Source organism: Diceros bicornis, chromosome 5, assembly GCF_020826845.1.
Source record: "Diceros bicornis minor isolate mBicDic1 chromosome 5, mDicBic1.mat.cur, whole genome shotgun sequence".
In the NCBI taxonomy this organism is placed as follows: domain Eukaryota; kingdom Metazoa; phylum Chordata; class Mammalia; order Perissodactyla; family Rhinocerotidae; genus Diceros; species Diceros bicornis.
The window spans coordinates 98,410,603-98,481,941 of record NC_080744.1 but is presented as its reverse complement, the minus strand read 5'-3'; the positions used below and the strand labels follow the sequence as shown (position 1 = coordinate 98,481,941).

General features: G+C 46.7%; 1 protein-coding gene and 2 long non-coding RNA genes across 4 annotated transcripts in view; all 3 read right to left on the bottom strand.

Annotated features, from left to right (window-relative positions):
* Positions 1 to 29,214: 29,214 nt before the first annotated feature.
* Positions 29,215 to 32,012, bottom strand: LOC131405593 (ral guanine nucleotide dissociation stimulator-like). Its single transcript, XM_058540553.1, has 5 exons — positions 31,821 to 32,012; positions 31,343 to 31,449; positions 30,779 to 30,848; positions 29,611 to 29,663; positions 29,215 to 29,257 (listed from the first exon to the last, which is right to left on the bottom strand). The coding sequence occupies exons 1-5, from the start codon at positions 31,872 to 31,874 to the stop codon at positions 29,215 to 29,217; spliced, it is 327 nt and encodes a 108-aa protein (XP_058396536.1). The 5' UTR covers positions 31,875 to 32,012.
* Positions 32,013 to 32,604: 592 nt separating this feature from the next.
* On the bottom strand, positions 32,605 to 45,583 carry LOC131406536 (uncharacterized). The gene is made up of 4 exons (XR_009220178.1): positions 45,241 to 45,583; positions 35,706 to 35,827; positions 32,797 to 33,109; positions 32,605 to 32,625 (listed from the first exon to the last, which is right to left on the bottom strand). It is a non-coding gene; the product is annotated as an uncharacterized LOC131406536 (long non-coding RNA).
* Positions 45,584 to 56,929: 11,346 nt separating this feature from the next.
* LOC131406535 (uncharacterized) overlaps positions 56,930 to 71,339 on the bottom strand; it is a 26,118-nt gene continuing 11,708 nt past the window's right edge. The window contains exons 1-4 of one of the 2 annotated variants that reach the window (XR_009220176.1): positions 65,703 to 65,930; positions 64,911 to 65,060; positions 64,283 to 64,571; positions 56,930 to 57,101 (exon numbers count right to left, since the gene is read on the bottom strand). This is a non-coding gene — a long non-coding RNA (uncharacterized LOC131406535). Of the gene's footprint in view, positions 57,102 to 64,282; positions 64,572 to 64,910; positions 65,061 to 65,702; positions 65,931 to 71,339 lie in introns of those variants that run through there. The other variant, XR_009220177.1, reaches the window with a different exon arrangement.

The following is a 71,339-nucleotide window of genomic DNA, read 5'->3' as shown; positions in this document are numbered from 1 at the left end:
TTTAAACTAATCTTTTAAAAAAATGTTTAATTATTATCATTGTTACCATACTTGTTCTATAATTGTGTACGATGTAACATAAGGGGCTATATATATTTAAAAATATATATATTTTTAATATAAAATAAAAATAAATATAATATAAAATATAAAAAATATTTTTAAAAAGTGCATATACAATGTTTGTGCAACAACCTAAAAGTAATCCAAAACCCATGAAATGCTTCCTCTGTTTATATATATATATATATATACCTCTTTGCTTGTCCACAATATCCAACTAATTCCACCCAACGTGAACAACTGGGCAAATAGACGAGATAAAAGCCTGGCACTGAGGGACATGATAGACCCAGGGCATGCTGGAACCACCCTGGCTCTGAGGGACAATATTTTGATCATCAATGCTTTCTATTGAAAGATTATACATCAAAAGGGGGAAAATGATAAATAAATGGCCAGTGATAGGATATATTGGAGCACATGAGGAAACAATTTGGTGTAAAACTATTTGGGCTTGACCATTTTTTTTTTCCAAAAGGGGCCTGTAGCCTCTGTTCATCCATTATATACCCACTTTAAGCAATTAACATGTCCCAAAGACAAGAACAATGCCCTTAAGATGTAAATGCAACTTCCCCCACATTGGCATTTCCTTAAGGATAAGCATTTCTCCCTAGGCTAGGATTTGATTGCTGTGCTCATCTTGTGACCACCCAACTTGAGACAACAGCCACGCCCATGGAGACAGCAGACCTGATACCCACTGTGTCCATCAATTAACGTGCCAACAGGTCAATGTCGTGGCTATTGTAAAAGGGACATTGCAATCACATGTGGTACACACTCTTTGATGGTATATAAGCACTCTGTACACCCCACTTCTTTGGAGTGCTCCCATTCTTCATGAAAGGACTCCCCCGGGCTATATGGTTCTCAAAGGTTGGCTCATAATAAACTCAACCCAATTTTGATTTATATATGGGTTATAGATTATTTGCATTGACATTCTATTTGTCCCTCCAGTATCTAAACACAGTACCTGACACATTTGGGGCACTCAGAAAATGTTTGATGAGTGAATAAGTATGTGGGAGACCACACTTGGTGGAGCAGAAGGGGCTTTTCAGGGAGTGGTAGAAAATTCGCTCACATTCCTACCATAGTAGTTGAGGCTGTGGGCTTTGGACTAGTTTGTCTGGGCACCAATCCCAGTTATTTCACTTTAACTGGGGAATCTGTGCAAAATATTTACTCTCTGAGCGTTAGTTTCCTCATCTATAAAATGGGGCTACTGATAACTCCTGTCTCATAGGGTTTTAGTGAGATTGAAATGCATTAACTAATATAAAGTGCTTAGAAGAGCTGCTGGCACATAGTAGGCACTTAAATGTTAGCTGTTATGTTATCATTATTGCTCTTATTTCTGAGCAATACTCTGGTTTTGAAAAGATGCTTTCATAATATAGTTGATCCTCATTATTTGTGGATTCCGGGTTTGCACACTTGCCCACTAGCTAAAATGAACTGGCAGCCCCCAAATCAACACTCTCAGGGCTTTCATGTCCATTTGCAGATATGCACAATGTGTTGAAAAATTTGACTCACTCGACGTGCATGTTCCCATCTGAGGGGAACAAGGTGACGCTCTGCCCTCTTGTTTCAGCCCATACTGTAAACAAGTGTCCTTCTTGCAGTCTATTTAGTGCCACATTTCTTATCTTTTTGTGCTTTGTGTTGGTGACTTTGCTGTTTAATATGTCCCCCATGTGTAGTGCTGCAATGCTGCCTGGTGTTCCTCAGGGCAAGAGGCTGTGACGTGCCTTTACAGAGAAAGTATGTGTGTTAGACAAGCTTCTTTCAGTCACGAGTTACAGTGCTGTTGGTGTGAGTTCAATGTTAATATATCAACAATATATATTAAATAAGGTGACTTTAAAGAGAAACACAGAAAACAAAGTTATGTATTGATCAGTTGAAGAAAATGTGACTAAATCTTGCAGGAACCTAACCCTGCATTTCCCGTAGGAGCAGTGTGTCATATTCACTGATTCAGTGTTCACAGTGAATTTATAGAATGTCACACTGTGCATAATGAGAACTGACTGTATCTTATGTAATCCTCACATACTCCTTTATAGTAGATAGGTAGGGAACAGGGTGTCCACATTTTACTATTCAAGTAAGGCTATTAAAGACCTTATGAGCCAAGTAGAGAATTTAAAATGTCTTGTGCTCACCATAAGAGCCATGAATTTTTTCTTTTTTTTTTGGTTAGGAAGATCAGCCCTGAGCTAACATCTATGGCCAATCCTCCTCTTTTTGCTGAGGAAGACTGACCCCGGGTTAACATCTGTGCCTATCTTCCTCCATTTTATATGGGACGCCGCCACAGCATGGCCTGACAAGCGGTGCATTGGTGTGCACCTGGGATCCGAACCTGGGCTGCCAGCAGCAGAGCGTGAGCACTTAACTGCTACGCCACGGGGCTGGCCCCTAGCCATGAGTTTTTGAGCAAAGAAGAACTATGATGAACTGATGTTTAAGGAACAATTACCTGGCAAGAGAATGTAGTATTGAGAGGAAGAGGGAGAACTGAGCCGGAAAGGAGAACCAGCTGTGAAACTCTCCAAGTATTCCCATTGCTAGGTGAGGAGATTCAGAGCTAAGGTGTTGATGTGATAAATGAAAAGTAGCAGCCAAAGGATGAAATAATGGATTTGGTAACCATATATAGGGTGTAAGTTAGGCTGTGGTTCTCAAAGTGGGGTCCCTGGACCAGCAGCATCAGCATCACCTGGGAACTGGGTAGAAATGCAAATTCTCAGGTGCTGCTGCAGACCTGCTGAACTGGAAACTCTGGGGTGGGGCCTGGCAATCTGGGTTTCAACAAGGCCTCCCAGTGCTTCTGGTGCCCAGCAAGTTTAAGAGCCAGGGAATTAAAGAAATGATTCCAACACGTCACCATGCCCAGGTAAGCCGCAAGGCAGGGAGGTGGTATTTGTTTGGAGGATAAGACGCATTTTAAGTTTTAGGAAAAAATAGTTTAGCGTCTGTTTCATTTTAAGGGTTCCAGAGATGCCATTTTAGCTCTCTGCCTGTGAAGCTGTTTTGTTCACAATATGTTCTCCTTTAGAGAGCCCTTGGTAAGTTATTTACCACTTACCACATGTTCTGAGAGTCCCTTCCTTCTTGAAATCCCCTTTCAGACTTGAATACGTACTTTATTTTTGTGCACAAGCTCCTCTATTTAAAATCTGGATTTTTGGGCCGGCCCCGTGTCTTAACAGTTAAGTGCACGTGTTCTGCTGCTGGTGACCCAGGTTCTGATCCCAGGTGCACACCGACACACCACTTGTCTGGCCATGCTGATGCTGCTTCCCACATGCAGCAACTGGAAGGATGTGCAGCTATGATATACAACTATCTACTTGAGCTTTGGGGGAAAAATGAATAAATAAATAAAATTTTAAAAAAAACAAAATCTGAATTTCTCTTCCTATAGGATCATGTATGCCCTACTGTCAATTTGGAATGCCATTGGTTTGTTCCAAAACCTTAGAAGGTTTTAGAATTTAGAACCTGATGAATAGAGAATGTATAAGCTTCTGTGTAGGACTCATATTTTTCAGATGTCTAGAGGTATCCCAAATTGCCAGTAACGTGGCCTTAGATTTAGCGGAACTTGATAATCCTAATATAGTAGAAAATGAATTACATCTCTCACATTAACATTTACAAAATAAATGATCACAATGTTGACTTACCAATAATGACTTTCTATATTCTAAGCTCTGAAAGTATCTTGCTTACATAATAAACATGATAAAGTTTCAAAGATGAGACAATTAACTTTTCAGCAAAAGCTTGACTTGAGTGTATCTTGGCTTCCTTTTTGACAGTTTTAGCCTTAATGTTACAGTAATATTTTCTTTTTCTGGGAACCAGATAACCTTGTATTTGGTGAATATTTTAATTTTTAATGGCCACTTGTGTTTTGTGATATGCACGTGTTTGAACAATCTATAAGAACTAACCATTACCACCCACATACAAGATTATACAGGAATGGAGGAATTTTGTCTGACTTGTTGTATATAACTGTTCAGCCAAAGCAGATGGCAGACTCTACCACTTACAATGATTTAGGGGTTTGAAGCAGTATTTTTAAATACAAATAATCTCAAAATTGATAATATATAAAGTATATTACTTACTGTGTTAACTAACCAAAATAGTTAAATTTGTTATCTTTCCTCCATTTATAAGGATGCACCCATTACATAGATTCTGTACAAAATTGCAGAGATCATTTTTTTGCTTTACAAAATTTATTTATTTTAATTTTCAATAGTGAGAACCTTAGTGTTGGGTAAACTGCTGCACAATTACTGGAAATGCTGAAAGTCTTTTTGAAAAGCGTAGAAATCTAAAGATAATGAAAAGTACATTTCTCCAATGTCAAGTCCCTTGAGGATCTGATAGGCCTCTGTCTAGTTGCACCCTGAAGAGATGGAAGATTAAACATCAGCACAACACACAAGGGAAGAGGCTGCCAACTTGAGGGCTTCCCACGGACCACAGAGTGCCTGGCAGACAGTTGGAGATTAAATCTGGGCTTTGTCCATGGGTGGGCCCTGAGAGGAGTATTTTGCTTAAGTGACCAGAGAATAGACAACATTTGTTCTTTATAACAAGTAATACTTACCATGTAAATTTCTTTATTAATCTCTGAATAAATAAAAATTATAACCTGTATAGAAATCAACTCTTACTGACAAGCCCCACAGCCTTCTCTGGGGACCTCAACAGAAAATGTCTCAGCTGACTGTGAATTGCTCTTCTCTGAAAGCCAGCCAGTCCTTCACTGATAGCCCTGGATAAGGAAGGCCAGATACAATTCTTTGAAGATGTTTAGCTGAATTCAGAAGCAAAAATCCTACCTCCAGTTGGCTTCTCTGTGAGAATGGATGGCCGGCCTTATTTCACAGGTGGGGCAGTTGAGGTTTCAGATGAGCTTAATTGCTCTGTTCCACAAGTATGGAAAAGGAGGATTGTGACATTGATCCAGGGCTGAGATTTTGCAGATAAAGATAGGGTCATAGAGGGGAATAAATATTTCAGCAAATTGATTTTTTGTTCTCTACAGTGGAAGTAATTTAAGAAGCAGATTGTCTCTTAATCGAACTTCTCTTCCCTGTTCTCTATCTGTAATATCGCTGTAAAATTCTCTCTATAAAAATTTTAGTCTTTTTCTTTGCAGTCTGTTTATTATCATCTTTACGAATTCTTTGACTTCACCACCTTCTTGGCACCGCAACGCTAGCCATTGTGATATTATCATAGATTCAGTTTTGCAATTTCATCCTCTTATCTCTATCCCCTCTACCATTTTGTTAGTTTTAGTTCTTATTGTATCTTATGCTTGAAAATATTTGAAGCTTACAGAGTATATCAGTTCCTTATTTTCTCAACTTTTGATTATCTAAGTGGCCTCAACTATCACTCTTTTTTTTTATAATTTTATTTATTTATTTTTCCCCCCAAAGACCCAGTAGATAGTTGTATGTCATAGCCGCACATCCCTCTAGTCGCTGCACGTGGGACGCGGCCTCAGCATGGCCGGAGAAGCGGTGCGTTGGCGCGCGCCCGGGATCCAAACCCGGGCCGCCAGCAGTGGAGCGCGCGCACTTAACCGCTGAGCCACGGGGCCGGCCCTATCACTCTTTTTAAAAAAGTGAAATACATAACAGAACAATACACTGTCATAAATTGACCACTTATAAAATTAAGTTCAACCTGAAATCCCTCCCCACTTAACAGAGACCATCTTTTATAATTCACCATGCATTAGTTTGGGCAGGGTCAGTTTATCAATGATTTTTGGATGTTTTAAACAATGTGAGACAAATACAGTGTAAGCTGAAATTGTTAATCTTGCAGAAGTTGTAGAATTTCCTGGTTGGTTAGGGAAGTTGATGGCAGAGAACCTGAATCATATGAAAAGTAGTTGATTAATTACCACCTGACAGAGTTTGTTAATTTGGTAAGGATGATGATATGACATGTTGAAAAGATAACTTTGCATATCAGAGTATTGTCAGAGGCCACTGGGAAAATTCATAGTGTTCTCAAATACTACAAAAAAATGGCCATTTTTTCGTAAAAGATGTCATACATGATGGCATCATATACTCCTGTCAGAAAATTTGCAATGAAGAAAATTAACACGAGTCATTTTAATTCTAACGATTCGTTTATGCTTACTATTAGGTTAAAAAATCTTTTTAGAAATAAAGTGATAAGTGATGTTCTTGCTTAATTTTTAATTTTTTTTAGGAAAAAAATTTTTCACATTAAAAAAATATTTATTTATATTACTTTATGTTGAATTTATTCCTGGGCCCAAAGACTTTCTTTTAATTCACTAACACCAATCCTTTTCAAACTATGCCAAAAAGTTGAAGAAGAGAGAATGCTTCTAAAGTCACCCTAGGGTGTTAGCACTACCCTGATATCAAAGCCAAAGACACTAAGAGAAAAGAAAAGTACATATCAATATCTTTGATGAATAGTGATACAAAAATCCTCAATAAAACATTAACAAACCAAATTCAGCAGCATATTGAAAGGATTATACATCATTTTGAAGTGAGATTTATTCCTGGAATGCAAGGATGTTTCAATATATGAAAACGAATCAATGTAATAAACCACATTAACAGAATGAAGGAAAAAAACACCTGATCATCTCAATGGATGCAGAAAAAATGTTTGACAAAAGTAAACACGCTTTCATGTTAAAAACACTAAAAAACCCTCAGAGTAAAAGGAAGTTACTTCAACATAATAAAAGCCATATATAGAAATCCACAGATAACATCGAACTCATGGGCGAAAGACTGAAAGCTTTTTCTCTAAGATCAGGAAAAAGGCAAGAATGCCCACTTTCACCACTTCTATTCAACATGATATCAGAAGATCTAGCCAAAGCAATTAGGCAAGATAAAAAAAGAAATAACATCCAAATTGGAAAGGAAGAAGTAATATTATATTTGTTTACAAACAATATCTTATACGTTGAAACCCCTAAAAATTCCACAAAAAAATTGTTAGAACTAATAAATTCTGCAGACTAGTGGAACACAAAATCAACATGAAAAAATTAGTTGTTCTTCTATACATTAATAATAAGTAATCTGGAAAAGAAATTTACAATCATTATATTTTTATTTACAATAGCATCAGAAAGAGTAAAGTACTTAAGAATCAACTTACACAAGGAGGTAAAAATTCCAATGATGTTTTTTACAAAAATAGAAAAATCTATCCTAAAATTCATATGGACTCTCAAGGGACCCTGAATAGACAAAACAATCTAGAAAAAGAAGAACAAATTTGGAGAACTCGCACTTTCTGATTTCAAAACTTACTACAAAGTAATCAAAACAGTGTAGTACTCGCATAAATAAACACAATATACTAACGAAGTAGTATACAGAGCCCTGAAATAAACTTTTACATATACGGTAAAATGATTTTTGACAAGAGTGCAAAGACTATTCATTGGAGAAAGGATAAGTTTTTCAACAAATGGTGCTGGGAAAACTGGATACCCACATGCAAAAGAATGAGGTTGGACCCTTATCTCACACGATATCTAAAAATTAACTCAAAATGGATCAAAGATATAAATGTTAGAGTTGAAGCTATAAAATCTTTAGAAGAAAACACAGAGAAAAAGCTGCATGTCATTGGGTCCAAATGCCATTGCCAACAATGATTTCTTTAATATGACACCAAAGACATAAGCAACAACAACAAAAAAACAAATTGGACTTCATTAAAATGCAAAGGTTTTCTGTATCACAAGATAAAATCAACAGAGTAAAAAGGCAACACACAGAATGGCTGAAAATATTTGCAAATCACATATCTGATAAGGGATTAATAACTAGAATATATAAAGAACTCCTACAACTCAACAATAAAAAAAAACCAATTTAAAAATGCACAAAGGACTTGAATATACATTTCTCCAAAGAAGATATAAAATGGCCAATAAACACATGAAAAGATGCTCAACATCACAAAGTATCAGGAAAATGCAAACATAAAACCACAATGAGATACCTCTTCACACCCATTAGGATAGTTACTATCACAAAATAAGAAAATAACATGTGTTGGTAAGGATGTTGAGAAATTGGAACCCTTATACTTTGATGGTGAGAAGATAAAACTGGAAAACAGTATGGCAGTTCCTTCAAAAATTAAAAATAGAATTACCATATGATCTAGAATTTCCACTTATGGGTTCTGAAATAATAGAAAATATATTTATTGGTGTCTGCCTCCAATTCCTGGCACAGAGCTACTGAAAACCTTTTACTTTCCTAAACAATAAGAACACTAAGAGCATCTCTTGTTCTAATATTTGTCTTTGACCCATTCCCTGACACAGAGCTCTTAAAACTCTTGTAATTTCCTAAGTGTTAAGAGCACTAGGAGAATCTTTTGTTCTATTGAGGCAACTCTGGGTGGGCTCTTGGATGGGAGCTGGTCACCAGAAAGACCAAGCCCTCATTAGAAGCTTGGAATTTTTAGCCCTACCGCTTATCCTCCAGAGAAGGGAGAGGGGCTGGAAACTGAGTTAATAATTGATCATGCCTACATGACGGAGCCTCCATAAAAATCCCAATAGAAGGAGGTTCAGAGAGCTTCCAGGTTGACAATGACAAGGAGTGCTTGGAAAGTGGTGCATCTGGAGATTGCATGAAAGCTCTGTGTCCCTTCTCCATACCTTTTCCTATGCACCACTTCCATCAGGCTGTTCTTGAGTTATATCTTTGTATAATAAACTGGTGATCTAGTAAATGTTTCTCTGAGTTTTGTGAGCCACTCTAGCAAATTAATCAAACCCAAGGAGGAGGTTGTGGGAAGCTCTGGTTTACAGCCAGTCAGTCAAAAGTACAGGAAACAGCCTGGGCTTCTAACTAACATATGAAGTTGAAGTGAGGTTGGGTGGGTGTGCAGTCTTATAGGACTGAGCCCTCAACCTGTGGAATCTGATGTATCTCTGGGTTGACAGCATCAAATTGAGTTGAATTATCTGACGACCAGCTGCCATTCCAAGTATTTCTTGTTGGAGGTGTGGGGAACCCTCCCACATGTGAAAAAATGAATCTCGAACACCATTTATGGGTATACATCCAAAAGAAGTGAATGCAGAGGTATAAAGACATATATGTACACCCGTGTTCTTAACAGCATTACTCAAAATAACCAGAAGCTTGAAGTAAGCCAGGTGTCCATCAAAGGATGAATTGACAAAAAAAAAAAAATGTGGTTTATAACATAATGGAATACCAATCACCCTTAAAAAGGAAGGAATTCTGGGTCCGGCCCGGTTGTGCATGTGGTTAAGTGCGTGTGCTCTGCTGCGGTGGCCAGGGGTTCACCGGTTCGGATAATGGACATGCACTGATGCACTGCTTGGCAAGCCATGCTGTGGCGGCTTCCCATATAAAGTGGAGGAAGATGGACATGGATGTTAGTCCATGGCCAGTCTTCCTCAGCAAAAAGAGGAGGATTGGCAGATGTTAACTCAGGGCCGATAGTCCTCACCAAAAAACAAAAAAAAAAGGAAGGAATTCTGACGTATGCTATGACATGGATGAACCTTGAAGACTTTATTCTAAGTGAAATAAAGCCAGCCACAAAAGGAAAAATACTGTATGATTCCACTCATATAAGGTACTTAGAGAAGTCAAATTCATAGGAATAGAGAGGACAATGGTGGTTCCCAGGGGCAAGAGGGAGGGATAACAGGGAGTTGTTGCTTAATGGGCACAGAGTTTCAGTGCAAGGTGAAAATAGTTCTGTGGATGGTTGGAAGTTATGGCTACACAATAATGTGAATGTACTGAATATCACTGAACTGTACACATAAAAATGGTTAAAATGGTCAATTTTATGTTATGCATATTTTATGACCATTAAATAATTAATTATTTTCAACAAATGAACGAACACTAGCTACATGCAATAGCATGGATGAATATCACAACCATAATGATACATAAAAGAAATTATATTCAAAAGGCTATGTATTGTATAATTCCATTTATATAAAATCCAAAAAAGAAACAAAACCGAGGTCTGGCTTCCAGTAATGGTGGAGTAGCTTGTTGAACTAACACTCTCACAGATAACAGTGATAAAATCTGCATAAAATATTTTATATATTTATTGTATATACATATTGTATATATATATATAGTATATACATATTGTATATATATAGTATATATATATACTTTATATATATATATTTACATAGACTCATGTATCTATATGTAATACACATACAATAAATGTGTATATGTGTGTATGTATAAATCTCTTCCAAAGCAAGCAGAACTGAGAGGGAGTCTTCCCTTGAATGATGGGAATTGCACCAGGAGATATTTGCAAGCTTGAGGCTTTTAACTCAAAGCATTCCAAAATCTGTACATGGCCCAGACAGGGGAGAAACTACAGTCTTACTTGTAATGTTAGAGGATGTATTTTGGGGCTGCCAGAGTAGCTGGAAAGTTAGGGGAGAAATTCTGGAAAGGAGGGAGCCACTAAGAGGAAAATCTCAAAATATGTATGAAAGTCTCCCCCCCACACACACCAAATTGGCAGATCTTTGAACAACACACATGCAGGGTAGGTCCCAGAGGGACTATTGTAAAAACAGCAGTTGGAAGATGAAAGCTCTGATTGAAGATTTCAGCTATGCCCACTGTAAAGGAGATAGGATTGGAGTTTCAGTCCAGCCAAGTTAACTCCCTGCTAGAAAAATAACAACACTCTTCAGAGGAATACAATAGAATCCAAAGTCTCTATAACTATCATACATGATTTCCAGTACACAATTTAAAAAAGCATGAGATTTGAAGAAATAGGAAAATGTAATCCATATATGACCAAAAGCAGGCAGTAGAAACTATCCCCAAGTTGTTGCAATTAGCAGACAAGGATAAGAAATTAGCTTTTATAAAGATGATAATGGTGGTAAAGAAAAATATTCTCATAATGAATGAACAGATGTGGAAACTCAGCAGAGAAATGGGAATTATAAAAACGAACCAAATAGGAAGATGAAATAAAAAAAAAGTACTTTCGAGTTTACCAGTAGATTAGAAACAGTAGAAGAAACATGAAGACAGAGCAATAGAAATTATCCAGTCTGAAGAAAAGAATGTAAAATTTTTGAAGGAAAATGAAGAGAGCCTTACAACCTGTGAGATGATTGAGTCCCCAGCAGAGAGAGGAATGACAGAAAAATTAAATGAGACAGAAAGGCAAATCAATAAGTAATAACATAAAACTTCCAAAATTTGGTGGAAAATCTAAAATTTTAGATCTAAGAAAGTCAACAAACCCACAAAATAAAATACAAAATAAAACCATACCTCGGCACATGATAGTCAAGCTGTTAAAATCCAAAGATAAAAAGAAAATCCTGAAAGCATTCAGGGAAATACATACATACCAGGGAAGACATTACATAGAAGGAGAAATAACGTGAATGAAGGATGATATATTATAAAAAAAAAAAATAGACAAATCAACAACAAATTCACATCTTTCAAGTACAGAAAGAAAACCCAAAAGTCAACACAGGATCCTATATTTAGCAGAACTCATTTTCATAAAGGAAGCAGAAGCCACAACAAGATACCACACACCAATTAGATGGCTAAAATAAAAAAATAAAATTGCAAATACCAATAAAATTGCAACTACATAGTGCTGGTGAGGACTAGGAGCAACTAGAACTGGGAATGCAAGATGATAGTTGCATTCAGACAACAGTTTAGCAGGTTCTTATAAAGTTAAACATATACTTATTATATGACACAGATATCCTACACCTAGGTATTTAGTGAAACAAATTGAAAACTAATGTTTAAGGAAAAATCCTTGTGTGAATCTTCATAGCCATTTTATTCATAATTGTCAAAGATGGAAACAAACTAAATGTCCTTCATAAGGTGAATGGAGAAAGAAACTGTGGTGCATCGGTACATTAGAATACTACTTGGCAATAAAAAGGATAAACTCTTAATTCACACAACAACATGGATGAATCTTGGATGCATTTCTCTAAGGGAAGGAAGCCAGATTCAAAAGGCTATATAGTATATGATTCCATTTATATGACATTCTAGCAAAGGCAGAAATACAGGGATGGAAAATGATCAGTGATTGCCAAGGGATGGAGTGGGGGAAGGGGTTGACTACAAAGTGACAGCATGAGAGAAATTTGGGGGTGAATAAAACAGCTCTGTATGGTACTGTGGGGGTGGATATACGACCATAAAGTTGTCAAAACCCATAGAACTGTACACCACAAAGAGTGAATTTTACTCTGCAAATTTTAAAAATCAATCAGGATGCTAGGGAACTCACATGGAATGAAGTGACAAATGAATCTCACTGTATTATAAGCATGTGACATAACCACACTGAAGGTGTGGAGATGAAAGGTCCTGACCTGAGTAACTGTGGAAGACAATGTTTTGACGGGATACTGTAAAACTAATGTACTGGACACAAACATTGTACTCTAGGTGGTAAATTTGTTTTTCATAAGGGTATGGATTAGCAATTCTGAAAGTAGTTGACACATTAGTAAATATATTATAGCTAACTGGAGTTAAGTTTCTCACTGTTGGTGAAAGAAGTTACAAATAAGCAAAAGGAGAATGCTAGAATAAACTCTGTGGTGCTGGATTGGAGTTGGAATTATCAGTATGAATCCATGTCTCTTTTAATATATCTATCCAGATAGACAGATTGATAGATAGACTGATAGATCGATTGATAGATGTGTATACCTGAGTTTATATTCATACATACATTTCCAAGCTCTGCTGAGAGGGTCTAGAAGCAGTGACACCCTAGTATCAATGAGCACACCTAGCTCCTAGATCTTGGTTTCTAAATATCATTTTCCAATAAAAATAAGCAAGTTTTCTTGGAGAAATGGGTACTTCTAGGGCTGGAGATGGAAAATACAAGATAAGCCTGGAGCATCTTGTAGTGCCAGGAAGTCTGAAAGTGCTTTAAAAAAAAACACAGAAAATGATGAGATGTGTCAAAAGCAATCAATCTGAAAGACTTCCCAATGGCTCAAGTTGGAAAACTGTGAGCAACGAAATAAATAATGGTAGCATTGGATTATTACCCAGAGAATAAAATAAATATCCATGAGTCTATACTGATATAAAAAAGATTAAATAAGAAAGAAAGAAAAAAGGGGGAAAAAAAGAATGAAAGAAAGAGAGAATGAGAGGAAGAAGGAAAGGAGAGGGAGGAGGGGAATCTTCCTCACAGAATTCCAAATAATAACCGCAGCTGGATAGCATGAAATAGAATGTACACAAAAGACTAAAAGAATAATAAAGTGAGGTGGGAATGGGATGGAGTGTGGATGAAACAAAAATGGCAGATGATTAGTAGTTGTTGAAGCTGGGTGATGGGCCTACTATGCTATTTTGTTTTTTTGTATATTGTTTAAATTTTTCTGGCATCCACAGAGCAGAATGCTCTCAGATATTGTTCTGTAATAAAACAGAAATTTTCTGTAATAAAACACTTGTATAAGAAGACAAACTTGATATACAGTGTTTTTTGGTAAGATATTGGTTACCTTTGAGGAGGAAGGAGGAAGAAAGGGATTGTCCAGGTCTGAGTGAAGCTGCTGCTAGTTCTTGGTCACACAAGTGTGTTCACTTTATAATAATTCTTTGAGGTTTACATGGATGACTTCTGCATATATTTCTGTACGCATGTTATACATCAATAAACATTTTAAATCCTGCATATTTGTACAAAGATCCTAACTCAATATCTCAGAATAACAGCAGGGTTTTGTTTTAAAGTGGAACACATTCACTCATGACATCATCAGATGGATTTTAATACTCCCAAGTATCTATTAATGCCCTCACCCTGTGTGGCCCCCTGGGTCTTTCCATTCTTGCCTCAATTTGGTAACTGGCATGGTTTTGAGATTTTATGATGTCATCTTTCTCCAGCAAGTTCCAGTCCCACGATGATGCTCACCGAGGCCTCGACACCTAGCACAGTGCAGTGTTCACAGCATGCACTCAAGACCTGTGGGACTGGGTTGAATGAGGAACAAAATGAGGAGCACATGATGTTCGTAACTTATGTCTAGGTGCCATATCATGACTTAGGAAATTGGTAGGGTTTTTCGATAGATTTGCTATGCTTTCTAATTTTTCCTATTGAAAACAATGGGAAATAGGGTCTCAGAGTTCTTTCTCAGAGACAGTCTGACATTTCAGGCACAGATTACTGACAATTATTAATGGCATATGACTTTCCCACCTCATCTTAGTTTTAAGTTTTTAACTCCTTACCTCGGAAATGACATAACTTTGCTTCTTCTAAATCTTGTAGTAATACTGATGCTCCAGAAAGTCGGGCCATGGATATTCTGCTGTTGTGCATCCTCTCTGCAAAGAAGTGGAGCTGTGCATCCACCACTCTGAGAAGCATGTGGTGCTGTAGTATTTGGAGTCAGAGTAGCTAAATGGAAAAATGACTTCAGAGAATTATCACCATAACCCCCAACAGCAACAAATTATTTTGCTTAATTATTTTGTGATTCTGAGGGTATGTTTAAAAAGGGATATTAAAACTGGTTGCCAAGGAGCCAGCCCTATAGTAGAGCAGAAATTGCATATTACCTTCCTACACAAACTTGCCTAAGATAGTGGGAAAGAGCAACGAGAAGTTTTGGTGCTGTTGCCTGTGTTAACGAGGCCAAGAGGTCCACACTGGGATAAAGAAGTCCAGTGAACAAGCCTGTGTGCAGCGTCGGACAAGGGGCATGAGTGTGGTTACCCAAAGTGGCTTAGGGGTCACTTACCAGTGCATCTGAGTTTCCTGTCTGTACAATGCAGGAATTGGGGCTGTGCACTGTGATGTTTTCTCCTTTTTATGACATGTCTCAGGGCAGTCTTTCTAAGATGCCTGACCAAGGTATGGGCCCTTCAGGTGGGTGGGGTACAAAAGGAGGATCTCTGCAGCGACCCTGACCACGGGGTCCAGAGGGAGGATCATGGCAGCCTGGAGGGATGCAGGCGATGGTAACACAGGTGGCCTTGAAAAGGCAAATTCCAGGATCCCGGGCACCCGGTATTTCCATTTTAGATATTGAATTTACTTTTCAAATACTGACCAGGGTGCTTCCAATAGGGCTGCAAGCATCTTCAGCAACAGCTAGTCTGGTGAGCCCCACCCCTACCTGAGTACCGGGCTCAAGGGATGCAGTCCATCCTCACTGCGCATACTCTGGGGGGTGCACAGGGCATGAAGGGTGGGTGTGGTATAGAGAAGAGGCGGGGTAGAGAGTGGGGTGGAGAAGCAGAGGATTGGGGCCCAGGGACGAGGCAGGAATTGGGGCCCCTAGCTGTGCATGCTGGGAGCTTTTGTCTCTTAACTTCTCCCAGCAGGCAGCCTGAAGGGCTGCAGGACTACAACTCCCAGGATGCTCTGGGCACAGGGCGGTGCCTAGCCCTAGGGGGAGGAACAGGGTGGCGTGTGCTTGGCTGAGGGCAAAACCGTCATTGGCTGCAGACACTTGTCCTGCACCTGCTCCACGTGGACTGAGCCCCGGAGGGATGTGATGGGACGAGAAGGACCAGGGAGTTAGGAGGGTGTGGCGGCTGCATGGGCAGCCGCGGGCCTGCAGCGTGCAACTGCTTTTGTCCAAAGTTGAAGCCAGACTCATCCCTCTTCCACACCGCCTCCCTCCGTGGCTTGATTCCTCCTCCCACCTGCATGCCTGTGGGTCTTTCCACAGCCTCCTACCTAGTCCAGGGCCAGGTGCTTCTCTAAAATGCTTATGGGAACTGGTTTGACATCCCAGAAACTTTCCACTTTGCATGTTGCCCTCTGCCTTCTCCAGCCAAAGTGCCAACATTTCATTAGCTTTTGGGAGAAATTCGCCCTTGTGGCCCCTCTTACAAGCACAACTTAAGAGCTTTGCAGGGTGGTAACATTGGCTGCTGCTTGCCTTTTTTGCAGATGTGGAAGTTGAGGCATCCTTGAGGTTAATCACTGGTTTCCCCAGGATCCGCTAAGAGCAGAGGAGAACAAGCCAATTCCTAGGCAAGTATCTAGTAGGCCATTTTCACCAACCCATTCCAGTGCAGAGGCCTCTGAAACAGCATCCTTAAGATGAGAATAGTTTAAGCATTTTGCCCTTTAGATTGATCACCTAATCTCAGGTCAGGCCTGAGTGGCCAGTCTCTCAGAGACACAGGTGACGAATCTGATCCCTCAGGAAGAGACCGGTGGTCCAGCTTTGGGAGACGGATGTGTAAGGTAGACAGCACTTGGGCAGCATTTGAAATCCGTCAGCTTTAACATCTCTGCTTTGGATTCTGGCAAAGTTCCCGGATAAACACGCCCAGGGTTAGTCAGATGTACCGTATTCTTTAAAAATTGATTAGAATAGTGAAAGGAACAGAGCATAAAATAGCTTGCTTATTTGCAAAAGATGAAATGCAAGCAAGATCTTCTTGTCAATTTTTTTCTGTTTATTCTCTTGGCTGTACGGTACACTTGAATGCAGAAATAAAAAATTTGAATGGCCAAAATCTCTTTTCCTGAGATTGGTAAATTAATTTAAAAGTTCTATTGAAACCTGTGGAGGAGTGGTTAGGGGCTTTCACGACTTATGTCGTCCCCAAAAATCTGGGCATTGATCTACATGAGAAAAAGTCGTTGTTTATATTACACATCCCAGTAGGTTACAGTTCCGATTCCTGAATGTGAGATATTATCAAAACAACTGAAAAACCTGGTCATGGAAACTGGACCCTGTCACTTTGTCAAGAATTTGCCTCTTTATGAATAAATGACACATGAATTCTCTAACATTTTTGTAAAATGTTATTTTGTAAAATGGACGAGAAACTCTGTGGTGTCTCTGAATGTGGCAAGACAGGGAATTCTCATTAGACCACATCCTCGGATTCTTCTCTCGTGTTCAATAGGCCCAGGTGATAGTCCGTGTGGTCAGGTGCAGCGCTGCTCCCCCAGCGCCCAGTGTTCCATCCTACTCTGGCCTGTGCATTTTTCAGGGGGTTCTGACAACACTCGTCCACGAGGGTTGGAAGGAGACATTGTAACATGAGGATATTCATCATCTTAAAACAAGAATTAATGGAGAGGAAAGTTTTGGGGTCTGTGTGCTCCGATGCACTGCTGTTGGGGTGTGGCTGCAGTGACCACTGTGCTCCCAGCGTCCCCACAATGGCTTTCTCAGAAGTTTGATCTCCTGGCGCAACCACAGCAGCTGTTGACAGAGCTGGGCGCTCATCGTGGTTCAGTGTCTTCCATCAGATTTTGTGGCTCTTACCCTCCTCTGCTTGCCCCTTTCCTATTCCTATCTGCTGTGTTGATTGCTTTGTAGTTGTTTCCTAGGAGCCACTGTGTGTAACTGTATTTCGCAGTGTCTTTAGGGACCCACCCTCACTACACGAGTCATTGTACAACATTGACTTATCCAGGTGTAGCCCGTGTTCGTCCTCTCCAGTGGAGCTGTGAAGAACCCTGCTTAGTCAGAGCTCCTCTCATTCTCATGCTGCTTATGAAGCTGGGCATCTCGTCTTTGGTCTCATTAACATTATTCTTTTCATCGATTATTCTGAAGTCGGATACAACTTTGTTAATAATGTGGACACTGGCTGTCACAGGCACTTTTATGTATCTTCCCCAACAGCTCTGTGAAGTAGACCTTTGATTCCCATTCTACAGTGGGGGGACACTGAGACTCAGAGAGGTCGAGTAGCTTCCTTCACTTCACAAAATTTTTTGGTACATTTTGAATCTCCACTTGGAACTCCGCCTCTCACCCCATCCTGAGTCCATTATCTGCTTGATGGCAGTCACCTTGCATAAACAGGCCCCGGGCAGGGTATGGACTAGTTGGGCGTGGTCCTCCGGCTTATCCTGGGAAGGTTCTAGGTTTATTGCGAGAGCTGGAGCAGTGGACACTGACCGTCATTCGCCTGGAAGGTTTGTTATGTAGAAATACTCCACTGACTTTTTGCGGGTGTCATGTCTTCTTTGTCTTCATTGCTCCCCTGGGCTTTCTCCTACAGTCCGTGCTGTGCAGTAACATACAGTACAGAGACTGGTGAACATCATACTGTTGCCCTGCACAAAATGGCCACATCACTCATTTTTCTAATTATGAAAGAAATACATCCTGTTAAAAATGTCAAATTACACAGATCTATAGAAAGCGAAACCCTCCACTTTCATCCTCTTCCCTGAAAACTCACTCCTCTACTCAGAGGGAACTGTTGTTAACAGGCTGGGGTTTATTCTTCTGGACATTTCCTATGTATTTATAAACACACATAAAGTTTTTTAACATAAATTACATAACTACATCTTTTTGCAATTTGCTGTTTCTCAAACCATATATCATAGACGTTTCCCGTTATCAGTGCACATCATTCTAACTTACCATTTTAAATATTTTAGAGGTATTCCAAAGAACAGGAATACCATAATCTGTTTACTTCTTCTTTGATAGAAATGGGATTACATCCAGTTTCACTATTGTACATAACGCTGCAGTAAGATCATTGTATGGAATTTATTGCACTGCTATTCAACTGCTCAGTTTGCTTTGTTTCCTTTTAGTGAGAGACTATGATATATTTTTAACATTTTTATGGGAATTATTTTATAGGGAAATTAATTTTATCACTGAATAAATACATTTATGGGGAAACTGGCCTTCAAGGTCATCCATCTCAGTATTCTGGAGAAAAATCTTGAAACTTAGAAGGTATTATGCTTGCTCCATCACATTCTAACGAGTCATGTTAACAATTTAAAGTTGAATGTTTGAATAGCCTCTACTCTCTGTTCAGAAGGATGACTTTTTCTTGTCTTGAAAACTTCTGACTCCAGGGGCTCTCAGTTGGACTTCAGAGAGGATAAGATATTGGTGTCGCATCTGTTTCTCTTCAGCTGTAGGCTGAATCTTCCAAAGATCATAGAATTGAGCATGGTCCAATCGATATATATGATTTGGGTCAAAAATTCAAAGTAATGAACCCAAGATAGGAATCTATAACTTTGGTTCTTAATAAAGAATTTCCTTTGAGGACCTGCCCAGTGGCACAAGCGGTTAAGCGCACACACTCCACTGCAGCGGCCCGGGGTTTGCCGGTTCAGATCCCAGGCACACAGCGATGCACCGCTTCTTAAGCCATGCTGTAGCAGTGTCCCATATAAAGTAGAGGAGGATGGGCACGGATGTTAACCCAGAGCCGGTCTTCCTCAGCAAAAAAGTGGGGGAATGACATTGGATGTTAGCTCAGGACTGGTCCTTCTCACACACACACAAAAAAAAACAACAGAATTTCCTTTGATATTCTTAAGTCTCTGTGATTACTAGTAAAAACTCACCTATGGGTGAAGAGATTTGGTTCTGCTGGCAATGTCTGGCTTGAACATCCATAGTTAAGCCTGCCACATCCGTAGGTAGATTAGACTTGACCTCTTGATGACCTCTGCCCTTGGTCTTTGACCGGGGAAAAATAAGAATTTTAAAAAGCTGCTGTTATTAGCACTCAATGCTAGAAATGCCCATTAAAGAGTGAGTTTCATTTGGTAAACCAAAGGGAATATAAGCAAAACAATGTCTTTAATATCTATAAAATTTCAAAAAATTCTCATTTTTTAAAATGTAACTCTGTTTTTGCCACAGTGAAAACTGTGTATATATAGGAATGAAATATTCCTCTGTTCATTTCTTAAGTTGTTTCCATTGACTTGGATTTATCCTCTAATCCGTATTCCAACTGTGAAAGAACGTCTTGGTCCTTGAAAGAAAAGAAGCCATTGAAATTTGATTTTCTTTTAGCTCGGCATCCTACAGGTTTGAGGAATAAATGATCATGTAATGATACAATGATTTTGAAATCTAATTGTTAATTAGAGGGGTGTAAGGGATGATTGAATGGTGTTTCATCCTCATGGTCAGGGGTATTGTACACATGGACATGTAAACACGATTCAGAAAGCTGCTTCAGCCCCGTGACATCCCTGAGAACCACAGTTCAGGGAGGATCTAGGCACACAGCCATCTGCCTCGATCTCTTGGGTTACATGTAGGTCCAGCTGTCTTGAAAGTGGCTTTAGAGCAGCTATCTATTTCTCCCCTTCCTTCTCTCCAGCTTATCTCAAAAAGTCTTGACTATCATATTTTAAAGTAAGACCAATTATAGTTATTTATATGAGCTTCTTGATCATTATTGCAGAGTAATAATCAGGCATACCATTAAATATCATTTAATTGATCTAATTAAATTTGTTGTACCTTATAGTTGATTAGAACACTAAGTTTAGTTTAGAGTTTCATATTCACCAAATCTGTTAATCTACTTACAACTGCCATGTGCCTCACTCCTCTTAGAAGTGTATCTTTGGCCCATCACAAGATTTTAATGAATGAAATCATTATAAATTAAGATAATATACTGTCTTTTGGATGATAGGGAGGCAGATGGGTCCATTTTGGAAATATGCCCATCTGTCTTTGCTCCCCATGGGAAGTTTCTGGTCACTAGGTCTCCAGGTGGCTTGCACAAGCCCTAGGTCTGTAATAGCTTGGTGCCTCTCCTTCTAATTGGGGTAGAAATAAAAGAGGTCAGAGAGCCTTATTAAAGTTTTGGTTGCATGAAGTCTTCTATGAAGACCATCCATGCATATTTTTCTGGGTAACTCTCTGTTCCTAGGACTACTAGTTACTTAAAGCGCTTGTCAGGAACTGTGAAAGGCCTGATATTTTACCTTACCTGCAAGTTAATAAGTCAGGCTACCATGGTCTTATAGATCTTGGCAAAAGACATGAGACCCATGGGTCAGAGACAAAGGACTTAATGTCACAGCAATAGCAGTGGCCAGAGTATCAGCATTTGCACCGGTTCACTAAATCCCACTTCCTACAGGGTGATACACAGTGGGCCGGGTGACATGCAGAGGTTTGCAAGAACTCAGAGCTTAAGGAACTCAAATCTTTGATAATGGGCAGGAAGTCTGCTGACCTTTGCCCCAGGGAGGGGTGTTATTTCTATTATACTGGGCAGTAAGCAAGCCTGCCCTTTGCTCCAGAGGAGGTCACTATTTCTGTCTTCCTAGGCTGACAGCTCTACATACATCATTGAAAAGATAACCTGGTTTTACTGGCTTTCAAAGATAAGCTTGAATGAGAATCGATCATCATTCAGTTCTTCTGTTTCCTTTATTGAGATTGTGCAAATATGCTCTTTTCTCTGTAAAGTTCACTAACTTTATTCATACATAAGGGATGCTTTTGGTTTTATTTATTAAGTTGAAATTTTCTTATTAGAGCAAATGATGAAACTATTATGGGTTGGATCTGAAAGTATGTTTTTCCAAGAAAAGGTGAATGATCAGTGCTCATAGAACTTTGCCACAAGGAGCTCATAGCAACTTAAATGATTTTAATTTGATTACTGTTTTGTACAACTTTCTTCCATCTTACTTCATCCTCTCTGCTTCCAGTAACTCTCATATGGGAATGGGGCAGTTTCAGGGATTCACTGAACTCATTTACAATATTCAAATGGTTTTCTCTGTTATATTGTCTTTATTGAGGTAATGTTGACATACAACATTATATTAGTTTCAGGGGTACAACATAATGATTCATTGTTTGTATATATGTTGAAATGATCACCACAATAAGTCCAGTTAACATCCGTCCCCATACATAGTTACAAATTTTTTTCTCTTGTGATGAGGACACGGTGTATTTCAAGGTGCAGAGGAATCAACGATTATGTCTTACTTTTCCATATACAGCTTGATGGATTTGGACCTAAGTATACACCCTTGAGACTGTCACCACCATCAAGGCCACAAACATATCCATCACCTCCCAAAGTTTTCTCTCAACTCCTTTTGTACTATTATTCTGTGGTAAGAACTCTTAATATCTACTCTATTAGCAAATGTGACGTATGCAATACAGTCTTGTCAGCTGTAGGCACTATGCTTGTCCTACATCTCCAGAACTTTTTTATCTTGATAACAGAAATTTTGTATCCTTTGGCCATCAGCTCCTTATTTATCCATCCCCCCAGCCCCTGGTAACCACCATTCTAACCTCTGCTTGTATAAGTTTGACTATTTTAGATTCCACATATAAGTGAGTATTCGCCTTTCTCTGTCTGCCTTATTTCACTTAGCATAATGTCTTCCAGGTCCATCCATGTTGTCAAAAATGGCAGAAATTCCTTCTTTTTTCAAGGTTGACTAATATTGCATTTCTTTATCCATTCATCCATCAGTGACATTTAGGTTACTTCCGTGTCTTGGCTATTGTGAATTAGCTGCAATGAACATTAGAGTGCAGGTATCTCGCTGAGACCCTGATTTCAATTCCTGTGGGTATATACTAGAAGTGGGATTGCTGCATCATATGTTAGTTTTCATTTTTGGAGGAAGCTCACTGTTTTCCATAATGGCTGTACTAATTTACATTCCCACAAGGGTTCCTTTTCTCCACATCCTCACCAACATTTGCCATCTTTAGTTTTTTTGATAATCACCATCTTAACAGGTGTGAAGTGATAGCTCATTGTGGTTTTGATTTGCATTCCCTGATTAGTGATGCCGAACACCTTTTCATACACCTATTGGTCCCTTGTATGTCTTCACTGGAAAAAGTCTATTCTGGTCCATTGCCCATTTTTTAATTGATTTTTCTTTTTGTTATTGACCAAACACAAAAAAAGAGAACAAAATTTTCAGGCATTATGGGTGCTTCCCAGTTGATGCAGATGGTTTTGTTTTTACAATGGTACCAAAAGATAATGTTTCGTGCTTTTTCTTCAGCTTGTTATAAGACCAGCAGTAGCTACAGCATGGCAGATAATTGGGAACGTCTTGGTTTGGAGGTTTACAACATAAATGAGTGGTAAGGAATTTTTTATTATTCCAAGGAAAGTATTGAGATCATAGTCCATGGAATCCAGGATTGATAGGTGTAGGAGGAACTTAAGGTGAGGATCGGTGATCTGGCATTACTTCTGATCTTGAGGGACAGGTATCTACTGTATGAGTGTTTGAATAAAAGTATTAGAGATCAGGAATTTGTGGTGAGTGAATACGTTTTCTGAATTATTTACTTTTGACCATAACCGTTTGGATTATGTGAACATCTGGGATATGGGAGTAAGTCGTTAACAGGGGGTGGTTGATAATGTCACTATTGATTTAACTTCTATGAACACCGAGTGGTCAATGGATTAAGCAAATGAGTAGACAGAAAACACAGAAATGGTAGGATTTGGGATTTAGTAAAGGTTTGGGGACCGACTGTCCTGAGAGGGAGTGTCAGGACTTGTGCGGTTTAGAGTGACAAGGACAAGAATATAATAGAAACACACTCAAACAGGGAGGGGTGTTAACAGGATGGGGGAGGAGAAATGATCTGGAGTAGCCTTGAATTTTGACCTTGATCTTTCTGTTCTTGATGCAAATTTGCCTGATGACATCCCAGGACACAAGTCAGATCTATCCCTGGAGGACAGAGGGAGGGTGGACGTACAAAACAACCAGGATAATTGTCCTAAAAAGTCAGGGTTCCTTTGTCATTTGACCCAATTTCATGATTTATTTTTGTAAGGTAAGAGGAAAAGAAGGATGATAGTTACGTCTTCACAGAGGAAGCAGTGTAACTGTGGGAACCAGTCCAAACCAAAGCCTGGTTTAAGCATCTTCAACCCTTTGAGGATGTCCAGTGACATATTCAAGAAGCCGGATACTAGAATCTCATCCCATTCTGGCAGTGACGGGTCTCTGGGAGGACACTTTGGACCAGCCCCACCAGGTCTGCTGGCCCGAGAGACCGCAAGGACTCCAGGCCTGCAGCAGTGCAGGGCAACTCGTAAGTCCTTTCAATCTGGCCAAAGCGTTGCAAAAACTTGCACCTAGTCACACAGGTGAATCCCTGCCAGGTGTGCTCACAGGTAGTCTGCACTCCAGGTCCCATGCCCACTCCTGCTGGTCTTCAGATTTGGCAGAGATGATTCCAGGAGCTGATCTGGGCATTCCACAGTTCCACTGCCAACAATTTCTGGTGACTGAGGAAGGTATCAGGAAGGAGGAAAGGGCAGTGAAGAGCACAGGAGAGAGACTGGTGGTAGCACTGATGGCGGACAGACTTGCTAGCGAGGCAGAGAAAGTGAGGGGCCAAGGACGTCCTGACAACAGATGAAATGGAGCAGGCACCTCAGTGAGGTCTCTTGGCAGCGTCCCTAATGTTTCCTTGCTTTGAGCTCTTGAAACTTTAAAACATACCAATACGTTTCTTTTATTAAACTCTGCTGCGTGAAATAGAAAATATAGACAGTGGTTTCTTTCTGAGGTGAGAGGTTGAGTTTCAGGTGAGGAGAGAAAGATCTTCTTTTTTCATGCTGTTCTCTCATTTTCCTTTACTATGCACATTATTTATTTTTACTTTCAAGTCAGCAGAGAGTTATCAACGTCACGGGATGATTCAGTTTTTCCCCACAGTCACAGTAAAACCTACTTAAAGTGGATTATTCTTTTTGTGTAATATTCCAATAGATTCCAAAATATTATTTCAAAAGCACTTCGATGTCTATGTTCTCAAATTAGATATTTACTTCTAAGTCTCCATTTTTATGTCCTTTGTTGCATGCTACATCAGAGTTGCATCTAAGGAAATACCAGATTTCCCTCAGTTTTTTAGATCCATATGTGTTGGAAATTTGATTCATGTAGATGGACATGGCAGTTGGGGGATCGTGCTATTATCAAAAGAGGCCTTTTCAGCATCAGTAATCTGACAAGAACCCACTGCTTGTTGGGATTCAATTGTCTATTTGGGGGATCAAGCTTTCACTGTTGGCACTTCTCTTTCTCTTTGGAGGGAAAGTATGGCCTTCCCAGTTTTTTCATTACCAAACCACTTTCCTGGGTGGTTATGCTGTGTCAGGAAGGGCCTGGGATGCCGGGAACCAGAATTCATCCTCAGCTTCTGGCTGTCCTGAGAAGGCTTCCCTGGCAGAGTCCAGCCTGTGTGTCTGGGTGACACTTGCAGCCATCAGAAAGGAGGCGATAACTCACAAGTGCCAAACGATTCATCTGGCCCTCGTCTTACAGGGTGTTCCCAAGGGAAGAGCTTCAAAATGCCACTTAGTAACCCTTTGAAAGCTTCTAGTCATGTGGTGGGTTCTCGGTGTGAGCTCAGAGCAGTGTCTATTCACCACCAGATGGGGAGCATTTCAGTATTTTAATTGGTAAGGCTGTGTTCATGTACGTCCATGGATCATCAGTTCCGTAGCATTCCCTGCTGGAGCCCCCACACCCCTGTCATACCTGATCTTTCAAAGCTCCAAACAGGATTCACACCCCAGCAGGTGGTTGTAATGTAACCACAGCACAAGACTGGGGAAAAAATCACAGACACCCAGGGTTGACACACTTTAAGGGCTTGGGCCCAGTTGCCCCATTTGGACGAGTTTGGAACACCAACACTGAGTGTGTAAACTGGAGGATTGTCCAAGACCATGGACCTCAGAAGAACACGGGCTCAGAAGTCACCTTGGACAGCAAGGGACAATGTGGGGTCACTGACTGGCCAGGATTATGGTCCCTTATCCTGGCAAAGTAGAGCACACTCGGGATCCATCAGGCCAAGTCAGGGAGGATGTTTGGGGCTTTCTAGGGAAATTCTGTCCTAAAGGGAATTGCATAAGGAAGGCAGGGGTGCTGAAAATCCTAGTTCACAGGGAGCAGTAATGTTTATGTAACAAGACCCAGCTGTAGCCTTAAAAGCTGCATCACAAATCTTTCCTCCTGGATACAAATCAAGCAGGAAAAGGAATTCAGGGTTCTGGACAAGGATTCCAGCAGGATTCAAATCTAGGTCAGGGGTGAACATGGAGCCCCTAGAGGCCCCTCAGGAGGGAAAGTCTTGCCTGCTTTTAGTCCATCTGCAAATGAACTTCCGCGGGTCTTGTCCTCTCAACGTGCACGTTTTGATCTTTTTCCATTGTTTTCTCCACTTAGAGCTGATATATTCCCAGAGATTGAACTAGAAAACAACAAGTTCCTAAAATTTGGTCAAAAGAAACCTCAAGAAGAGAAGCAGAAAACATTCCCTCTTCCTCCAGAATTAGGAAGGCAGCCCCTGCCTGTGGCATGACATGGTCCTGCGTAGTGCTGTTTTAAAGTTACCCACATTTCAGTGTTTTTTTTCTCTGCCTGTGAAAGTACCTTCAACCTTTAAATCTCAGGAGAAGGGGTGGTGGGCTGTGTCTGCACCTGGAGGAGCTGAATGATACTGAAATGAACTGGTCCTCCGTGTTAGGGGGACTTGGGGTTGTCCCCACTAGCCAGAGAAGGGGCTGGCCCTTCTCCCTTCTCCCACATACAATAAGCTGATGACCCGGAAGAGTTCTTGATTCAAGGAGAAATGTGAGATTCTGTGTCTCCCTCACATGCCTACAGAAAGTGACAGAACCACACCACAAGTTCCAGGCTGTAAAGGGAACAGGACTTTAATATAATATTCAAACATGGCATTTATTATTTACAACAAATAACTACTGTCCCTCCCCAATGGGTTCATAGGTGCTGGGGGATGTCAGGGAGCTGAGATGGGGTCGTCCTCTCTCTCTTGGGCTTCAGGGGACTCCAGGAATCAGCTTACAATGCTCCCCTTCCTGTCAGGTGGGAGGAGCTGGCCCGGTGCATCGCAAGCTTCCCAGCTGTGTCCCCGCTGCTGAGGATGCGGCTGTGATCGGCCACTGGTATGGGGCTCGGTATTGGGGCCTGGGGGCTGAGTAGAAGTGTCGGGTTATCTTGGGGGGCCTCCCTCAGAATCATGGCCACCCACCCTGTCCCCACTGCACTGGGTGCTGCAGACCCTGTGCTCAGTGCTGTTAGCCACCAGTACCCCATTTGTCCCTGCCACGGGAGCAATCGTTTACTATCACCTATTTCACAGAGGAGGAAACGGAGTCTCAGGAAGCTGAAGAGAGTCACCCCAGTCACAGGACTGCTCAGTAGTGGAGCTGGGATCCCAGTGCCAGCTATCGGACTCCCCAAGGACACGCTTAGCTCAAAGCTTTACTGAACTCCTAGGAGTCAGTCACCCCGGCCCAGACACTCACTCACCCCTGAACTTGATGATGGCCGGCTCTTCTTGGTCTTGAATATTCTGCTGGCCAACTAGATCTGGGGATCCAGCAGGCAGGACAGGCTGTAGCTACAGTACAGAGAGGCACCTCTGAGCCTACCAGGAGCCACACCTCAGGTGTCCCCCCACTGCCTGCCCAGCAGCTGGAGTCTGGGTGTCCCAGAGTTCGCCAAGCAATAAGGCCTGGGGCTGAGCAGGGGGCCACGGAGACAGGCTCTCTGGACGGGCCAACATGGAGAGTCCACCCCTGCCCTCACTCAACTCCTGCACAGCCTCAACTATCATTCTCGTTGAGCAGCTCCATGTCCTGGAATCAGGCCCCAAATCGCTCCTCCAGCTCTGGTTGTAATTCTTTGCAACCACTGGGAGCAGCAGCATATCCCTCATGACTCGGTATTCCTGGGACCAGAGGGAAGGAGAGGATGCACACAGGGCCTGGGTGGGGGATGCTGCAGGGGCCTTGTGGGGGGTGAGAGGTGGGGCAGGGGACCAGTCCTGGCAACGCTCCTTCCCACCAGTTCTATCCAGGCTCTACCTGTTCTCAGAATGGGAATAATCAGCCCCTCCTCCAGGAAGTTATCCTTGATGCCATCCTGCCCTCAACCAACCCGCCAATTGGATGGGTCTCCCACTTCTCTGTTATCGAAGTCTTCCACTCAATGTAAGATACAGGGGGTGGAACCAGGGACTGTTCTGCCCAGAGGGTCTCTGATTTCCACCTCCTTTCCCTCCCCTGCAGGGAGTGCCACAGCTGCTCACCTCAGTCCCTTTCTTAAGGTTGATCTCATTCCCCTGGAAGGTGGAGAGCCAGAGTCCATCAGACAGAATGCCATAGACTGACTAACCCCTTATGTCCACCCCTTCTCATGTTGCACTACTGCCAGGTCCCCAGAGGGGGCGGAGCATGCAGAGAAAACAAGACTTGGACCTAGGCCGGGCTCTGAGCTCCAGAGAAGGAGGACATGGCGGGAGGCTGAGGTACCTGGCAGCACAACCCTCTCTGATGACAGATTTGGAGGCTGAGGCCTCAGGCAGAGGGGACTGCTCAGTAACTTATGTGCTGCCTGACTTGGGGGGGGGGCCGACCCCTCTCTCCCTCCATGGGCAGCATGGGAGTTAGAGGCTGAGTCCAGCTCAGATAAAACCTCACGCAGCTGTGCCATCAGGCAGCTCTGAGCTTCCCCAGCCTGGGGAACCGGAATGGGTGTCTCAGGTGGAGCCTCTGTTCACTCATCTCTAAGATGGGCCTGATGCCCCAGCTCCCAGGGGCCACTGCGAGGCTCCCAGGAGAGATGTGTCAAGTGCTGAGAGCTCGGAGCACATTTCGGGGGCTCCCGCATCCCAAGGTTCAGGATCGTGGTCCTTCCTGCCTGGCCTCAGGTTCACCCACCTCGAGATAATCACCCATCGCCAGACGCAGCATAAGCAGGTCACCAAGGAAAGTGCCAAGATAGGGGACGACACCCTGTGACATTGGGGTGCGGGTGGGATGAGCCCTTGCTCTCAAGTCGACCCCCTGCAGACCCTCCCCTGAAAAGTCCACAGCCACAGCCTCCTGGCCCACCCCAGGGTTCCCACGGGGAACAGCCTAGGACCCTTAGCAGCCTCCCCTCAATTCCTCCTTGCTTCACACCCCAAGAACACCACACTCCTCCTCCTCACCTCCCAGGGCAGGCTTCTAGCAAATCACAGGGTATGCGGTCCCTGTCCCTCCCCACAACAAACCCATCCTGCACCAGCTCTTCCAGGCCATCCCGGTCACTTCTACTGGGGGATTCGGACACTGTGGCACCAAGAGAAAGGGCCCTCCTCTCTTGATTTGAGGCCTCCAGCTGGGAGCGCAGAGCCCCTCCCCCACAGGCACACTCACCTGCTGCTGCTGCTGCTCCTTCTCCTGCACTCTATGGGGGCTGATTTCCGAGGGGCAAACGTGGAAGGCCCCTCCTGTCAGGGTCGAGGACAGTGTCAGTGAGGCCATAGTCCCCTCACCGCATTTCTCTCCAGCACCACTCGCCTCCGACACTGGACATCTGACTCGAGTCAACTGGTACCAATGCCACTCCACCCTCCAAGGTCTTGTGATTCCAGAACAAGCCCAGTTTCAACTCTCTGAGTGTAAGCTTGGGCTTGCGTCCTGGACTCCCTGAGCCTGTTTCCTCATCTGGAAAGTGTGAGAACTCCAGCTACTTCACAGGTTCTCCTGAGGACTCACTGTCGCATGACTGTTATCACTGTTCTCCCCCTCACCCCTCCAGGGAGCAGGCAGAAAGCTCCCACATTCCTTTCCTCCCTCTTACCTCATCACCCCCATGTGAGGCCTGCACCACACGATCACCATCCTTCCATTTCCCTGATGGGGAGACAGAGGCCCAAACAGGGGCAGTGAGTTGCTCAGGGGCCACAGAGGAGAAGCCACTTGGCCCTCCCAGCCAGAGACACTGTTCCAACATCCTCACCTAACCCCCAGCCCCACCACTGACAACAGTCCTGACCCCCGAGCTCTCGAAGCTTGGTCGTGGGCTGAGGCATGGATGGAGAGGATGTGGTGTCTTGGGAGTCTGGTTGAATGGCTCCTGCCTGCCCCAGTCTCGTGGAGTGTCTGGCCCCCAGGCTGGGACAGAGCCAATGCCAAACCCTTCTCCTCCCCAAGGAACCACTCAGGATATTCCCCTGCACTGAACTCTTTCTTTATCCACTCAGAAACTGGACCCCCAAGGTGCCACCTCTGATCAACAGGGAAGGGGTGAGAGGACATTTTGCTTCCTTGTTTACATGAAGCTCCTAACTTCCTTTCAGCAGGATCCACTAAGAATCTATCAGTTGCCTAGGCGCTACTCATAAGCCACCTGGGGTATATGTCATTGCCAACCAGGCATTCAGGTGAGACTCCGTTGTTGACTCGAGTGACTGTTCTAGGCGTCCAGGGGGGGGTCCCAGAACGCACACACATCTGTCTCTGGTCCAGCTGTTCAGATCCAAGGATGAGCATCTTGTTTGTCCACCTGGGCCAGGGAAATTCCCTGCTGTGCCCGTCCCTGGGGTAGGCAGTGTGCTCTCCCCTTGGAGACATGGTGAAGATAGAAGGAGCAGCAGGGGCCTGGCTTCCTGAGGACAGGTTTACGCTGAGGGATAAACCCACCCAACCACCCAACAGCCTGGGAGAAGCTACATTCAGCAGGACGGAAGTGCATGGAAGCCAGAAATCTGCTGATGGCGCCAGCTCGGCAACTCGCCCTGGAACAGCCCAGCCAACACCACTGTGTCCCATGACCAGGGCCTCCTGCCCACAAACGGCACCCCACCTGCCCATGGGCCAAACAGATCCCTAAGCTTGTTAACCTGGACAAGATAGATGGGAACGTTTCAGAGAAAGTTCAAGTCAGAAACTATCAAAACCACAGCTTGCCCAGTCCCCCTCCTCCCGTGGCCCCTCCTCTCTTTCCAGACCCCCAGCCTCCACTCTACCTTGGTCATCAGTTCTCTGCTCAAGGACTCGTCTTGGCTATAGTGCTCCTTAAGTTTTTCAGAGCTCTCCCTGAGGAGAGGGGAAAGAGGGAAGGATAAATTTAGGGATAATGTGAGGGGTCTGAGTGCAAATCCTTTTCTTTGACAACCTGAGAGATTCAAACTGCCTGGAGGAGTGCTCTCACTGGGCTCCTCTGAGGGCTAAGGTCTTGTGAGACTGGGAGGGGGCTCTCCTGTTGGTCACTGGGGTCTCCATTCCCCCGCTATACAGAGCAGCTCTCTTTTGACCACTTTCAGTTTCAACTGGGCATAGAGTTCTGTTGCTATAAACACTTGAAAATCTCCAATGTGGCTCAACCCAGTACCTGGCATTTAGAGAAACCGAATCCTGAAGCAGAATTGGTGCACTAAGGACACCAGGAGACTTAGAGACCCACCGCTGAGGCCCAGGCCCTGTTCCAAGCATTTGCTGCCACCCAGGAGTTCCCAGATGACTGAGGGGCCAATGGCAGACATACGGGAGATCCCCCATCCACCATGGTCCTCCTATGGAGAGAGGCCTACCCACCAGGAAACTTCCCCCATGTGTTCTTCAGGTGGCATATGGATGTTTTCTGCAGAACAGAGATGACAGTGCAGGGCGAGGAGAAGTTCTTCAGGATCTTGCACTCCTGGGGAAGGGAAGAGAATGAGCTGTGAGGTGGGGCGCTGGAGCCCTGCTTGCTCTAGCTTCAGTCCCCTTCTATTTAAATCTCCTCTCCTGGATGATACAGATGCTCAGGGAGCCCCAGAAGGGCACATTTAGGACCCAAAGAGTAACACTCACAAGGAGGAGGATTTTAGCTCAACCCAGGGAGGGAGCCAGGTAGGAAGTGAGCATCCCCGCACTGGGACCTGGAGTCAAGGTCAGCATTCCCCTGGCAAGAAGGGCCTAGGCACTTGCAGGGGCTTAGACCACACACTGCAATCCTGGGACCTGATAAAGGTGGAGGCAGTTCCCAAGGCTCCAGAGAGGGGCCCCATTGGGCCTCCCACAGCACACCTGGGCCACCTGGATCCAGCGCTCCACCACCCTCACCCTGTCCTGGGCCATCATGCTCGGGTCCCCGAGGCAGGTGGTGATGACAAGGCTGGCCACCCTTCTGAAGTGGTCGATGGTGGCCCGGACGGTGTGTGCCAGGTGCTCATTGCTGGGCTTGTTCCTCTTGCCCCAGGTGGAGCTCAGGCACTGAGAGGGCACCACCTTCCGGAAGAGCTCCTGGGGAACAGGGGGAGTGTCACCCAACATTGCCACACCCCAGCTCTGTGTCCACATCCCCAAAAGTCCCACACAGGGGTCACAGTTTAGAGCTGGAGCTCAGGAAGCTCATGATGTGGCCTGAGCCTTGTGAGAGTCCCTGGCTTTTCTTCTCTGTCCACTGAGGGTACCCAGAGGATGACCCAGGACCCAATATTGGCAGGGAAGGGAGAGGAAGATTTGCATCCAGCCCGTCCTGGCTAACTCCAAGCTCCAGATGGTGGCTCACCTCAGCTCATCCCAAGGGGGCATCTTCCAACACACTGATCCCCCTCTGGTCACACTCCCCATTCTGATGCACATTCTCCCCTGGCAGCTACAACCACGGGCCTTGTCTGTCTCCCTTGTAGTGGAGTACACATCAGGTGTCTAATAAGTCCTGAGGCTGTTGAGCTTCCTGAGCAGACGGTTGGGCCACCCGGGACCTGGCTGCATACAGTGAGTTCCCCTCCACTACTGATGTGCCAGGCCCTGCTCACCCTTCCTTCTCTTCAAGGAGCTGGCACAGCCACTCTGTGCAGCAGGTCCTGTTAGTGTCCACCTCTACGCTCTGCAGGTGGAAAGCAAAGGCTTAGGGGTTCAGAAAGTTGCCCAGGTCATATGGTTGGTAAGGGGTGGAGCCAGGATTCGGGCCCAGATCATAGGAGACTGGATGAGGTCTGGGGCAACGATGGCAGAGGGAAGGCCTACCCCACCCCGCCCTGAGAGCCCAGCTGCTCACCGCATCCATCACAGTCAACTGCTCCACCACCAGCTTAGGAGGGAAGGCCGTAGGTTGGGCTTCTTCTCACACTTCTTAGCCACAGGTGGAGATGGACTTCCCACTAGAAATGATGGTCCAGGTGACTCCAACTCAGCAGCTCCCACTCCTGCTGGAGCCCATGTTGGCCCTTGCTCCACCTCCAACACTGCTGGTAGAGGGGACACTGGCTCCAGTGCTAGAGGGTGTGGTGTCAACGGAGCTGGAGCCAGCTCTACCTCCACCACTGCCCACAGCTCTGCTTCTGCTGCTGGCTGAAACTCTGGAGCTGACTCTGGAGCGGGATAAAGAGAAAGGTTCACTCACATAGCTGACTTTCCATGTGTCCTTCTAAATACAGGAAAGATCCCACTTCTCTTCCAGGAATAGCCAGCCTGCAGTCCCCCTTAACCTCTGGCTCTGCCTCAGTGGCCTCCTAAACTCACAACAGACAAGGGAAAGAGGGTCACGGGAGCTCAGCTCTGAACCAGACAAGGTTACCTGCATGTACGTCCCCTTTAGCTTGAAAAAGAGACAGCCCCTGACTGGTCCCACCCTAGTTCTGGTCCAACCCCATCATCTCAAGTTCCTGAGTGTGGAGGCCCTCTGCTCCTGCTCTCATCTCAGAGCAGCACTGGATGGTGTGGGTGGCCTCATGGACCTGCTCCTTGTCTAGTGAGTTGGTGGAGTTGAAACCATTGGGCAGCTACTCGACGACCTCCTGAGTGGAGTTCTGCAAAGACTGCCTGGGAGCTGGGCCAGAGGGAATCAGGGGTTGCCTGCACACTGCCACTGAGGCCAACCCCCAAGAGAAAGTCTGCTCTCCTCAGTTCAGGCACAGAGGGCATCCTGGCAAAGAACTTTGGTCAGGGAAGGAAGGAAATGAAACCTCTAGGGCTCAATAATATACGAGTAGAGGAGCTCACCTTCTCATGCTGTCAGCCATGATCTGGGGTATGAACGTGACAGACCCACCAGGTTTCCGACACCTAACAACAAGCTCCTGCCCAGGAATGGCCTGTCCCACATACCCTGCCTTCCCCACTCCACACAGACACACAAACACACACACACACACTATGAGGGGCCTGGAGTGTGGGGTTGATCAGGTGGGATCACCGTTGTGTCCTGGCCTGCACTAGCCTTTCCTGGGCTCCCCCATGTTACCCTTCACTGCCTCCTGTCAGACACCCAGAGGCGTCAGGGATGAGGGCTGAGCCAACATCGGCAACAATCAAAAAGATTCTCTTTCTGGTTTTTTTTGAGGCCAGATCCTCCAAAAGTTTGGATACAACAACAATACATTTTTGCTTCTTGGCTGTCTCCATTCAAGTGAGCTGGATGGGGGACTGTGGGTGCCTGGTTACCAGAGGTCTAAGATCTGTTGAGGCCTAGGACCAAGGAGATGGGGTCTTTTTTCAAGATTCCTTTACCTGGGACCCTTACCTCAATCAGATTTCTCCAGAGCTGCCCATTGAGCCCGGGCTGATCACCCTCCTCTCTCATGTCACTTCCTGAACTGTACACAAGGAGCCTACACAGCCCTAGCCACAGTTCCCTGGAAACCTAACTCAGGTCCTAGCTTTGAGGAGACAGAGATGAATGCAGACCTCCTCTTTCTTACCAGTTCTGCATCCTGGGAAAGTCCCTGTGCCTCTCAGGTCCTCCCTAGTCTCCAAACCTGCACCATGGGGATCAGGCTAGAATCTACTTCCTAGGGACCTCACCCGGTGTATATGAGATAATATCTATTACCCCTGTGGGCTGGTGTCACCTAAGGCACAAACTTAGAGATGGAAGAATAACAAGAAGGGGTGACATGTAGCACAGAACACCACTCAAAACAGGCCTGGATTCTAGCAATGTGATATTGGAACAGTCACTTCCAACTTGGCCTCATTTTCAGGTCAGCATCATGAGGGGTTTGAAACTAACGGAAATTTAGATACTGCCTTCTGTGGCATAAAACCATTCAACTGTTTCCTGTTTTATGGAGAATGAGACCCAAGGGCCTCATCTTGGCCTATGAGGTGGGAAGCCTCCACAATGGTACCCAGTAAACCCCACCCATGGCATAGCCATCCCCGTGGAACCACTAAGTGGTTAGTAACTGGCTTATGAACATAATAAGAGCCAATATGATGGGATGTCTTGTCTAAATTTTAACTACACAAGTCTCTCACTTCCTCTTACTCCCTCTCTCATGTTCCATCTCTCTCTCTCACTCTGTCGAATCCCTGTAACTGAGGAATCAAATACCAGTGTTTTGGGACTGCCCAATGTGGAGGCCTATAGAGGAGAGAAGCACGGGAGTGCCCAGGCCAACAGACAGAAAGGAACTCAGGCTCTCAGTCCAAACTGAACCCTGAAGGCTGAGAGTGACCTTGGGGGCTTGTCCTCCCCCAGTTGAGCCTCAGTTGAGGCCACAGCCCCAACCTGTTCAACTCAGTGAGGCAGAGGCATCCAGCTAAAACGTGCCTGATTGCTGATACACAAAAATTGTGAGATAGTCAACATTTGTAGTTTTGAAAAGCAAGGTTAGGGGCAATAAAGTCAGAGAGGGAAAGGTAACTGACACAGCCTACCAGGCCCTGGCCCTACCTTCCACCCCATCTCCTGTTCTCTCCTCCCAGCCTCCCTCCAGCTGCACTGGCCATATATCTGACCTCCTCTGGCCAAACTCACTTCTGCCTGTGAGACTCAGGACCGGTGGTGCCATCTCCCTGACACACTGCTCCCAGACCCCTGAAGGGCTGGCTCCCTCCTGTCATTCTGGTCCCAGCAAATGTCACCCTATTGAGGCCTTTCAGACCCTCCTACCAAGTGACGCCCAACCCTCCCTCACAGCCCCCTGCTGTGTTTCTCTACAGCACTTGCTGAGAGGAACTTACCCACGGCTCTCAGAATCATTGACAAAGATGGAGAACTCAAAGGTTTTGCGGGTACCAATGCCTGTGTTTCTCATCCCCTAAGCCATCAGATGTCTCCTTTGGATCCCACTGCTGCCACCAAACTGGTACAAAACAAAATAAAACTGAGTAAATTTTAAACATCTTATCGGCTTTATTCAACAGTTCATGAATCAGGCAGCATCCAGTCTAGCAGAGAGAAAGGAGCTCCAAGGAGCTGTACAAAATGAAAGACTTTTATAGGCAGAAGGGAGCAGGAACAAGGAAATTACACTACACCAAAAAAAGGGTTGGTTACTGCAAGGTTACCTTCCTTTAGGGGATGGCAGGGCTCTATTAGGAAGGTGACCTACCTGCTGCTCATCAGGCGATTCTCAATTGACTGGTTTATGATTCTATTCCTGGGAGGGCAAAAAGTCTAATTAAATCTCGGCTTGTTGACGTGAGACTTAGGCTAAGTGGCTCTATTAGGGCCTGGTGTCTTGTTTTATTATTTTATTTATTTATTTTTTTGTGAGGGAGATCAGCCCTGAGCTAACATCCATGCTGATTCTCCTCCTCCTTTTTCCTGAGGCAGACCAGCTCTGAGCTAACATCTATTGCCAATCCTCCTCCTTTTTTCCTTCCCCAAAGCCCAGGTAGATAGTTGTATGTCATAGTTACACATCCTTCTAGTTTCTGTATGTGGGATGCAGTCTCAGCATGGCTGGGGAAGAGGTGCGTCGGTCACGCCCGGGATCCGAACCCAGGCCGCCAGTAGTGGAGCGTGCGCACTTAACCGCTAAGCCACTGGGCCTGCCCTGGTGTCTTGTTTTAAACACATTACTTCTGCTGGTCCCTGATTTCCCCAGTTACACCCCAGCTGTCCCTTCATTGACCATTGTTGGTCACACACCTACTGCACCCGCCTCCAGTCCTTCCCCTTCAACACCGTAATCTCACACACAGCTCCTCCCGACACTATCATGACGTCTCCCACCACACGTCCTCTATACTTTCCACACTGCCATCAAGATGCTTCACAAACACCACAACCATTTATGTCCAATGGGCTGAGAGGTCTAACCGTGCACTGGGAATCAGGAGTCGCAGGGTCTGTCACTTGGCCTCCAATCACCTACTGTACCCCAGCTGAAGGGCTTACCCTGCAGAGAGACTCAGTTGTAGCCAACTCCATTGAACAACATCTTTGCCCCGGGATTCCTTCAAAATGCTCCACCCACTTTCTGCCCCACCTGCTCCTTGAGGGGTCATTTTGAGGTAGGCTTTGAGGCCACCTTGGGGATTTTGTGCCCAGGCCCAAACAGCTCTTGGCCGACAAACACTTTAACCATACCCCCTGCAATCATATAGCACAGGTAGCCAGTGAATGGGTGCAAATTATTTTACCTCAAGACACCTAAGGAATATTTGACACCAGGAGCATCCACTTTTGGGCTTCACTGTGGGCTGATATCACAAGGCTCTCAGCCAGTGAGCGTCTCTCTCCCCAGCCCTCTGAGCAGCTTTCTCCAGGCTGTATTCTGCAACGCATCATTGTCTCTCTCTCAGCCTGCTTCCCTCAGGTCGCAGGTCCCCTGAGTTTCCTGCCCTGACAGGCTACCAACAACCCATAGAAACAATGTCAGTCCTATAGCACTGGGTGTTCAGTTCTACTAGGACTGACTGACTGGACTGGGCACAGGTGCGGTGGCCCTACCCACACAAAATCAGGAAACTGAGGCAACTAAGAAGTATCAACAACCTTAACAGAACACGGACAACAAATCCATAAGAACATATCCTAACCCCTGAACAACACTCTCATGGGTCTCTCGCCTAAATGGTTTTAGAAAATGGCCTGGCCCAAGACTGTCTATACTGGCCAAGGAAGGAGGGGTTGGTGCCTTTCCTAGAACCACACTTGCTGAGTGTACATCAACAGAGAAGTTCAAACCTACTTCCACCAAATGGCCCAAGAGGTTAAAATATTGCATAATATTACCCAAATCTTTGAATAGATACCAAAGGCCCCCAAGATCACTGACCTATTTTCATGGCTGGTCTCTCCAAGTTGGGGACGATGGAAATGGACTGGATTTTAGACTGTTGCTTGTATAGTCATAGGATTTGTTACTATAGCCCTCGTCGGATGTTTACTCTCTTGGCTACAACTTGCCCTACCCCTAATAACTCCATTAATTACACTTATTAAATATACCAGCCAACTTAAAACTAACCAATACCCTGATTAACTTAAAAAATTCAAAATTTTTATGTGGAAAATCTGCTTAACGTAGAATACACCGTTTTAAGCATTTCAAAGTATACATTTCTCTGGCTTTTAGCACAATGATTATGTCGTGTGGCTATCACCACTATCTAATTCCAGAACATTTTCAACACCCCCAAACAAACCCATACTCATTCACAATCTATTTTCTGCTAACCCAAACCCATGGAAACGACTCATCTGTTTTCTCCCCCTATGGATTTTCCTATTCTGGACATTTCATTCAAATGGCATCCTGTTATCTATTGCCTTTGTGGATGGCTTCAGTGAGCACACATGTTTCAAGATTCACCCATGGCCGAGCATGTAGCAGTACTTAATTCTTTTTTATGGCTTATAATATCCTATATTATGAATAGGCCACATTTGGTTTCTGCAGTGATAACTGGATAGAAATTTGGGTTTGTTTCACTTTTGGACCATTGTGAACACTGTTGCTTTGAATGTCTATTGGCAAGTTTGCTCTTTTGGACATATCTACCATGGGCCTCTCCAGGTCAATGGTAATTCTAAGTTTAAGATTTTAGAAAATGCCAAGCTGTTTTCTGCAGTGGCTGCATCATTTTACTTTCCCACCAGTAATGTATGTGGGTTTCCCTTTCTACACATCTTTACCAACACTTGTTATTTTCCATTATGTTGAATATAGCCTTCATTTTGAGCGTGAAATAGTATCACATTGTGCTTTGAATTTGTATTTTCCTAATAATTAATGATACTGAGCAACTATCTTGTGCTTATTGGCCATCTATGTATTTCCTGGAGACAAGTCTATTCCAGTTGCTTACCCCGTTTCATTGACTTGTCTTTTATAATTGAGTTCTAAGAGATCTTTATATATACCCAATATAAGAGCCTTCTCACGTATATAAGTTGCAAATAGCAGGAGACTTCAAAAACCACTTTTAACGGATAGACTATCCATACAGAAAATCAGGAAATAGCAGACATGAAAACATTAAATACTAAATGGAACTATCAGACACACACAGAATATTTTACTGGACAGCAACAAAATGTACACTCTTCTCAAGGGCACACAGACTATTTTCCAGAACAGATCACATGTTAGGTCACAAAACAAGTCTTAACAAGATTAAAGAAGACTGAAATAATACCAAGTAACTTTTCTAAACACAATGGCATGAAACTAGAAGTCAATAACAGAAGGAAAACTGGAACATTCATAATATGTGGAAGTTCAACAAAAACTCTTAAACTTAAAAGTAGATCAGGGTGCAGACAGGTGCTGTAGCGGTTAAGTGCATGTGTTCCGCTGCTGGCGGCCTGGGTTCGGATCCTGGGCACGCGCCGATGCATGCTTGTCAGGCCATGCTGTAGTGGCATCCCACATAAAGTGGAGGAATATGGGCAAGGATGATAGCTCAGGGCCGGTCTTCCTGAGCAAAAAGAGGAGGATTGGCATGGATGTTAGCTCAGGGCTGATCTTCTTCACACACAAAAAATGTAGATCAAAGAAGAAATCAAAAAGGAAATTAGAAAAATGCTCAAAACATACAAAAAGAAACAATAGGGACCGGCCTGGTGGCACAAGCGGTTAAGTGCGTGCGCTCCACTGCGGGGGCCCGTAGTTCGCCGGCTCAGTTCCCGGGTGCACACCAACGCACCGCTTGGCAAGCTATGCTGTGGCGGCATCCCATATAAACTGGAGGAAGATGGGCACGGATGTTAGCCCAGGGCCAGTCTTCCTCAGCAAAAAATAAAATAAAATAAAATAAAAGAGGATTGGCAGATGTTAGCACAGGGCCAATCTTCATCACACACACACAAAAAGCAACAATATGGGCCGGACCTGTGGCTTAGCGGTTAAGTGCGTGCTCTCTGATGCTGGTGGCCCGGGTTCGGATCCCGGGCACACACCGACGCACCGCTTCTCCAGCCACGCTGAGGCCACATCCCACATACGGCAACTAGAAAGCTGTGCAACTATGACATACAACTATCTACTGGGGCTTTGGGGCGAAAATAAACAAATAAATCTTTAAAAAAAAAAAGAAACAATAAACACACCAAAACTTATAGGCTGCAGCAAAAGTAGTACTAAGAGGAAAATTTATAGTGATAAACTTGTACATTACAAGAGAAGAAAGATGTCAAAGAAACAACCTGACTTACAACACACAGTATTAAAAACAGAAAAAATGAAACCCAAAGTTAGCAGAAGGATGGAAGTCACCAAGAGGAGAGTGGGAAAAAAAGGAAAGACAGTATGGACGATTAATAAAAGTAAAAGTTGAGTTTTGGAAAAAATAAAATTGAGAAACCCTTAGATAAAATATCTAGGAAAACAAAGAAAGATGACTCAAACTAAATCAGAAATGAAAGAGGAGGCATTGCAACGGATGCTTCAGAAAGAAAGAGATCAGAAGAGACTATTCTGAACTAGTGTACACATAAATAGCATAACCTAGACAAAATAGATAAATTCCTAGAAACAACCTACAAAAGCTGCATCATGAAGAAATAGAAATCTTGAATAGACCAGTAACAAATAAGCAGACTGAATCAGTAATCAAACACCTCCCAACGAGAAGGGACTTCTCCACTCTGCCCGACCTTAGCCAGCCTGCCCCAGCGCCAGGCTGACTCCTGTGGACCTAGCTGGCTCCCTGCAGGCTTCTGCAAATCCAGGCCCCTGGCTCACCCTGGAGCATGCCAGCTCTGGCGGCCCCAAGCAGCATCCCTGACACCAGGCTCCCACCAGGCTCCTGGGAACCCAGGGCCCCATCTCAGCCTAGGGGCTGCCATCTTCAACAGCCCAAGGTGGCTCTTGTGACCACAAGTGGTGTCCTTGGCACCAGGCTTTGGTGAATCCAGACCCTGGCTCACCCAAGGTCCTGCTTACTCCAGGCAGACACAGGCAGCATTCACAGCCACAGGCAGCTTCTGTAACAGGGCAAACCCAAGACCCCAGTGGGCTCCCACAAACCCAAGACCCCAGGTCACTCCAGCACTTGCTGGCTCCAGCAACCCAGGTAGATTCCATGACACCAGGCTCTCAGGAGGCTGCTGGGAACTCAGGCCCATGGATCACCACACCACCTGCCAGTTCCAGCAGCTGTAGACAGCTCTTATGGAACGAGGCTCCTTGCAGGCTCCCACAAAACCAGGCCCCCAGTTTACCCAGGTGCTTGCTGACTCAGGTGGCCCCAGGCAGCTCCCATGGCACCAGGCACCGGCAGGTTCCCATGAACGCAGGCTTCCATCTTGATCCAGTGCCTGCTGGCTTCTGCAGCCTCAGGCATCTCCTGTGGCCCCAGGATCCCAGCTGGATCCCAGGAATCCAGACTTCTGGCCTACCACAGCACAAGCTGTCTCTCGTGGTGCCAGGCTCCTGGCAGTCTCCCATGAACCAAGGCTCTCAGCTCATCCCAGCACTGGCGAACACTCATGGCCCTGGATGACTCCTGTGGCTGCAGGCTCTCAAATAGGACCTGCCAAAACAGGCTCCAGTGGGGCTACTCATGATCTCAGGGTCCCAGCTGTGCCCAGGGCCAGACACAATACCATAGACCCAAGCTTTCCACTCACCCCAGTACCAGGGTGCCCAAGGATTCCAGCAGCAAGCCTGCCCCTGGACACCACCAGATGGCCTACCCAGGACCCCTAGATGGGATGACTATGAAGGCTTTGGTTTGCTAAAGCCATTCTGTAAAGACTGGAAGAGGTGCCTACTTCCTCAAATTTGCAGACACCAATGGAAGGCCACAAGGATCATGAATAATCAAAGACTCATGACACCACCAAAGAAAAAGAATAAAACTCCAATGACCGACCAAGCAATGGAGATATAGGAACTATGAGACAAAGACTTCAGAACAACCCTCTTTGAGAAATTCATAAAACTCTAAGGAAACATAGATAGACTACTAAATGAAATAAGGAAACAGTGCATGAACAAGTGAGAAGTTCATTATAGAAACAGAAATCATTAAGGAAAAACAAACAGAAATCCTAGAATTGAAGAACACAATGACTGAACTGAAGAATTTAATAGAGAGGTTCTAAATCAGATTCAACCATGTACAAGAAATAATTAGTGAACTAGAAGATGTGTCGTTTGAAATCATCCAGTCAAAGAAACAAAAAGAAAAACGGTACTGCATAGGAATGGGGAAAGGCAGTGTGAATTATGGGATACCATGAAAAGAAATAGATAAGCATTATTAAAGTACCAGAGGAGAAGACAGGGATAAAGGAAAAGAGTGTTTACTTAAAAAAAATAGCAGCTTGTATCGCTATGAGTTTCTCTCTCAGGACCGCTTTTGCTGCATCCCATATGGTTTGATATGGCATGTTATCATTTTCGTTTGTTTCCAGATAGTTTTTGATTTCTCCTTTAATTTCATCAATGATCCATTGGTTGTTCAGTGGCATGTTGTTTAATCTCCACATTTTTGTCACTTTCCCAGTTTTTTTTTCATGGTTCATTTCCAGTTTCATAGCCTTATGGTCTGAAAAGATGCTTGTTATGATTTCAATCTTCTTAAATTTATTGAGGCTTGCTTTGTTTCCCAACATATGATCTATCCTAGAGAATGTTCCATGCGTGCTTGAGAAGAATGTGTAGTCAGCTGTTTTTGGATGGAGTGCTCTGTATATGTCTACCAGGTCCATCTCGTCCAGTTTTTCATTTAAGTCTACTATTTCTTTATTAACTTTTTGTCTGGATGATCTATCCATTGCTGTAAGTGGGGTGTTAAGATCCCCTACTGTTATTGTGTTGTTGTTGATTTCTCCTTTTAGGTTTGTTAATAGTTGTTTTATGTACATTGGTGCTCCTATGTTGGGTGCATATATATTTATAAGTGATATGTCTTCTTGGTGGAGTGTCCCTTTTATCATTATATATTTCCCTTCTTTGTCTTTCTTAACCTGTTTTATCTTGAAGTCTACTTTGTCTGATATGAGTATGGCAACACCTGCTTTCTTTTGTTTGCCATTAGCTTGGAGTATTGTCTTCCATCCTTTCGCTCTGAGCCTGTGCTTGTCTTTAGTGCTAAGATGTGTTTCCTGAAGGCAGCATATTGTTGGGTCTTGCTTTTTAATCCATCCTGCCACTCTGTATCTTTTGATTGGAGAGTTCAATCCATTTACATTTAGGGTAATTATTGATATATGAGGGCTTAATGTTGCTGTTTTGTCACTTATTTTCTGGTTCTTTTGCATTTCCTTTGTTTCTTGTCCCATTTGTTTTGGACTGCCAATTCAGTTTGGTTGTTCTGTCTTATGATTCTTCTAGTTTTCTCTTTGTTTATCATATGTGGTTTTGCTTTGATTATTTGTTTAGTGGTTACCTTGAGGTTTGGGCAAAAAATCTTGTGTATGTGATAGTCCATTATCTGATAGCCTCCTATTTCCTTATACTAAGTCAATTCAGTCACTTTCCTCTTCCCCTTAAGTGATACAATAAGTTAGGAAACAGATCTGTTGACAAACACAAAAAAGCTAGATCTAGCCTCAGCCTGAGGGACAACAACATAAAAAACTAGTGGAGAGGAAACATTCTCCTCAAACCACAATGAAACAGTCACCACAATGGACTGTGTGCTAAGCCACAGTGAAATCTCTAAAGAGTCCAAAAAGCAGAAATCTATAAGTAACCATATTACGGGACATTAAAGCAATAAAAATAAAAAATAATCACAAAATATTGGCTCCCCTCCCCCAACCTATCCACTTGAAAATCTGTCCACACCCTTCTAAATCTCTCAGGTTACAGAGGGGATCCAGACAGACAGGACAAACTCTTTAGAAATGAGCAGCACTGAGAGCAGCATAAGACAAATCCATGGCGTGGAGACTAAGGGACAGAAGAGACACAGCCTCCACTGCAGGTATCAGGGAATATCAACTCTACACGAAGAAGCTGAGCACTTCCCTCCAGGAGCCAGAATAACACCACAATAAAACCAACAACAGCCGAATGAAGTGAGGATTCACGAGGCGGGAAAAACAATGCAGACCTAAGCAATGGAGTTAAGGGCTGGCTCTCTGGAAAGACCTGTAACAGTGAGAAACCTTGCGTAGTCTGACCAAGAGGAACAGACAAAGACACCAAACTGTACCATCAGTTACAAGAAATTACAGAAACTGCTTTAACGTGATAGGAGAACATAGTGGATAACTCTGACCAAGACATCAGCGGTCCTCAACTGGAGCTGTCCTTCCACCAGAATGCATCTGGAAACACGCAGGATGGGTTTTGTTTCTTGTTTTGTGTTGTCCTAATGGTTGCTGCCCTGGGGGTCCCGGAGATCCTGAACAGCCAGTCACATAGAGCCGTTTCCCTCCTGAAGTGTTACTGACATCTGGGAAGACGAGCACTGATCCAGATTAAATGAACTATGTGGTAGGGAAATGTTTTCCATGGATGTATAACAGGCAAAAGATGGTACCCTCAATACATAAGGAATATCGAGAAACCAATGTTTACAACTACTAAACTGTAAGAGAGCGGGAAAATCAGAAACATAGCCAATAAATACACCAAAAATATATCCAACCTATTTGTACAGGTGGAGAAATATGCATGTAAAGCACAGGGAAGAGTTGAGGAGATTACACACCAAATTTTACTACCAACAAGGAATAAAAGTTGGGAGGTAGGTGAGAAATAGGAGTTTTTACCACTTCTTACCTTATATATTTCTGTAGTGTTTTAATATTTACAAAAGAGAATGTACTCTACTCAAAAAGATGTTTAAAATTTTAAAGAAATTATTAAAATGTTCAAAATGACTTCAGTTCATGGATATTCACTAAAACACGAATGGAAAGAACCTCCCCATGACTTTAAGAGTCTCCTATAACTTTTCTAATAGTTACTATGTCGATTTTATTTTACATTTAGATCCTAACTCATTGGAATTTACATTTGTGTGAGGGATGCAACAGAAGCTGATTTTCTCCTGTTCAAGCGGAAAAACAAGGATCCAGGCACCGTTCATTGTGTAGGTCCGGCTTTCCCAGCAGACCTGCAATGCCTTCTTTCCCAGCGGCTAAACCTTGACAACTACCGCTGCCTCTCGAGCACCCTAGAACTGGCGGGGTGAGCTCTGCAGCCTGGGCTCCCTGTCTGCAAGGGGCAGCTACCAGCAGAGCCTTCTCCCAAGACAGCAGCAGGCATGCTGCACACAGAAGTGCTCAGGGGCAGTCTGCTGCATAGTAGGAAACCCCTCATGATGAGCAGGCAGTGGGGGAACCCCGAGCACCGGCAATGACCTCGGCTGGGGGCAGCAGGCTGCTAAGGAAGGGAGCCCCCTCCCTTCAGCTCGTCCAGCTCCTCCTGCAGCGTGTGCACCTGGCTGTCGGCGGCTGCCCCTCTTCAGCTCGCCATTCTTCTCCACCTGCTCCCACAGGCGGCACCTGTGCTCCTGTTCCCCCGGGAGCAGAAGCAGTAGGAGTGCAGCGAGTTGAGGAGTTCTTGGGCCCCCAGTGCTGACAGGATGACCTTTCTGAGAGACGTGGGGCCAGTGTTGCTGTGCTTGCCCTGCACAGCTTCTGTGTCTGGCTTTAAGGTGACATCTGTTGGAGGGTGGAGGGGCTCTGGGATGCTTTCTGAGGCATCATTGTGAATGATGAACTTGGGGGTTCTAGGCCAAGCCCTAGTCAGGCACAAGGCTGGTCTCTCTGCAGCTGGGCTCCACATCTCTCTTCAACCTCTTTCGGTCAACAGCCTCGTGGGGGACAGATGAGCTTTCTCGAGTGTGCTCTGAGAAGAAAGTGTAAGAAAGTTGCCAGCCAATAAATCTGCACACCCCAGATCCTGGGGGATAAAGTCACCCACGGAAATGCCACTCTTACCTAAGAGGCCCTGGCAGGGAAGAGGGAGGTCTCATTGCCAGCATCTAAAGCAGACATGTTTGCATCTCCCTGGCTGCCTGATGCTGTGGAGGCCACACTGTATCCTGGAGTTCCTTCCAGCGACTCTGCACCTGCTCCTGACTGGCGGCTTCCTGGGCAGCCCTGGGAGCAGGGTCACCCTGCACAGTGGCTCGCTTCAACTTGCGGGAGCCCTGCTGGGCCTTCAGGTTTTCCCTCAAGGACAACAATGAACCTGCAGCTCCTTTCCCATCTGCTTCACTCGCATGTTCCTCAGGCCCCCGGTGGCCTTCCTGGTGTCCTTTCTCCTGGGGTGGCCACGGCCTTCAGCTCCCCTTCTCAGTCAGGTGGAAGATGGAGGGCACGGGCATAGCTTGAGCATGTAGTACTGACCATCCAGCCTTTCCAAGAGCTTTTTTTAGTGAAACGTTCACTACAGACGAAAGAATGCTTAGTGGGGTCCAGTCATCCCTGTGAACAGCTTTTAACCACTGAACCAGACATTGAGCCCTTTATGTGGAGCCTGCAAGGATAAATGAAAAAGTAACTGGAAAGAAAGAATTAAATGTCTACCCCTAAAATAATCAACTATAGAAACAAAACAAGTGTTTTTGGGAACACCCACACCTGTAGCCACATTACCCATTTAAACCTTTAGTAAAGATTTAAGAAGCACCTTCTGCTTGCAAGTTATTACTGGAATAGAAAGATGAAAGACCCACTGTCTACCTTAGGAAACTGACCATCTGTAAAGCAGAGGAGGAAGAAAGGTGAATACCTCCTCCCAGGCTGTGGTAAGTGCCCTGTAGGGACACAGACACTTGGGCAGATAGCACAGGATGGCATCAAGACAACAGGAAAGGCTTCAGGAAGCCTCAGAAATAGTTCCTAGAAGCTCATGGTTGTCCAACCCTCCTGCTGTCCCTGGGATGCAGGACTTTGGTGCTAAAACGGGGAAGGTTGGTCCCCTTATTTCAAAGCCAGGCCAGGTGTCGGCCAGCAGAGCCTCCCAGGCACTCAGCAGGTCGCTTGGCCCCAGCTCTGCTCAAGTAGCTGAGGTATGCAGGACTGCCGCCAGGAGAAGGTCAGCCCCAAGGGTTGCGGTTCCGTGTTCCTCCTGTCCTCCCCCTACCACGAGGAAAGCTGTTCTCTGTACAAAGCAACAAGCCCCTGCAAGGTACTGACCAAGACACTTCATCATCTCTTCTCCGCATTAAGGTAAATTCTCTATTTAGACCAAATTCTGCCCATGGGGGTTTGGGGGGTCTCTCTCAAGGGATTTCTGCTCCACCTGAGGTCATCTAGCCCCCCTGAGTCCGCTGTGGACCAGACCAGGTGGATACTAGGTCCTCAGGGAGTTCCAAGCAACATGACCTTCTAATCTTTCTCAATGCTTTGTGACTAGTTACCAAAGGACCACCACCTCCTTTGCCCCCAGACCACGTTAAACAATGACACATGCCAAGAGCAACCTTCTCTGCAGTGCTTTGCCTCATTCTCAAAAACAGTAACAAAACTTATGGGACACAGGCTCTGAAGGAACTGTCAAGAAAGCAGGGTGGCTGACATCTGAAACAAGCTCATGTTACTAGTTCTTTGGATAGATTGTAACAACTTCCGACTTAGAACAAACCACTGTAAACCTTCAATAATTCTACAGACAAGTGGCATTCAGCTCTTTCAAAATACAACAAGAACCTGCAATGCAAAACAAAAAGATCTGCCAGGAGATTTTCAAAGTAAAATGTGTTCAGTGCACTGTTCTGGGACCTCCAGTGCGGAGTCCGCAGGAAAGGACTCACTGAACTGGCTGAATTCCAGAAGCCCTCATGAAGGGAGCCAAGCCAGGGGGCAGGCAAACTCCTCACCATGCTGTCGGAGCCCAAGGAAGAAGCGAAGAGAGGAGCCCCTTCCCCGAGTCCCCAGGGTAAGCCCCCGGGTGAGGAGTGGGCCACGCCCTCCACCACTCAGGATGCTGTCAAATGCAGAGTTCGCTGTCAGATGCCTCTCCAGGACTCACCTCCAGTGCAGAGCCACCTTTCCCTGCACTGCCAGGACCCGTCTAGCAACAGAGCATCTGGGAGGTGCGTCCATCCCGGAGGTACAAGAGGCTTTTGCTCAGCCACATTCCTGATCACAGAGATCAAGGCAGGCTCACTGCCATCAAAAGAGCAGAAAAGTCACAGCAAATGCCAGAAGATAGTGACCTAAGGAAGAGCGTTTCCAGAATACCCTGTTTCTCGACATTGTAGGCCTCAGCCCAAATCAATGGAGAGCAGGGTGGTCATGGGGTGGGACTGAGAGAGTGGTGGAGGCCATAAGGTGGGTGCTGGTGGCCATGGGGAGGCCGCAGTGGCCCGAGGCACCCAGAGTAGAGATGGTGGCACAGACCAAGGCCACACAGTGCCCGGTGCTGACTCACCTGCTGGACCGGCCCTGAGGGCCTGAGCACAGAGTGCCGCCTGCCTCAGGCTGAACCTCGAGGCGGGCTGACCAGGCGGCAGTGGCCAGTTACCTGTGGAAGGTGACAGCAGTTTCTCCTTGTTGCCCGGCAGTGGGAGCGGTTCGCAGCAGTGCAGCGATCACCATCCCGGGCCTCAGGCTGTCGTGCCACCAGGCTCTGGCCCCCTTCTCACCACCCCACAGCAGGACCACCACAAGGTTAAGGGCTTGTGGCGACACTCTGCAGCACGTGGGAGCTGGTCCCCGGGCCTCGCAGGATGGCAAGATGGCGGCGCACGCCTGTCCGTCCTCAGTAAAGCAAGATGCCGTGCCTGCAGGCCCAGGCAAAATGCCGGCTGACACACTCACCCCAGGGTCGTGCTGCCCAAACTCGTTTGTTCGGCTGTCCCGATGGGTCACCGCTGCAGTGTTCTGAGTGAAGGATGCAGACTGCGGGGTAGCGAGAGTGAGGCTGGCCTTCCGCGAGGGGAATTGCCATATGTCAGGATGGCAAACGATGCACTTCCGCCCACTTCTGGCCCCTCCCGCGTTGCTTCGCCAGATTGGGCCCAGCAGCAGCCCATCACACTCTGCTTATTCTCTGGGGCAGCGGAAAGAGGGACACAGGTGAGGGCGCACCCGCACTGGATGGCCTAGGACGTTGCATTCGCCTGAGCCCGCGGCTGCTGGGACTGGCCGGCGCAGTTTGGAGTGAGGCCGCGGGGCAGAGCTGGTCCTTGTGCGGAGTGGGTGAGGGTAGCTTCTGTAGTGAGACCGGTGCATCTGACAGCCTGGTCCCTGCAGGTCTGGACACTCTTTCCCTCCACTCTCAGCACTCGGGCACCGGCCTGACAGGCCCATGGCCGCTGGGGAGGGAATGGCAGTGGGGCATCGGTGAGGGGATGGGTGGCACTGGGCAGGGCTGAGGCGCCGGCGTGACAGGCCCACGGCCGCTAGGGCAGGAGGGGCAGCAGGTCATTGGGGTGGAAAGGCAGGGGCACAGGGCGGGGCTGGGGCACGGGCCTGACAGGCCCACAGCTGCTGGGGCGAGAGGGGCAGTGTGGGGTCGGGGAGGGAAGGGGCAGCGCTGGGCAGGGCTGGGGTGCCGGCCAAACAGGCCCACGGCCGCTGGGGCAGGAGGGGAAGTGGGGCATCGGGGAGGGGAGGTGGGGCACTGAGAGAGGCTGAGGCGCTGGTTCTTGGGAGGCTTTTTCCTTTCCCCTCCAGGAGTTAAGAAGTGGAAGCTCTCTAACTCCTCTGAAGTTACGTTGTAGGCTGGAGTGGAGGAACCTACTCCAATGCTCACAACACACGCATGATTCTGTTAACAGATAGATCATTCCAACTTCTTTTTCTGTGATGAGAAAGAGAAACAATTCATCTCGGCTGGTCTTAACTTCTTGAGGTCCTAATACAATGTGTTGGGTGGCAGGGGTGGGGTATTGGTGCTTTGATCAATGCTAGTGTTGGGCAGGAGGGAGAATCCTCCTCTGCCCTTTCCCTTAAAGATCTTATGGCTGCCCAAATAATGAAAAGACAGGTTAGCAGGACAAAATAATACTAAGTTTAATAACATGTATACATGGGATAAACTCAGAAATGAGCAGCTCATCATTCTGTCTAAGCTGCTTGCTTAAGTATTGTATTGTAGCTAAAGGCATGGAAGGTGTTGGAGGGGTAGTGGTTTGGGATTTCAGAGGGGAAGAAGACAATTCACATGAGATAGAATTGCAAATGTTTGTCTGACAACTCTTTTCAGGGCAAGCTATAGAGACTGTGGCCAGGGAGAGAAAGACTTTTTGATAAAATGGGCTTGTTGGTGCCTTTCCTATTGCAACGTCTATTTTACATTATATTACAGCCATCATATGATATTGGCTTCTTCCTGAAACAGGTCTTCTATGTTAAATTCTTTAGGCAGCTTGGGAGGGGAAACTCAAATGTTCTTCCTGAGTGTTCTGAGTCTTTATTGTCTTCAGCTCAAAATAATCCGCATGCCAGAATGGTGCATCTTGGGGTCGCCTGCCCTGAGCACCATCACTAGCACACTTCTGCTCCAGAGGAGACAGTTCATTAATTTTTCCTGGCAAGATATTTTGGATTGTTGCAAGTTGCCTTGGAAGCATTTGTACACGGGCTCTCTTTTTCTTGCCACAGCAATTTTAGTCCCCTCATTCCTTGTAAGGAGTGATTTGCTTTCAAGTATCCCTGCATCTGTCAAGGAAGACTTCCATTTGGTTTAATTCCATCTGTCTTCATGGATGGCATTGTTTTTAATTCCTTTTTCTTTTCCTGGCAGCTGCAACGTAAGTTTACTGAAATCTCAGTTTGGGAACTGTACGGTAGACTAGTAGGCAATATTTCAATGGTTTGTGGCATCTGGCAACTTAAACGTGTTAGGTGGCTGGAGGAAACAGTAGCCCTGACTTCCAAAGGAGCATGTTCAGCAGATGTATTTCTGGTGACGTTTGTTTAAAAAAGGTAAAGAATCAGACAGTGATGCACTGTTTGCTGGGGGCACATGGTGGGGGAAGGAATAGAATTATTTACTTCTCCATCTGTTCTCAGGTTATTACCGCTTACATACCTACGACCATTCCCAGGAGAGACTTGGTTAAGGTAGAAAACACAGTTTAATATCAGTTATATTACCTTAGATATGAAAGTCATCATGGTAAAGTCAGGAAAAGACATGCGATGAGTGGTAATGAGACACGGAAGGCTGCTTCAAAGTAGAAAAGGTGTTTGTGTTTGAAAGCCTCTGTTGATGCTGATAAGAACATGTATGGTATTTGTAGGATGTGGTGGGGAGTTTTCTTTCTAACATGACGCTGTGCATCCTTTTAGGGCTGATTAATGGACCAGCCTCTCCTGGCCCCTGGTGTTCTTACAGATTCGGCCTTCCTTGCCCAAGGGTTAGGCAGTTCCTGGTAGTTTTTATAGTTATCCATTCATTAAGCTACATTTCTTATTGAGCGCAAGGTTTGGTTCATGCATTGTCCTAGACCCTGGTGCCAGAGAAGTGGGCAAAACACAAAAAGCATGCCCTGGGTGACGTTCTAGATGTGACACCAATGGTGTGGCTCATGTGGGAGAGTGATGTGTGCCAGGCTGGAGGGGGGTGGAGTTGTAGCCAGGAGGGCCAGGAAAGGTCTCACCGCAGAGGCAGATTTTGAACAAGCCCCAAAAGCAGTGCAGGAGGAAGAGCAAGTGGCCTGCTCTGGGAGCAGCAAGGAGGCCAGTGTGGCCAGGGCACAGCCGGTGACGGCAGCAGGAGCTGAAAGCAGAGTTGTGACTTTGGCCCAATCGTCGGCCCTTGTTGGTCATAACGAGGACTCGGGCATTGATTTATTCTGAATGAGATGGTGACACTTTGGAAGGTTTTGAGAGCAGGAGTAACATGGCTGGACATAGGTTTAGCAGACTTGATCTGGCTGCTCTGTTGAGAACATACCACAGAGGGGCCGGGGCAGAGGCAAGGAGACCAGTTAGGGTGCTGTTGCAATAAGCCAGGCAAGAGGCCGTGGAGATGTAGGTCAGGGTGGGGAGAGGAGGTTGAATTCTGGGTGTGTTTGGAGATCGAGACAGTAGGACTGTGTACAGATGGGAAGTGGTGAGAGGTGGGGCTGGGGAGGGAGGACTTGAAGTCAGTGCTGAGTTTATGGCCTGAGTCAAGAAACTTAGCTGGGGAGACTTGGGGAGGTCCTGCTTGGTGGGGAGCTGTGGGAGTTTGGTTTTGGCTGAGTTGACTGTGAGATTTATAGTTTGTCTGTGGCTCTTTTCCACGAGAGGAGAGAAAAGAATGGCCACCTGGAATCTGTCGTATGAAGTCCCTGTGCCCCTCCCAGGCTCCCTCCTGGCACAGACATCCTATGGGAAGGCCTTGGAGTAGAGGTTCCTCTGTGCCAACTTTCTTGGGTGTTCTGGCCTGTTTGCACTGCCCCTCCCTGGGTTTGTCACCTTGAAAAGATTTACTCACTTAGTGGAGCCTCAGGTTTTCAAAAGTTAAAGTTTATGTAATCAGTGGGCTTGAAAAGCAGTATAAAATATTTCCAAAGAGGCAAGAAATAGGTAAATTTCAGGAAAAAATAGATTCTAGTATTACATTGTATGTGTTAAAAATTCTTGTTTCCCTTTCTGCCTCCCCTGAGTGTGTGTAGTCATATTGTTAGTTCTGTTCTTTTCCTTGTGATGCAGTATTTTCAAATGGAATTCCAAGGCTTACAATTGCACAGCAAGTTGTAATATGATTAATTGTTTATAAAACAATGTCTTTCCACGGAAATAGTTAATTAACATTATTTTCTGAAAGTAATAAATACATGTGGCTTTTCTTGTTGAACTAGAAAAATGCTTTACAACTTTCTTCTCTCCTTTCTATTAAAGTGTAGGTTTGTGTGAATTTGCTGGATTCTTCAAACACTGGGTTTGCCATTTACAAGGTCACTGTGGTCCAAAGCAACCTGACTGGGAGCAGAGGCCTGGGGTCAGGGTCTCTAATATAAGCCCCCCTTGAGCCTGCACAGAGAAGTACTTGAGGCCCACACCTTCTTCCTGGGTGTCCTCCCTGCTCATACTCACTGCAGAAGGAGTCTTTCTGCTGAGAGAAGCTACAGAGCCCTGGAAAGCTGGGAAGGCACCTGCACAGGGGGAGGGAGTTGTTGTCCTTCCTGAGGTTGTCCCTTTGCTTCCCTTGAGCCTGTGTCTACACGTAGGGTGGAGTTTTGCACCCACAGTGTAGGGGCCCGCAGAGTGTAATTTGTTCACATTGAGAAAGTCTGTGAATGTCAGGAATTCTGTGTCTGTATTAGAGTTTATGAATTTAGGGTTCATTTGAGTTACAACATTAAACTGCATCCTGTCGAGAGTCTCCTCGCTTGTGAGAGTGGAAGCTGAGAGAGGGAGCCCTTCTTTTCCTCCCCGGGCAGGGAGGGTGTATGAGCTCCCAGAGTCCATTCCTGTGGCTGCTCAGGTATCCCCACCCTTCTGCACCAGGGACTGACCCACTCCAGGGCTTCTGTCTCTACCAGGAGAGTTTAGAATGTGTTTAACTTTCTGCATGTGGCTTTCCTTCTGTCCTGTGGGAAGCAGGCAGCTTATCTGTGCTGATCCCAATATTTGTGTTTCTTTCCTTTGGATTCCTGTATCGATTGAACAGCGCAGCCCTATATTTCTGGTTTCCCTTAGCTCTTTGTAATTTTATTTCATGTATGAGAAATAACATTTTGAGTTTCTTGGGCTTAAAAATGTGAATTGATGGAGAGATATAGTGTCAGTAAGGCAAGAAAATTGTAGAACTAAATAGAGTTTTTGTTTTTAGGCAAGAGAATCTCAAGATGTGAAATGAATGTGTTGAAGTTTTCAGGTGCATTTTCATTTTTACATCAGTGTTTGCATGTGCTTGTCCCTAGAGAACATTGAGATTTAAAAAACTAAAACAATGGACTTTCTATTTTAATTGATGTGAGGAAAATTAATCAAACTAATCCCACTATGTTTAAGGAGCTAAACCCAAACCCCTCTTGCATTATAATATGCCACTGATTCCTGAAAATCCTGCCTGTGTGAGACGCAGTGGAGGACAAACTAGGATGCAGCTTGTCCTTTTACTTAGCGAGAGATATGAAAATGTCATTTCGTATGGTTACTCTTTTGTAACCGTTAGTGTGCTAAAGGAATTAAATCTTAGAATGGTTTCCTATGTACAGAAGTTAAAAATAAAGAAAAGCTATGAAATGGGAAAACATGGTATGTGTAAATTTCTCTATTTATATTAGATAAATCTGTAAGATAGAAAAGTCTAACCTCAGAAAAGTCACTGCCAACACTTCTGGGTCCCCTCCAGCCACCCCCAGTGCACAGTTCTGATCATTCTTGAGCTTCCTGTTGGTGTTTCTTTCTATAAAAACAAGCCATTGTGAATGCATATTTTTGTACGCATGTTTGTCCTTGTAATGAGCGGTCAGACTCCACACTTTTTGATATATGCTGACAGCTTATGCCTCTCCTCTCCCTCTTCCTCTCGTGTCCACACCTGGACAAGCTGAGGAACAAGTCCGGAGGCTCTGTTCTCTGGCATTGGCTTCGGATCCAACCACACAATCCCTGTCTGTGTGCAGAAGTCTTGCCCTGGTCTCAGCCTTGGCAAAGATTTTTCGCTTTGACCAAACTTTAGTCAGGCCCCTGAACTTTCTTGTATGCCTGTCTGTGCACTTCCTTGTAAAATCCAGTTTTAGCAACAACCTTACAAAGTCAGTTTAACCAGAACCCACAGACGAATGTCTGATCACACTTGAGATCTGTTCAGGCTCCTCCTCCTCCTCCACCATCCCTCAGGTGGTGTCTGATCACTCTGGCCTCTCTTTGGTAAGAATCCTATTAGGTCAGGTTAACCAGAAACCCCAACACTTGAGTTTCTCTTAGTAATTTTCCATCCCCTGACCCCCACCATGCTGCCTGGCTGTGAAAACCCACTTGCCCATGCTGCATTTAGAGTCGAGCCCAATCTCATTTCTCCCCCGCTGTGAATCACATCACAGTGGTCTCTGCGTATCACAGTGGTTCTGAATAAAATATGCGTTACCATCTTTGACAAATTTCATTGAAGATTTTTTGTTTAAAAACCCCAAACCACAGTAAAAACCCAGGCCAGGCTCCTTTCATTGCTCCCTCAAGCCATTTCAGAGCTGCATGTGATTCTGGCCCTGCTCTCCTCAGAGACCTCTATTATGTGAGTCATAAGACTTTTCTTAACTTCTGTGTGTGTGTGGAGGAGGGCACACACCAGCATCAGTCGCTCCATGGGAATCACAGCACTTGCCAGTGAGCAGTCATATTTTGAAAGGAAGCTCTTTCTCTGAGTAGTAGGTCTCAACAGTGGGCTCAAAATATTCAGTGAACCGTGTTGTAAACAGATGTGCTGTCATCTGGGCTTTGTTCATCCATTTGAGAGTTGACTTTAACTTAAAGTTACCAGATGCATTACCCTTAACAAGAGAGTGAGCCTGTACAAAGGCCTGGGGGTGGATTGGAGGGGGAGGAGAGAGAACAGGATCAGTTAGAGGGACCAGAGGTCAGAGTGTGAGAGAGGAGTTGGAGAAGGGGCTAGAGCAGTCAGTAACAGCACAGCAGCCAGGTTAAGGCCCTGTGCACCAGGTCTGGGAGTCAGGATCTTCTAATTGCAGTCAGTGGGGGAGCCCCACTTCTGCTTGGATCTCTGGGGGACAAGAAGACAGTGTCTTACCACGTCTGACTGTCCACAGCTACCAGACCCTGGCCAGGGAGCATGAAGCGCTGATGCAGGAGTACCTGCACCTGCTGCAGATCGTGGAGGCGAGAAGACAGTGGCCAAGCAGCTACGGCAGCAGATCGAGGATGGGGAGATCAATATCGAGCGGCTGAAGGCACAGTTGACTGCTGGCTAGCGGTGCAGAGGAGGCTGGCTGGGAAGCCCAGGGCACAGTCCCAACACCTCACACTCCAGGCTCCTGCAGAACCAGGGGGCACATGATGGGCAGGGGGAGCAGCTTCCAGTCACAGCTATGCCAGCCTCAAAACTTAAATTTAGTGATCCTGGCAGAGTGGGAAGGACTTTAGTTAGATCTGAGTTCAGATCCTACCTCTGCCACTTCACAGTTGCAACCTGGAGTACATCCCCCCATCCTCTGTGCCTCCATTCCTTCATCTATAAAACAACCTTTTTATACTTGCCTGGCAAGGTTGTGAGGATTGAGTGAGGTTATTTATAGGCGAGTTTTTAGTTACTTTTCTGATGACCACATTGACTAAGCATTCCCACATTATCAGCTGGAGTCCAGGGACACAGAGTCCCGGGTAGGTCGTCATAGTGTGGGATCCTGGCTCAGTTCCAAGCATTCGTTCCTTCTGCCTGTTGTAAGAGCTCCTACAGGGGCTTACCGCGCATGAGTCTGGAGGCCACGCTGCTCCTAGGTTAAGCCTTGTAGAAATTCACTACTCAAACTGTGGTCCATGAAGCAAGAGCATGTTGGAAATGCAGAATCTCAGGCCCTGCCCAGACCTCCAGAATCAGAATCTGCACTTTCACAACATCCCACTTGATTGCCATTTACATTAAAGCTTGGGAGGCGCTGGCTCTCTGTCCCTTAGACGCCCCTCACCAGCTGTCTACCCCAGCGCCGAATGATCTGATTGCCTCTCCTCCCTCATCTCACCATGCTCACCAGATGTTCAGAGCCATTTGGCCACATCACACGAGGACCGTGGACGCTGAGCTGAGGATGGGAAAATGGAAACACAGATTCTAACGAGGGTCGGCTGCATGATTTGTAGGGCCTGAGGCAAGGGAAAAATGCAAGGCCCTGGGTGGAGTCAGGGAAGTCGACCTCCCCTTCTCACAGCCCACCAATCCACCCATGGCAGACAGGCGACCCCCCAATTTCAACCTCTAACCTCCTCTAACCTCTGTGCCATGATACACTTGGTACCTAGATGAGGGGTGGGCAAGATGCCGGTGCTGAGTCACCCACCTAGTGCCAGACACTGTCTCCTCACTCTGCCCTGAGACACCATCGGGTGTGCACTGCACTCACCCTTTCTGCACATACCCCGAGGCCCCTGCAGAGGGTGGAGGGTGACTCACAGTGCGAGGTGTGTCTTCCTAGCTGATTGAACCCATTTGCTCCCAGACAGAGGGTAGACGAGGTCATGGGTTCTGGGGTGCGGGCGTGTGGGGAGCGAGCAGCTGAGAAACCATCCCAGGGAGGCAGCAGGAGGCAGTAACACATGAGGGCTGAGGCTCCACGCCCCTGGGGTGTGCTCCATTGTTCCATCAGATGTTACTTGTGAAAATAAATTCAAAGAGAAATGATTAAGAACTTCAGGGTGGCAACTGCAGACCTTGAAGCCCCAAGCATGGGGCCTTCTGAGCATAGGACCCCATCACACGCCCTTGAAGCCAGCTCTGCCTGGAATGTTCAAAGATCCAAAGTTTCCAATTCCACCTTATGGTGCCGCTGCCAAGCTCTGAACTAATGGTCACATCAGCTTGGAACTTGAGCTTGAACAAAAGTTTAAGATTCCACACGCCTCCTCTACCCTGCACCAGGCACTGTCAGACAAGCTTCCTTAGTCAGTCCCCATAGCCATCTTCATAGGATCAAAAGACGAAGCAGTTTCAGAGAACTCAAGTCACCTGCCCAAGCTCACACAGCTGGGAGGTTGCAGATCCAGGACTAGAACCCAGGTCTGAGTGTCTACTTGCCAGTCTTGCCACTCGTAGCCTCTTCTCACATGGCTCCTGGGATGAGGGCTTGTCCCATGTCTAAACCATCTGGTTCATTCTGAGATCTATCCTAGCCCTACACATATCCCTGAAGCCAAGTTGAGTCCTTGTTAGGGACCAGGGAATAGGTCTAGGGACCAGCACCGGATTAGTGGCTTCATGATCAAGGGTGTCATTCATTCACTCAATCACTCGTTCACTAACTGCCTAAGATCAGCTGACCACTGCCTCATCCTCTGCCCCAGGCTCCTCTTTCCCCATCACTTGGGGCTCCAGCCAGTGTCCCTGGTCATGAGCTGTGCACCTCTTGGCCTTGGCACATGTTGGGGCTTCTGTTTGGAGTGCTCCTGCCACAACCATGCTTTCTTGCCTGGTGGAATCCTACCAAGCTCGAATGCCTCCTCCTGGGGACTCTCATCACAGAATGTGCTCCACGCCCCCTGCTCACTCGGCTTTCCCACCCTCAGCATGCCACGTCAGAGCCAGGTCCTTGGGTGTCTGTCTCCCACCCAGCCTGGTGGGACCTCCTTGAAGGCAGGAGTGTCCTTTATCACTGTGTCCCTTCTGCCTCGCACATAGTAGGTATTCTGTAGGGGGTTGATGAATGAATGGACATCAGGCTCTGTGGTAGGCAGTAAAGAGAAGTTTCTTCACTTCAGGTCTGATTGTGGTAAAGTGTGACTGGCACCATAATAGAGCTTTCGGTGTGAACCCAGGTAGAAAATGAGTCACTTTATGGCCAAAGAGGATGCGGGATCATGTCGCATATGACCTTGAAAGGTTTCGGGGGTTGATAGGCCAGAGAAGGGGTGGGTGCAAAGGGCAGGGCCCTCTCTGGTGCTGGAGAGCACCAAACTGGTCAGTTTTGAGTGAAAGTGTATGTGTGTATGTGTGTGTGTGTGTGTGTGTGTGTGTGTGTGTCAGTGTGGCAGCAGAGGCCTTTTTGGTGGGAATTTGGAACAACGTTTCCAACTGAGTACATTACTCTCCAGGGCAAATGATTTCTTTAAACAAGACTTTAAAAGATCAGCTTGGTAAAGCTTTCTGGCTGTAGTCTCTCTCTTTCTCTCTGTCTCTCTCTAACACACACACACACACACACACACACACACACACACACATCCTGCAGGGCAGAGGGCATCTGTGTCCTCTGGAGGGGCTCCAGGAAGGTGAAACAGAGCACATTTCCCAGGAAGTAGGCCATAAGGTAGGCAGGAGGTGCCAAGGAGACAAGTAGGTGATGAGTGACGCCCATGACAAAGACAGAGTGTCTTAGAACGTCAGAGCTGGGAGGGATCTGAGAACTCTGAGGTCCACAGAAGAGGAAGGGACTTATCCAAGGTCACTCCAAGGTCACTTCCAGCACTGGAATCCAGGCTTAACCTTGGGTCACCTGGCTGTAGATCCTTGACCTGTACCTGCCCCACAACTGATTCCTTCCTTGCTGGGGAGACGGGCCATCTAAAAGGTGCATGTTCAGGAACCACTGTGTCACCTGGATGGCCTCAAGTTCTCATGGTCCACCTGATAGCCAGAAAACTTCCTCAAGCCCCATCCCACATATTCCTGAGGATTTTCAGGGTCTTTCATTTTCCTGGCCATGTCTGGTTTCCAATTCTGCTCTCCTGACTTCTAATATCACTTCTTACAGTGGTTGTCTTCACTCAGTCTTGACTGCTCCTTGCCCCCGTGTGGTCACTCCACGTGCCCATCAGGTGGAGCTAGATTCTGCTGCAATTACAAACAGCCTCCAAATCTCAGTGGCTTAAAACAACAAAGATTGCTTTCTCTCTCACATTGTGTGTCCATTGTGTGTTCTGCTCCACAACATTCTCACTCAGAGACAGGGACACAGTCTGATGGGGCTCCACCATCAGGAAATTCACCAGTCCCATGGCAGGAGAAGGATCATGGCAAATCATGCCTGACAGCTCTGCTCACGTTTCATTGGACAAAGTGAGTCACATGACCACACCCGGACTTCAGGGGCCTGGGCTGTACAGTCCTGCCTTGTCCCAGGAGGAGAACCAGAGTATCCAGGAAAGCCCTAATGACAACCAACTGGCTCCTACTTCAGTCCCCAAGCCCCTGACACCAGCCAAGTATGGACCAGACTTTCTGAATGGTTTAGATACAGTCAAGGGGTTTTCCAGTACTGAAACAGAAAACAGCTTAAATGTGAATAGAAGACATACTTGACCTCCTGTCACTCAGCCTTTTCTGCTACAGGGATTTCTTGCTGACCTCCTCTCCTCACACTGGCCTCTCTCCACACGCTCCCAACTGCCATTTTGTTGGTGGTGGGGGTGTTCATAATCCCTTTATCTGCCAAGACCCTCGTCCCCGTCCAGTGATGTGCTGGAGCTGGCTCATACCAACTTGCAAGTCACTTGTGAAATTTTCAAGAATCTTGCAAGCTTGTTATTCACCCTTTGGTAGCTTAAAATGGGCCAAAGTAGGAATGTTTACACCATGGAAATCGGCCGGTGCTACCAGTCAGAGTTTTTATTTGAGAGAGCTGGTGGTTAATCATTTAACAATATACGATTCTCTATACCTTTTTTCAGGACCAGCTAAATACTTTGCTGGGCCCAGTGCAAAATGAAAGTGCAGGGCTCTTAAGAATTTCAGGGCAGCAACAGTGGAGCTTTAAACCAGGTATTAGGCCCTTCTAAGCAGGCTGTTCACAGGTCACACTTCGAGGACATCGGCCGTGTCTCTACTCCCTCTATATTCTCCAGCCCTGGAGCCCCCACCCATAGCCATCTCTTCCTAGAGGTAATGGGAGATGACACATAAACAAAAGTATGCACAAAATTTATTAAGCAAAACTATCAAGCTCTGCTCAGTCTCTTCTCTCCCACCTAATAGGCCTCTTGGACCTCATCTTTTGTAACCAGAAAGCTCCAAGGACCATCTAAAACAAAGGGAGCATCCTCCTCTGAGAAGAATCCTCCCCTCCTCTAGAATCTTCAGTTTGGCACCATTTCATTGTTTTAATAGCTATTTTTCTCCCATTTATGATTGGAAGTAAGTTGGGACGGTTCAAGCAACCCTAGAAGGCAGGGTAGGAGTTTAGAGATGGTCGTGGTATTTTCCTGGCTTGGAAGCACTCAGAATCCTGGAAGGTTGACTCTGCAAGAAACTGCAGAGATCTTTAGTTCAGGGTTTAAGGTAAAACTGTAGCCGAGGAATCAGGTTTGCAAACCAACTTTGTCATGGAGAGGGCCGCCTTGACCCCTCCCCAGTCAGCCCCTCTGCAGGACCCACTCTGTGCCTTGAGTCTTGTTTCCCACGTTCCTCCTGCCATCCCCAACCCTGCTGCCCTGCACTCAACACCCTGTCGTACTCTGCACCTTTGTTCACACCATCCCCTCTGCTCCAATTCCTTCCATTCTATAACACACCTGCTGGGCTCCTTTTTCTGTGTGTGAAAAAGATCAGACCTAAACAAATATCCACGCCAATCCTCCTCTTTATGCTGAGGAAGACTGGCCCTGGGCTAACATCTGTGCCCATTTTCCTCCACTTTTATATGGGATGCCACCACAGCATAGCCTGACGAGCGGTGCATGGGTGCAGGCCTGGGATGCGAACCCCAGGCCGCCAGCAGCAGAGCGTGTGCACTTGACCACTACACCACAGGGCCAGCCCAATTGGGCTCCTTTTTTGTCCTGCTAAACCTCTGGGTAGTGCTTGTGGCTTCCATGGTGAGACCCTCCCACTGCAGTAGGTGTGCACCTCTGGTCTGGCCTCACCTTGTTGGAGTATAAGTTACCTCTGTGGGTATCTGACCCCCTTCTTAGGCTGGAAGCTCCTCCAGGGAAGGGATCTGACTTATCCATCTCTGGTTGTGTCTCACCCGTGTCCAGCATGGTGCCCACCACAGAGACTCCATCAGGACATGCTGACAGGATTGGCACAAAGGGAGACAGAGATGGGCATCTCTTAGGCTTGGAACAGGTCAGAGGGAATCGAGAATGAAAGAGAGAGAACTGAGTTGTGTGGCAGCTATTTAAAAAGAAAGAAGTACAGAGATCTTTAGCAAAACCTTGACTGCTAACAAAAGAGAGAAAACCATGGACTAAATCCTCCATCAATGACTGCACTGACTAAATGAATTCTGGATTAAAGACACTGTCTCTAGAGAGGGGAGTGGGGTGGGGCAGGAGCCAACGAGCAGTGCACCTAAGGGGTGTGGCAAACGAGGGTTCAACTGTGATGGGCCAAGAAGGCCAGACTGTGGGGTGGCAAGTGGGCAGGGCTCAGCTGAGATGCCAGGCATTGGGCCAGGTTGGGCAACCAGAGCTAGACTGTAGCCGGAGAGTTGGGGTATAAGCCAAAGTCCCAACTCTCCATGGCCATTGTTGACAAAGGTCAACTGAGCAGGCTTGGATGTTAGCCAAGCCAACCCAGATCCAAAGCAAATGCATCCCCAGAAAGGACCTGCAGGATAAGGGAAAGGCAGCCTCTGCGAGGTCAGTGGGGGTGGTGCTCCTGCCGCCAACCTGACACTGGCTCGTAGCAGGGGTGGACTGTGTCCCAAGGCTTCTGCAGGGTCCCCAGGCTCACAGCTTTCCAGAGCTTTGCCCACCCGGCCCGATCCTTAAATTAGGCTCCCAGACTGCCAGTGCTGCTTTTGCAGGGAGCAGAGAGCCTGACCTGACTGCATCTGGTTTTTGCTCTGGTCCCTGGGGAGTAGGTGTCCTGTAGATGTCTCTGAGAAGAGCACCATCAATTTAACATACAGACTACATTTGCACACACACACACACACACACACACACACACCCTGCCATCCTAAAGAGAAAAGAATACCACATGCAAATCCCAGAACTGGCCAAGAGAGCAGACTGGGATGGGGGTGCTGACATGAGGGCAGTGAGGGTGCTGACTGGGCATCCACGAGTCTCTGAGCGTTCCACAAGCGTGTGTGTGTGAGTCCCTTAGCTCTTTAGAGTTCAGATCTAAGAACAACCATTATTTCATGTGCCAAGGTTCTCAGAGAATTGAAAAAACAGAAAAGCCTGCATCAGCTCCATTAGATATTTTCAGCAGCTCTTCAAGCACAGGCCGGGGTAGTTTTAGCAACCCGGAAGTGGAGAGCGGGTAACTGTCCCATTTTGCTTTCAAAGTGCTCCATTCGCTCAATTGTCAGAGCCCATTCATCCTGCAGTTCAGCAAGTGGTCTTGAGGGGACAAAGCCACAAGCCCTGAAAAGGGAGGCGAGCTGGCTCTGTGGCATGTTTGTGATTTCCTGAGCTACTATCTTTGGACGTCTGCCCCACAGCTCAGGGTTGTCTCTGCGCCCACTCAGCACCTTCCACCCCCTGCTCTTATTGTACTCAGTGAGACCCCAGGGTGGGGTTTGCCCTCAGTGCACAAACTGCTGGGAGAGGGCACAGCCCCCTGTGACAGCTCCCCAAGGAGGACAACACCAGGGGCCTCCAACAGCCAAAGTGCTGGGTCATCACAGAGAGATGGAGCAGAGAGCACATGTGGAGAAGGGGACCAGGGAGGGGCATCTGGTGTGGCAGAGAAAGACAGAGACCACTGCAGGGAGAGGGGGACAGGCTTCTAGGCTGGGGCTGCCCTGACTCCCAGGGGTTTCACTCTTTCTCTCTGAGCCTGTTTGCCTGTCCACAAATGGGGTGTATGACAGAGTCCCTTTGGCTTCCATTCTGTCCTTCAGCTCAAATCCCAGACACATTGGGGAGGTTCCCAGGTCTCCAGGGTGGTAGGAGCTGAGGGTGTTCAGCAGGGGCAGAGGAGTAACAGTTGGGAGGGGAGGGGGCTGCAGGAAGTAGCAAAAGTCTCTCTGGCATCCTTACAGCTCATCCTAGGAGAGGAGACTCGGGCTGTGTTCTGGAGCTGGCTGGCCGGGTAGCATGGGCGGGGAAGAGGGTGCTGGGAGGGGAGCCACGGCAAATGTGGCTGGAGGGTGCTCAAAGACCCATTACCCAGCCTGGTGCTAAGCTGCCAGTGAGGAGGCATGTTCCCCAGGGCTCTTTAGGTGGTGACAGGGCAGGTGCTTGGGAGAATCTGGGTGTTTTTGCTTTTCTAAGTCTTCCCCCAAAAGGGGGTGGTGGAGAGCTAGCATTTACCAAGCACCTTCTCTGCACCAAGCCCTCAAATTTTCCCATTACATACAGGGGTGACCTCATTTCACCTTCATATTTTACGGGAAAGACCTGAGGTTCAGAGATGTTAGGCATCTTGCTGGAGGTCACACAGCTGAGAAGCAGCATAAGGCGAGTTGAGCCTGCTCTGCGTGGGTCTCAAGCCCTAGCTCTTTTCACATCATCAGTGGCATTTCCTCTGAATTCTCCAGAGCCCTGAATTCCTCTAAGATTCCTTAGGGTCACCCCAGCAGGTGTGCACTGAGGGTGCCAGGAGGGCTGGCAACAAGAGCAGCTGCCATCCTCTGCCAGCTTCTGGGGCGTGTGACCCATATTTACAAAAGTCTGTGTTTGGTTTAGTGGTCTGCTGTCACCATCTTGAAATTTTGTCATTTTTTAAAGAAGGGGTCCTGCATATTTTCTCTGCACTGGGCCTCACAAGTTACATAGTCCATCCCGCTGATGGGGTTTTCACATAAGGTGTCACTTGAGAAAGGTGTTTGCTGCTAGAGTCCCACCGGTGGTGGCAGCCCCTGCCCTCTTCCTGGTCCCCTCAGCTCTGCCGGACTTGGGGGCGAGGGCCCCTTGGAAGGGCAGGAAATCCATGGCCAGAGCTTACCCTGTGCCTCCTCTGTCAGTGAGGCCATCGTGTGTTTGCACCAGATCTCTACCAAGGGCTGAAGGCCTGCGTCTCCAGCTGGCCCACTGGGGCCTAGGTGAGCAGGCAGCCCTGGCAGAGGTCCCCAGGCCTCCTGCTCCCGCCTCCACCTGAGAAGTCCCTCTCCAGGGCCCAATCCTCCAGGCTGGCGGCACTTCCATCCTCCCCGAGTGTAACAGCGGCCCCTTAAAAACACAGAATCCCTCAGAGGGAGCAGAAGAGGAAAGACAAGTTGGCAAAAGCTGTTTTTCTAGGAGGAAGAAATATATTTTTAGTTTCTTATCTACATTTCCCTTTTAAAAATAATATGAGAAAATCTGACAATCTAGAGAAGCAGAAAATGTTAAAATCTGTACCAACCATAGTTCTGTTTCCCAAAGATAACCACTGTAAACACTTTGTTGTGTTTTCTTCTAATTTTTTTCTATGCACACATCTTGGGTTTTTTCCCCGTTTTATTTACATAATGTCACACATATGAATATTGAATTTGAATCGTAATGTGTATTTTTTTTTACTTAAGATTGTAGCACAATTGTTTTCTCATGCTGAAAGTATGCTTTTTGATGGCTGTATGATCCTCCAGTACCTGTGAGCATGCCATCATCCATGCAGCCATCTCCCATCCTTGGCTCTTAAAGTTGTTGCAAATTTTTGTTACTAGAAACACTCATCTCTGCATCTGAAATGTTCATATGAGAGAGCATCTCCTTGGGACAGGTTTCCAAAAGTAGAATGACTGAAACAAAAAGTAGAAGCACGGTCAAGGCTCCCAATCCTTCCACCCTGCATCACTGCTCTCCGAGCTGGGCGCATCGCCCTGACGGCCCCGAGGGCTGCACAGCAGGACCCCTGCATCGCGCCTCTCCCACACTGAGTGTGACATTTTGTTGTTCACTTTCCCTAAGTCAGAGAGCCCCGCTTTTCCCCAAGGTCACAATGGGAAGCGGCCCTAGAAAGACGAGGTCTGCACTTCCTGTATTTACGTGGTTGAAGGTGCCGTCCCTTGGGTAGTGGAATGCCCTGTGTAGGCTCCCACTTAGAGTTTATGGCAAAGGAGGCATGTTTTTCTTTAATGGAGTTTATAAGCAGAGGTTTCAGTGGACCCATCCCTGCTAATCAGGTACTGAAGGGCAGGTTTGGGGAGACTGGCTGGGCTTTCGGGGGCTGGAAGGCAGGGGACTGTGTTTCCAAGAGGTTGGGACAGAGCGGGCCAGCAGCAGACCCAAGTTGCTGAACCTTGGGAGGCATGGAAGGACAGGGACACGTGGATAAATGGACAGACAGCTGAGGGGACGAGACTCGGGAGGGCATGTCATGTGAGGGAAGCACTGGAATGGGGGACTCAGGAGACCTGGTTCCAAGCCAGCTACTGACTCACCTTATGACCTCGGATGGGACACTTCTGTCACTGGCGGGGCACTCTGGGAGGGAGGCCTCATGGGGGAGAAAGGGCCGAGGGGGATGTGGAGCTGCAATTCAGTTACCACAGAGACCTCAGCCAACCCCCCCAAAGATCCAGAGCTGGGTGGCCCTTCAGACACTTCAGGCGGCGAGGCACACCACAGCACCCACAACAGCCCTCTCTGACCTTCCAATACACAGGAGTCAGACTAGTCGGGGCCCCATCTCTATAAAGATCTGTGACTCTGATGTCGTCCCGATGCCTGGGGCCACCTATCTGGCCCTGGATAGGGCAGTGGTGCCAGAGTCATCCCCAAAGGCAAGGGTGTCTCTGGGTGGGAGGTCTGAGCCTGGCCCTGACCTCCGTGGGTGGGGCTGGGTGACCAAGGGCTTGTGGGGCATCCCACCGAGCAGACCTGTTGGCCATCGTGCTGCCCATGGTCAATTTCTATCAGGAGTAGGTCTCCAGTCACCAGTACAGCCTGCAGACCCTGGCCCACTGCAAGCAGAACAGTGACTTTGACAAGCTGCTGAAGCACTATGAGGCCAAACTGACTGCAAGGAGATACTTCTGGAGACCTTCCTCACTGACCTCATGCTCCAGCTGGCACCTAGCCCTGTCCTTGAGGGCGCATGCCTGGGGAGCCTGCTGGGGGGCCATGGCAGTGAGGGCCCCAGCTGGGAGGAAGCCACAACTGGGGGCACCAGGAGGCCATGGCCAGGAGGCCCCAGACCCTAACAGGCCCCAGCTCTGGGCTGCCTGGAGAATGGGGTTAGAGCCAGCCCCTGACCCAGTGGACAGCAGACCTGTCCAGCTCCACAGAGCAGGCAGTGTGGGAAGGTGAGGGGGAGCTCCTGGTCCTGAGCCCACCTCCAGGCCCTTCTGCTTGCCGGCTTAGAGCCTCAAGCTCTGGGCTCTTGGCCCAGACAAGACCCTGGAAGAGCCTCCACGTTAGAGTCTGAGATCAGAAGTGCTGTGTGTGTCTGTCCTCAGCCCTGCTCATGGGAGTGCTGGGAGCTGCGAGTACCATTCTCTGTCCACTTGGTGTCTCTCTCTCCCTCTCTCCATTGTTGCTCTATCTCTGACTTGTTTCATCACTGTCTCTCTCCTTGCCTTTGTCTCCCTGTCCCTCTGTCCTCCCCCATCCTTGCCTCTGTCCCTGTCCCCCTGCCTCTCCCTGCTGCAGATTCCCAGGCACATTCTGACACTGCACGAGATCCTGGCCCACTTTTCACGAGCACATCGAGCCAACACCTTGGAGAACGCCAGGGCTAAACTGGGGGGGCTGTCTGGGTGAACCCAGCTCCCAGGTGCCCCCCCCCGGTGGACAGGCCAGGGCTGAGGATGCTTCCCAGCGGGAGTTTGCTGAACCCCAGATGGTAAAATGTCATGTTCAGGTTAGGATCCCAAGGGGTGGGTGTTGGGGGACCCCCAGCCTTTCCCACCTGGAAGCAGGGACACAGAGAAATCTGAGTTCACAGCTCAAGCCCAGGGGGCACTTGGTGGGATTGTGTGGGTGGTGTGCTGTCCCTGGCACAGATGGGGTTCGAGGAAGGGCCATGAGCACTGACGTGGGCCCACCTGCCAGGGTGGGGATCCGCCAAGGGACTCACAGGCACTCTGCCAACTTCCTCTGTTCTCCAGTGCCAGTGTGTCACAACCTGTGGTATAGGAGCCTCAGAGGGGGTCCTGGGTGATGGGCCTTCAAGTGCCAAAGGCTGCAGTCAACAGCAGGCAGTGTCATGGGTGGACAAGCCCATGACTTGTCCAGTGTCAGAGGCCCCAGCCCTCTGGTCAAGGCCCCTCTGCTGCCCCTCTTTCAGTCCCCAAAGCCCAGGGGGAACCTTCCTCTGCTGGGGCAGAAGCAGAGGGATCAGGGAGGAGGCGCCTACAACAGCACAGGCAGCAGTTGACGGTGGCCTACACCAGGTGGTGGTATGAAGGTGAGCAGGAGGTTCAGATTCTGGGTGTGTTTTGAAGATGGAAACAACAGGATTTTCTGATGCATTAGATGTGGGGAGAGAGAAGATGGGAGTCAAGAGTGATTCGAGAGTTTTTGGTTGAGCAAGCAGAAGGTTGGAGTTGCTGCTAACCAAGATGGAGAAAGGTGCAGGAGGGGCAGGTGTGGAGGGGAAGTCTTTCTTGCTTCATTGGAGCTTTACTGGGGGCGTGTTGAACTTGAGATGGACAACAGTGGTGGAGAGGACAAGAAGGGAGGAGGGCGTTTGGGTCTGGAGTGTAAGGGAGTGAGCCATTCAGGAGCCATCAGGTCAGAGATGGTATTTAAAGTCACATGAGTGGTGCGATCACCAGGGGAGTGAGTTTAGGCAGGAACGAGGTGCGTACCAAGAGCTGAGCCCTGGGGTCTGCACCTTATGGAGGCCAAGAGATGATGAGCAGCCTCATACGCAGTGATGGGCTGCCAGAAGCTGCAAGGGAGTGTGGTTCTGCAGCATGTGGGGTACAGTCCCCAGCCCTGCCAACCACTCAGTGCCCTAAATGTCTTCCCATGTCCAGCAAAAGGCAGCCAGTAGGGCCATGTCTCCCAGCCTGGCAGTGGGAGGACCAGGCTGGACTAGGGCAGAGCACAGGCCCTGGAGTGGAGGTTCATTCAGGGAGCAGATGTAATCAGAGCGTGATTGCAGACTAACAGAAAACCTTGTGGGGTGGGGACCCCAGTCCTCTCATGCCCCAAGGAGAAGACTTGGGGATCCAGCGAGGCTCCTCATCCCTGTGGGATGCCCTGTCCCGGTGCGGGCAGTAGTGAGGAAGGCACATGGGTGCCAAGGCATTTATCCTAAGATCTTGATCCCCTTTCCCAAAGCCTGCTCATCCTTTGTTCCACCTGATCACCTGCATCTGGCCTGAACACAACCTTAATGGCACAGAAGTGAGTTTTCCCATCGCCCTGACAGCAGCCCTTTCATGCTCCTCTCTCCCCTTGGAGGACTGAGGAAAGCTCCCAGCCTGGCATGAAGCCATCAGATAACCAACCCTCCCCAGCTGTGCTCAGAAACACTCCTCCTCAGGGGCTGGATCTTTCCTACCTCTGGCCTTTGTCCCGCTTTTTCTCCTGAATCTCATCTCTTGGGCTCACTGTAACCCAGGTCGTCACTTCCAGTTCCCCCGGGAGCCTGCGGCCCAGGGAACTCCTCCCCAGCTGCGTGGACGGTGTGGCTCTCAGCACAAACCCCAGTCGGGGCTGGCAGGAGTCCTGAGCAGCTGCAGCTGGCACTTGTCTAACAGTGAAACTAGTGTTGCTACTCTGGGATCGCCCCCTTGTTTGCAGCAAATACAGCCCTCCTCAGCAAAATCCCCACCCTCGTCAAAAGAAATGGTTCTGCTTACTTTTGCTCATCTCCAAATATGAGTCTATATCCAGGGAACTAGCATATCCTTGAAAGGTGCCTCCCTGTGCCCCGTCCCTTCCAGAAGAGGGCTAGGGCCTGGGCTGCTGGGAAGAGCATTGCTGGGAGAGACAGACTGAGGTTCCTAAGGAAGAGACCCCATCTCCATGCCCCAGTCTGATAACCAGAAAACAACGGATAATAATAGTTTTATAATAACACCTTTGCAACCAGTGACACTAGCAACAGTGATCATGGCCCTTTACTCAAGCGCCTGCCGTGTGCGGGGCCTGAGGTCAGCACGTGAAATGCATTCTCTTCCATCCTCACTCCGACCTTCTACAGGTGAGCAAACTGAGGGTCGGAGGGGCCCAGTAATTTGCTCATCACTCTGAGTTCATTAATTAGAGATCCAGCTCGACCAGTGTCATCTCTCATTTCTGGGAGGGTTAAACTGGACAGTGTTTACTACCACACACATTAACCAGCCCTCTTGGTGATCTGGTCGTGGTTGTAGAATTTGAGGCATCAGCAGACAAATAAGAGGTTTTGTGCTTTTCTTGGAGTAGGTGGGGTACTTTCTCCAGAAGCTCCTCCCCACATGATTACTAACCTCCTAAGACTCCTGAAAACCCACCAAGGCTCTTAGCAAAGTTGGTAACTCACAGGCTTCTTTTCCCACCACTGCTTTTTTTTTTTTTTGGTAAGGAAGATCAGCCCTGAGCTAACATCTATGCTAATCCTCCTCTTTTTTTCTTTTGCTGAGGAAGACCGGCTCTGAGCTATCATCTATTGCCAATCCTCCTCCTTTTTTTCCCCAAAGCCACAGTAGATAGTTGTGTGTCATAGTTGCACACCCTTCTAGTTGCTGTATGTGGGACGCGTCCTCAGCATGGCTGGAGAAGCGGTGCGTTGGTGAGCACCGGGGATCCAAACCCGGGCCACTGGTAGCGGAGCTTGCACACTTAACCGCTAAGCCACGGGGCCGGCCCCACCGCCAATGCTATTTTTAAAAAGCAGTTAAATGGCGCCACCTCCTGGAGGAGGGGTGTTGCGGCAGTCATAACAGGACAAATAAGAGAGTTGTCCTTCTTTCTAGATTAAGGGGCAAGTTGTGTCTTGCTCCCCCCAAGACGTGCTGGAGCCTACTGGAGTCAGTCTTTCCGTGAGCCAGCTGGATTGCCAGGTGCTCCAAAACTAAGTCATTCCAGGGCCCGAACATTAAGGAAGCAACTGTATAAAGTGCATTGGGGGAGGGGTGGAGACATTAAGTGCAAAGGCCCTGAGGAAGGATGGGTGGGTGGAGTTCTATGGATGGAGATAAGCCCCTAGTGGTGTGGAGATCAGAGTAATGAAGAAAGCTTGTTTCCTGTACTCCTGTCCTCCCAGTTTTGCCATCTCTGTTCCACGTGGTTCAGACTTTTAAATCAGACCTGCTTTCTAGCTATTAATCTCCATTTACATTTCCAACACCTGTCTCCTTGGGCTATCAAAAGGATGATGGGAGATCATGCCCATAGAGTGCCCGGCAGAGCGAGCATTCAATATGCATGCTCTCTCCCCCTTTGTGAACACAGTCTCCACCTGAGAATCCTAGGCTTTCTTCCTAGGTCTGGCCAGAGGCCTGGCATTACCTTCTCCCTGAGAGGTGGGGCAGCCTGTCTCTGACACTTTCTCTCTCCACAGGATAATGCACAATGAAGTAAATGAAACAGAGCATCCAGGAAAACATAGCCTTGGAGGGCATGATTGTTGAAGGTTGTGAGACCCTCCTGGACACCAGCCAGACTTTTGTGAGATGGGGCATGGCACCCTGCCTCCTCCCACCCTCATGGTAGACCCTAGCAGTGGTGGCACTTGGGGACACCACAAGTTGGTTTGGCTACCCTGTGCCAAAATCTGCCAGCGTGATTGCAGAGTATTCCAGGACTGCTGGAGGAATGTGACAGTTGTATGTAGATGTCGGCATCTGCACACATGGATGCAGATATTACTGGTTTTCACAGTTCCCTTCTCTCCAGATGTACACATGATTCTTCCCAGATGCCCTTGATGTGTCTGTGGATGTCATAGTAAACACTGACATATCCTTTTGGGGAGAGAGGAGTGGAGGATGAGGACAGATACTGATTGGCCTGGTGAATCACAAGCATGTTCAGCATCCGAGGAGAAGTCGTGTGGGTCAGTCCCTCTGTCCCTTTTTCATCATCCTTGGCCCCTTGCGCGAGGCTGTGATCACAACGGTTCTCAGGGGTAGGAGGTTGCC

Bases quoted from the DNA above. Each gene is read 5' to 3' on its own strand.
- LOC131405593 (XM_058540553.1), bottom strand. From the start codon at position 31,874: ATGATGGCCCAGGACAGGGTGAGGGTGGTGGAGCGCTGGATCCAGGTG. The intron at 30,849-31,342 runs GTAGGCCTCTCT...CCCTCTCCTCAG, and splicing joins TGGGGGAAGTTTCCTGGTGG to GGAGAGCTCTGAAAAACTTA. The intron at 29,664-30,778 runs GTAGAGTGGAGG...TCTCCCCATCAG, and splicing joins GCAGAGAACTGATGACCAAG to GGAAATGGAAGGATGGTGAT.